The sequence below is a fragment of the Neomonachus schauinslandi genome, chromosome 9, assembly GCF_002201575.2.
Source record: "Neomonachus schauinslandi chromosome 9, ASM220157v2, whole genome shotgun sequence".
NCBI classification, from domain to species: domain Eukaryota; kingdom Metazoa; phylum Chordata; class Mammalia; order Carnivora; family Phocidae; genus Neomonachus; species Neomonachus schauinslandi.
Window position 1 is genome coordinate 97,269,670 of NC_058411.1, and position 72,089 is coordinate 97,341,758.

The 72,089-nt window shown below is 41.4% G+C and overlaps 1 protein-coding gene across 1 annotated transcript; it reads left to right on the forward strand.

The window, feature by feature from the left end:
- Positions 1 to 6,243: 6,243 nt before the first annotated feature.
- Positions 6,244 to 49,367, forward strand: AQP9 (aquaporin 9). Its single transcript, XM_021693876.2, has 6 exons — positions 6,244 to 6,710; positions 33,074 to 33,200; positions 38,480 to 38,617; positions 39,998 to 40,116; positions 43,014 to 43,231; positions 47,844 to 49,367. The coding sequence occupies exons 1-6, from the start codon at positions 6,600 to 6,602 to the stop codon at positions 48,016 to 48,018; spliced, it is 888 nt and encodes a 295-aa protein (XP_021549551.1). The 5' UTR covers positions 6,244 to 6,599; the 3' UTR covers positions 48,019 to 49,367.
- The last annotated feature ends 22,722 nt before the right edge of the window (positions 49,368 to 72,089 follow it).

Sequence of the window (72,089 nt, forward strand, 5' to 3'; positions counted from 1 at the left end):
AATTTTCACTATAATATCAACTAATAACCTGTGTGAAACTATAAGAAAGTTCATTAGCATGGACAGTTAATAGAGATATATAGAGAGAGAAATAGAGTTTTGCTTGTAATGGTCAGTTAGAAAATAGAATGAAATAAGGGATTCCATCCTAACTCCAAAAATAAATACAACTAAATATCAAATAAACTTAAGAATTTGCAAGATCCAATGGAGAATGGGTACAATGTAATTTTCCTTGAGAACATAAAAAAGACTTGAATAAATGACGAGATGGGAATTATATTTCTGAATGGGAAAATTCATATTATAACTTTATCTATAAAGTTAATGCTTTCTCTTTAATTACAGTTGGGAAGAGATGGAACTTAAAAAATGATTCTAAAGTTCACCTAGCTAATAAATATTTGAAAATAATAATGCAGGGGGTACCTACTCTATGCAGAAAGATATCAAAAATTATAGCAGAACTAGAGTAATTAAAAATCACAATTTTATGTTGGGGAATTTTTTATATAGGATAGATGAAATTTAAAATCAAATAGTGTTGGAAAACTTGTCAAAATAGTTGGGAAATATATTAAAGTCCTACTTTATGCTATACATCATACTTTAGAAAAATTTAAAATTTAAGTGTGAAAAATAAAATCATGAAAATACTGGAAAAAATATAGGACAAAGTTTAATATTTTGTAATTTTGGTGTAGATCAGGTCTTCCTTAGAATAAATAACAAAGTTGGAAACCATATAGAGAAAGGTTTATAGACTTGAGTACATAAATTTTCTAAACTTTTATGTGGCAAATCATTTTCCAGTTAATCATTCATCTTTAACTTGTGATGGTACTTGGTTGCCACATATAACAGATAAAAGATTTACAACCTATATTGTAAAGAGTGACAAAAATTAAAATAAAAAATTAAACATTACATTAAAAATTGGGTAGAGGACAAAAATATGAAATTCATTAAAGAATAAATATAAATAGCTAACACGTGAAAAATGTTCAACCTCACCATTAACCAAAGAAATGCATATTAAAACAATATTGTTTTTTAGTTTTTATATTGGGGAAGGATTGAAAGGATTTACATTAACCAATATTGAAAAGAATGAGAGCAATAGGTACTTTTAAAGCACTTGATACATGCATATTCTTTGATCAGTAAATAATTCAATTTCAAGGAAGTTGTGCTAAGAGGTAAGTAAGTATATATGTAAGAATGTTCATTTAATAGTGGAAAATTAGAAACAACTGTCTATCAGAATGAGCTAGTTAAGGGCGCCTGGGTGGCTCAGTTGGTTAAGCGACTGCCTTCGCCTCAGGTCATGATCCTGGAGTCCCGGGATCGAGTCCCGCATCGGGCTCCCTGCTTGGCAGGGAGTCTGCTTCTCCCTCTGATCCTCCACCCTCTCATGTGCTCTCTCTCTCTCTCAAATAAATGAATAAATAAAATCTTTAAAAAAAAAAGAAAAAGAGCTAGTTAAATTATGGCATATTTGTACAATGGAATATTATATAGTCATTAAAAAGATCAGTTATACAGGGGCGCCCAGGTGGCTCAGTCGGTTAAGCATCTGACTCTTGATCTCAGTTCAGGTCTTGATCTCAAGGTCTCGAGTTCAAGCCCCCCATTGGGAGGTATAGATTGGCATAGAAAGATGAACAGAATATTTTAAGTGGCAAAAAAACCCACTAACCTAATATCAGGGGAAAAAAATATTTATACAGATCTACTGAAAAAGAATTCTGGAGATATATATTCCAACCTATTAACAGTGGTTATCTCTGAGGGCTGGGATTATGGGAGGTTTTTATGTTTAATTTAAATACTTCTGAATTAGTTTTATTTTTTTCATGTAATATGATTTTATGCTCAAAGGGAACTGGTTATTTTTTCCCCAAATAGAAAAGAAAGAATGTGGAGAAAACCAGTGAAATTGTTGCTATGAATTTCTTGCTTATGTTTCCCCCAAAATTCATATGTTAAGGCCCTAATCCCCAATGTGCTAGTATTCAGAGCTGGGGCCCTTGGGAGGAAATTGATTTTGAATGAAGTCCTGAGAGTGCAGTCCCCATCATGGGACTGGTGTCCTTAATGGGGGATAAAGAGGCAGGAGGTCCCTCTCAGCCATGTGAGGATACAGCAAGAAGATGGCTATCTACAAACCAGGAAGTGTGCCCTCACCCAAACCCAACCATACTGGCACTCTAATTTCAGTCTTGTTGTACCGGCCCAAAGTGACTAAAACAAGGAATTTAAGGTGGCACAACTCTGAAGGGATGTTTTTCAGGATAGGTAAGACCTGAAGTTGCTTGTAGGCCCTGGGAAAGAAATCAGTGGAGGAAAGAGATTGAAAGTGTGAGGAGATTATTAATTAGCTGAGGTCCTAGAGGGGCGAGAATAGTACAGTAGCATCAGAGCTAGGTTTATAAAGAAGGAAAGAAAAGGAGGATAACACAGAAAAAATTAGGGCAATTTTTTGAGAAGGAGAGGCACAAAAGGTATTATAGCTAATGAACCCATGTTTTTCCCCAATGGATTCAGAGAAAAGTTTATCAGCTGAGCAGGAGTTTTGGGACAGCTATCTGGAGTGGCATAGAAAATGTATTGCTGCTACATAAAATGAAATAAGGCATGGTATCTGAATCATCAGGTATATGCTTATGAGATTCCTGAACTCCATCCCAGGTGTACTAAAATCATAATCTCTCAAGGTGGGTGATCCTAATGCACACTAAAATCTGGAACCTTTGAAATAAAAGGTTAACTAAGAATATACAGCCACTGCTGATGCTAGATCACAGTGATCTGAAATAGGGTCAATCAGTATATTAATATGATTTTCTCCAACATCATTCAACATCCTGAGAAGAGAGTATTTGAGAGAAATAGGTGGCTAGGTAGACTCAGAGTTGGGCTTTGGCAGCGTGGATGTAGGAGGAAGTCAGTGTGTCAGTGGAACCTGAGATACTGGTAAGTGCACTGTTAACCTGGATGACCACAAGGCTAAGAACTGAGTGGAGAGGAAAGAACTGAGGGACTGAAATTTATGAGGAGGATGTGCAGCACATTTGTGAAAGTTAGAGAGTGGGTGAAATGTGAGAAGTGGAAGTTTTAGTCAGTGAGATGTGCCTTCTCGTGAAAGGTTCTCAAAGAGGAGATGGTGACACATTCCAACAATGTCCATCAAAGGGGCTTCTGAACTAGAGTGGAGATAAGAGTTGGTCAAGTAGAAGAGGTTGAGGAAGTGAGGTCAGAGTGTGAGATAGTTCTCCTTATGAACACCAGACTTGTTGAAGCCCATGAATGGAGGCAAAGATGGTTACTCAAGGTACAACCAGATAGAGAAGAAGAGAACGTTGAGGTCAGGGAGTAACAGAGTCGGGGGGGTGAGAGCTGGGTAGGCTGGCACTGGAGAGTCAGCATGGCACTGCATCTAGGGGAGCATGGTTCTAGAACTCTTGGTGGCAGGACTAGTCGATACGTTGACAATGTACAGTGAACTCTCAGATGTCCATGTGATGATAGCTGGAATTTTAGTTCAGTGCTTTGCATATGCTTCTATTTTGCTACATGATGTATTCATTTGGAAGTCTTTGTCACTTAGACTATATAATGCCTTAGCACTAGACTTCTGTTTTCCTAATTTTTGAATCCCCTGTGTCTGACACATGGTATATACTCAGTTAAAGCTTTTTCTGAAAGAGTGAGTGAATGAAGGAATGGAGGATGGATGGATGAATGAATGAATGAATGATGAATGAATGAAAGAAACTAAGCGGCCCCATATTTCCAATAGGAACTTTGGTGGGAGGGTGCAAAGGAGAGTGTGAGTGAGTTATGTTTGATGAGAAGTTGTTCATGGTGATGAAGGTGAGAGTGTGACTGTCATCTGAAAGCAGAATAAGTGAGATAACAAAGATTTCATTCTCCACGTGAGCATGGAATGTCCAGTACCACAAACTCAGCCTCTGCTTTCTTCAAATTCTGCCCCCAGGCAAGCTCAACTTTATTCTTGGCTTCAATTATCACGTCTATGAGCACACAAACCTCTCCTCTGATTCCAGAACCATATCTCTTCCTACTCAACTATCTTTTCTCCGAAGCGCCAGAAAGCCCCTGAGGCGTAATCTGCACACACAGACGTCACCATCTGCCACAGCAGTCCTGGTCCTCTTTGGGTGTTTTCTCTCCCAGTACTTAGCACCTTCTTCCCCAGGAATCAACTCTGCTGAGTCCCTCTCCTCACCTTCCGTAGCCACACTTCCAAGTTCTTCCAATTTTAAGATCTAAAGTTCTTCTCTCCATTGTCAAAGCCACCCAGTCCTGGAATTCTGTAATATCCTCCAGTGGGTTTACCTATGCCTACTTTAGGCCCCTTCCAATCTCCTTTCCACCTCACAGCCAGGATGATTTTTTTTAACTCAAATTTGGTAGTGTTGTGTTCTCACTTAAACCACCTATGCAGCTTATCATTGCTTTTAGCCCTGAATGTTATTTATAGGCTCAGTCTGTGTGGTCTGACTCCCACCCATGGCTCCAGGTTCATTTTGCACTGTGTTCCTTCACTGCCTCTGGGAGTCAGGCAGTAGATTTCTTTTGTTCTTGAATACTGTTCCACCCCCACTCCCCAAGGCCATTGTACATGCACTTCCTTCCCCACTTCGTGCAGTTAAACCCTACACTTCCTTCTGATCTCAGCTGGGACATGATTTCCCTGGAGAAGCCATCCGAGATCTCTCTGTTCAGGTGAAATCCCCCTCTTTTATTTGCTCATAGAAATATGTCTTCCATCTTTATAGCATACATCTCAGTTGCGATTTCATATTTCTGTGTGTGTGATTATTTCCCTATGCCTATCTCCCTCACTAGACTCTAAGCTCTGTAAAGGGCAAGAACTGTGTGTGCTTTGCTAAGTGCAGTGTTTAGCACATAATGAGTATGCCAGAAATATTTGTGAGATGAGTGAATGAAGAGACCAAAGAACACTCTTGTGTAGTGTTAGTTATAGTCACAGCAATAAAGTCCTGTTTCTCTGGTCCACCCGCTGGGACTTGGGAATAGGGTAGTCATCAGTAATCCTTCTAGACAATGGTATCCATGATAACTTAACCAAGAGTTAAAGCCAAAAATGCTGCATTCTTGTCCTGGCTCTGGGATGGTGTGCCCTCTGGCAAGTTCTAATTTTTTTAGGCCTAAACTCTGTATTTCACCTCTAGATTAGGTATCTCCTTCTGTACTTAGACTCTAAACAGCTGTTTTCTCCAGACCTCTTCTCCCTCCCTGCCTGCCTGCCTCCTCAGCTGGAAATGACTGTAGGCCTCCTGCAAAGGGAGGGGAAGGCCTGAAAGAGAACTGGCTTCTCTGTGGGAGGATTGGGAGGAAGCACAGGGCGTGGGTACTAATGCTATGAAACTGCCTTGGTATTCAGAAACAACTGCTGGATTCTATTTCTTCAGACAAACTAGTTTTGAGAAGCAAGGCTTGAATATTTGACATGACAGAATGCTAGTCCTAAAGAGCCTGTTGCCTGCAAGGACGTTAATTCATCAAACTTCAATGGTATAACCTAGAAGCCTTGTTTCAGTGTATTTAATCCCTTTCTTGTTTAACTGGGGTGTCTCTTTGATCTTCAGGCAGTATAGAGTTTCAAGCCACTATTGTTTATTTTCTATGTGTTTTGCTTAAATATTTCATGGAAAATGAAGGGGAGAAACTTGGTTTTCAAGTTTCTGGAATCCTTCAGAAGAAAGTCAGCAAGTTGCTTTCTCCATCATTCTGATTCTTGGATCCCAGTTTGTCCTCAGTAGATGAAGCCCAGCTATAGTAACCAAGGAGGAGATCCATCCTGTCCTAAAGTCTTGCAGTGTGAAATTTGCAGTGGTCTCTTTGTATGTTAATTTCTCCATCTCTAGAATGGATGCAATTGTTTTTACCACCCTTAGGGAGGTGTCATTAAATCACTGAAATGATATTGGAAGAAAACAAGAGTGATTAATCTTGCAGAACAACACATCTGTATTTTCTCCATATTCTCCAACGTGCATGAAAAGTTCCTTCAGAAGAGAATGTTTACATTGGATGTATGTATACCTGATTTGATAATCCCAAACTACACCCCAACCACCCACTTCTGAGTAGGGGGAAAAAAAAATCAGAAGCCTGCAATTGTGTAACATGAAATCTCTTCTGGACTGGAGCCCATCGCTGTGGTTTGGCAACACAACCAGCACAACATCTCTTTTCTCATCTCTTGGGAAAAAAAAAAAAAAAAAAAACCAACAGAGGAAAAAAAAAAATACCTTGAGAATAAAGGTAATGATTAATCTATCAGGCACAAAAAGGATCGTTTTGGGGATTTCAGACTGTAACTCACGAAGTCAGATCAACAACAGTGAACAGGGGATGACAATTTCACCAGAAGAGGATTAAGTCACGGGCTGTAATTGGGACAGCATTTGTACAGTCAGAGAATCTCACCAGACATCTCCAGGAATCTGAGCAGTTGTTAAAACTTCAATTTTCACGTGCGAGTGAAGTAGGGGCCAGAAGAAGCAGGTACTGGTGGAGAGAGTGGTTCTTGGATAAGCCCCACGATGCAGCCTGGGAAGGGACGAAAGGGGAAAAGCTTCAAGCAGAAGCTGGTCTTGAAGAGCAGCTTAGCTAAAGAAACAGTCTCTGAGTTCTTGGGTACCTTCATAATGATCGTAAGTATTTCCTGAATTCTGACCCAGTTATGCCTCTCTTTCTACGTAGCTGGTGGCGGATAGTTTTGTTTTGTTTTCCTTAAGTTTGTTTCCAGATTTATCTCTTCCAGGAAACAGCACGTTACTTCCAGGTTGTTTGGCTATTTACTGGCCACAGGTTAGGTTTCCATTTACTCATTTCATTTATTCTCAAGAGTTGATGGGGGTTGGAGAAGGGGAATAAACTACTTTCTTCATTTCAGAGATTTACTCAGACTCTGAGCTGGCTTTGATTAAAGTCAGCTGTTAGAAATTTTTCTCATTGATTAACTGATGTATACCATGTTCATTTCCCACAAACATTGAAGTGACTCGCCCCTTGAAATAAGGATCGGCAGTCAATAAATATGAATGGCAAGAAACAACTCAGTAGTACAAATGCTTGGCAAGGCTTGTGTTGTCAGATCACTTGACTTTTAGTAAGTTAGAAATTTCGCGAAGTAGAAATATGTATTCTGCAACCATCCAGCTTTGGTTTTCCGTGATTTTCCCCCCTCTATTTACCTTAAGCTAATCTCTAAAGGTCTTTAATGAGAGAGTTACAAGAGCCTTCTGTCTATCTATCTATCTATCTATCTATCTATCTATCTATCATCCTATCTATCTATCATCTATCTATCTAAAGGAAGGACTGATTCTAAGAACAACTCAAGGGTCTTGGCCAGGGAATTGCACAGCTATTAATGAAAAACTGGACAGTTTACTTAAGTGGCATGGGCTCTAGGCTTTCATCCTATTGCACATTGTAGTATTCTTTCGATGCTGAGTTTTTAGCTGGAGCAAGACCATTTGTGAGCAGAAAATGAAATGTTTGATTATTCTCATATGCCACAACTACTGACTTTAACTTGCTCTAAAAAAATAAATAAACCTGCTCAAAGATTCCCTACTTCAGGTATTAGTAATTTCATTTTTCTTAAAGTTATAGAGAGTTGTCCATAAATTTTGTACTTTAAAAGTTCTCTGGTAATGTACAGCATGGAGACTACAGTTAGTTAACACTGTATTGCATATTTGAAAGTTACTAAGAGAATAGATCTTTAAAGTTTGTTATCAGGAGAAAGAAATGTGTAACTACGTGGTGATGTTAACTAGACTTACTGTGGTGGTCATTTTGCAATGTATACAAATATTGAATCATTATGTTGTGCACCAGAAGCTATTGTAATGTTATGTCAGCTGTATCTCAAAAAAAAGTTCTTTGCTTTGTATAAATACATAATAATTTAGGGGAATAAGCCAAGATCAAGAAACAAATGTGAACTCAGAAATTTGAACTAGTGTAAATTGAGAGGGAGTTGTAGATTTTCTGGTCTCTGAGAGCCTCTTTTTACTGGATCCACTCACGTATTTTCAAGGCATGTGGACAACTCCTTGACTGTCCTCATTCACTTGAGTTAGGAATGCGGATGGGGTGGGTAGTTTGAAGGAAAAGAGAAGATAAAAGCCCATGATTCTTCTGATCTTCAGTGCTTACTGGAAAATCACCCTCAGCGAGACAAGAACTCTGGGGTCATGTTCTTGACAGTTTGGTACCAGTGAGGAGAGTGGATGTCACCACAGACTCAATTCAGCTCTGTGGTGACCTGTGGTACAGAGAAGTAAGCAAATTCAGTTACAATCCGCAGTGCTCTGCAGAAAACACAGAGGAGGAAGTGAACTAAACATCCATTTTGCAATTGAAAAAGCTAAAACCTCCTTTCTTAATGAGAAGCTGTTTCATAATTCCATCCTGTCTGTGTTGAGTAAATAAAAGTTGCTTTTGGCCATTCACCATTCTATTCATACAACTAGTAACATGTCTTCCTCTAGTATTCAAGGTGGGAGCTAAAGAAATATCTTCTATTTTATGTTGAAAATGAAACTTTGTATCTTCTGGTGAAAGCCAGTAATTGCCTAAATGTTTCATTTCCATCTACATTGTACATTTACTTTTTAAAATTAATTAATTAATTAATTTTTCTTTGTAAAGCAACCTCTGATGGAATCCATAATTGTGATTATAATCTTTTTATTGAGGCTTGCGGGGGTGGGTATATAAACAAGACGCTTTTGCACACAGTATTTTTTTTAACCAATTAATCTTCGTGGTTTTGCTCAACTATCAGCCAAAGTAATTGTTTCTGCTTAATTAGAAAACATGCATTTTGTGTTGCTTTGTATAGCAAAAAGCTTTGCATGTTGATAAGGCAGGGGCAAAAAGGAACATAAAAAAGATGGGAAAGGATATACAGGACTCTATCAGGCCTTCAAATTTGTTTTTTCCCCCAGATGTTGGGAGTCTGGTGCCATTTTCCCTCCTCCTCTCAAAATCTGCTCTCAGGAGAAGCATCTTAAACTCATTGACACCATGGTGTAAATGACTGATGACGCCCACTTAACCATTAGGATTAAAGTCCATGAAAAATTCTCTGTAGACTACAACTAAAAACAGCAATGATTAAGTTATAAGCCGTTGAACTATCTCTAATTTAGGCTTGTAGTGAAGGGATAAGTAGGCCTTTTTGCCTTTGCTAGTGCCTGGGAGAGGGTTTGTAATGTGTCTTCCCTAATATGTAGAAGAGGTTTTGAAGCCTTGAGCTGCAAAGGAAGGGAGAGAGCATGTATTAAGTACCTACCATATGTTAGCTTCTTTATATATATATATCTGTTTAATCCTACAATAGTTGCACTAGAAAGGCTTTATTAACACTCATAAACAGTTGGAGAAATGAGGGCTCAAAGAGACAAAGTAACTGGCCCAAACCAGGAAAGCATGGAACTGGGATTCTTTCTAATTCTAGAACCTACACTTCCCACCTATTGATGGAATTCCTTCCCCAATGTCCTTGATAGATAGTAAATCAGACTCCCTCTACTTTAACATCTCCATAGCTTGGAACCATGAAAGAGCTCTCCTTTGCTTGTGGGCATGCGAGTTTAGCTGATGGGCACCGAATGAGACCAGGCCAAAGGCTTCTGAAGCAGAAAAGACGGCTCAGTGGGAGCCAACAGGTATGAGGGGAAGGTAGAGCACAGGGAACTGCTCAGCCCCCTGCCCATGGCTCTTGGCCTGGGGATTTCAAGCTGCACATTACATATCCACTGCTTAGAAAGTTCCTGATGTAAAGAAACACTCATTAAATGCCGGCTCCCTTTCCCAGTTCTCTCCCCTTCCCCTCTTTGACGTGGAAGTCTTTGTAGTATTTGAAAATAGCTGCTTTGTCTCCTTCTGGACATCTTGCCGGCTCCCTTCCCCCAACATCTGCCATGGAACTCTGCACATACATAACTGGGACCCCATAAAGTTTTGTTCAATTAAAATGTCTTTTGGGGGCTGTACTTCACAGAATCTCTAGTCATTTCTTGTAGTAAATATTCACTCCTCACTATTCTACAGTGGAGTGGTATAAAGATGTGATTCTTTGATACAGAGTTGATCCTATTGAAGATGCTGAGGTGAGCAAGCCGCCATATTTCCTCCTGCGGTAGAAGGGCATCCTTCCAGGGCTGGATTTATGAGTGGGTAATCATCTACTTGTGTATTGGGAAAGATTCTAAATTCTTGTCTCACTCTGCCAAGCTTACACATTGAAGATCTACCTTTTGGCATCTCTAAGAATGAAAAAATGTAAATACTTGCTATAGCCTTGATCTGTGCCCTGAAGGGAAATAGAATGAGCAGAGACCTGGGACACAGGATATGGAGGGCATGGGGGAATGCGTAGTGCAGAAGGGGGGGAAGAAGTGGGATGGATGGTACATGAGAAATGTCGGACCCCACCATGTTTTCCATATCTGCTCTTGCCTTCCTCCAAGACTTCATGACCATACTTCCCACCTTGCCAGAGTCACTGAGTTTGTCATTCTGTCTTGAAGAGATCTCAGATATGCTGACTATAGAAATTCTGGGGCTTTAAAATTATTATTACAAAATGTGCTCAGATCTTGGAGTGGGTCTATTCCCGACTGGAGAGCTTTTGAAACAAAAGAATATATGATTAGCATTTAGAGTAAAATAGGAAAATTCTTAAAATAAGCTAGTTCTTAAAACAAGTGCTTTGCAGGGCATAATTCAGGACATTTGGGACTGCTGCATATTTAGAATTCCCAGGTACTAGTAGGACAGCTCTGAGATAGATGCTGCTGGCCCTTCTTATTGATGGGGAACCCAAGGCATGGGCTGATGTAATCGTGTGTCCTTTGAATCAGTGTGGAGCCCATATGTCCTGCCTTAAGCATGCACTTGCCCATGATTTCCACTGTGCTTCCCTCCAAGAGGCATAGAATGCTTTCTCCTATGGATTCTTTTTTTTAAATTCCAGTATCATTAATATACAGTGTTATATTGGTTTCAGGTGTACCGTAGAGCGATTCAACTATTCTGTACATTACTCAGTGTTCATCATGACAAGTGTGCTCTTAATCCTCTTCACCTATGTCACCCACCCACCCCGCACCGCCCCTCTGGTAACCATCTGTCTGTTCTCTAGAGTTAGGAGTCTGTTTTTTCCATTTGTCTCTTTTTTTCTTTGTTTGTTTTCTTCCCTAAGTTCCACATATGAGTGAAATCATGCAGTGTTTGTCTTTCTCTGACTTATTTTGCTTAGCATCATACTCTCTAGATCCATCCATGTTGTTGCAAATCTCATGTAGGTTCTTGTTTATTTTTATATTTATATCTTTCCTGGAAGGGGGGCGGGGGGAAGAGAGAAAGATCAACTCCATTTTCCCAGATGGAGAAACAGGTGTAACATAATTAAGAGGTTCACCCAAGGTCACCCAGCCTATGAATGCAAGAGCTGGGCTTGATATTTGACTGTAGTTATTCCTAATGTACCATTGTTTGATGAGAATTAACTCCTTTCCTGGGAAAGCCCAAGAGAACCTTACTAATTTTATAGTGTAAAATACATTAGACACTAAAGGTGTCAAAAGATGATAATATAGAGCAGACACGATCATGGCATGGAAACTTTATAGAAGATCTATTAGCGTAGAGTTTATGGACCACTTCAGTACCTACAAACACACTCAAACCTCTTGTAACATGAGGGTTCTGAGGTGATTCAGTCATATCTTCATGTCCCTAATGAACACATTGACCATGCATTGCACTGTGTTTCTTCTAGTGCTTCTATTTTCTGGGTTCTCCTTGGGACCACCCTGTGGCTCAGAGCAAAGGACTGACAGGCCAGTGGCCATAGACACCGTAACTCCTCTCCTGCTTTCTGACTCAACAGTCACTTGCCCTTTCTCTGATTCCTCCCTGCTTGGTCTGCTTATTGCTTTGCAAAGACCTGCCCCACTCCAAGGCGGGATGTCCAGGATGAGGGTCCCACTGAGCTAGGGCCGTCGGTCTGCCCACAGCTGATAGGACAGAAGCCTCTGCTGTCAGCAGTGCCTGGCAGATTCTGGCCACAAATGGCATGTTTGCGGGAGCGGTGTGGAAGAATCTCTGTCCTCAGGCTCTCAGGCACTGGCTTTGGAATGAAGTGGCCTCTGTCGTCCCACCCCTGTGTCTTCCAGGTGAGGAAACGGAGACCCACATGCTCACAGAATTCTGTCAAATGCTTTTTCCACCACAGTAGGACATCAGAGAGAACTTGCACAGTCAGTCCCACCTGATTCTTATGATTTACTTATAATTTATGTTTAGTTCTCAGCTTCTCATGGATTTGTACTTCTGTCCTGGGGACAGTTACTTTAAGAAAGTGCCAGCTTCTAACTGTGAACATGGGGAAGAGTTAAATAAACATGGCGGGATCTGTGTGGGCTCTTGCCCTGTGCCTTCAGTGGGTGTGAGGGTGTGAGATGGCCCAAAGCAGGAGGTTCTTTCCCTTCAAGTATGGCGATGTGATGAGGACAAAAGACAACAAAAGGGGTTAACATTTATTGAGCATACAGTATACCCAGACACTCTTTAATTCTGGCAACGTCTCACGAGGTAAGGGAATTGTTCGTATTTTACAGATGAGAAAATGAAGGCTTACTACGATCAAGCAACTTGCCCACAGGCGAGTGTGTGGCAGAGTTGGGATCAGAGTCAAATCCCTGTTTTTCCTTCACTGTGCTGGAGTTATTCTCACATACGCTTTTGAGCTTTTACTACTGTTGCCCGAAACAACATGTGTTACTGTTTTGTATGCTTTAAAAATGTACGTACGTGCCTTCCTCGTTTGTATACCTTCTACAATTTGAGATTTTCCCCCAAGTACACTTCCTGAGACTGATCTATTTGGAGCCATGTAGATGTGGGTAATTCATTATAGTTTTGTATTGCAGTGGCTTTATGTCTCCACTCCCCTTATGAACCGTTAGGTGGTTTGCAGTTCGTCACTAGGAGCACCACTGCAACGATGAACATCTTTGTACACGTCTCCTTGTCCGTGTGTTCCAGAGTTTCTTCTGAGTATACACTTAGAAGTGGGTTTGGTGGCCCAAGGGCATCTTCAACTTCATGCATATTGCAAAATTGCCCTCCAAAGTGGTTTTAAATTTACAGTACCATCAGCAACCTGTGAGTTTCCATTTTCCACGTACTCCCTGACCCTTGATATTATTCAACTTTTAGATTTTTGCCCATTTGACATATAAGAAATAGAATTTCACTAATAATTGTAATGCAGTTGACCATCTTTTCATGTTTACTAACCTTTAGATTTCCTCTTCTGTAAATTGCCTGCTCATATCCTCTGCATTTTAATTTTGCCCTATTGATTATAACAGGATATTGGTATTTTTAAAATCCAGACATTAGAGATATTTTGTGTTTTCTTATTACATAGTTTCATGTCTTAGTTTTGATATTTAAGTCTTTAAATAATTAGAATTTATTTTGGTATATGATGTCATCACAAGCAATAGAAGTAGAACAGACTGTCAAAAGTGTTACTGGAACAATTGGCTGTCCTACCAGATAAAGAGCACCTACTCTCTACATCATATACCAGTTAGATAGAGATCATATATCAGTTCATATATAAATGTGGTTGTAGGCCTAGACTTGATTTAGTTCTATCGATTTCTCTGTCCAAACCAGCACCAATGCCATATATTTTTGTTATAATTACTTTCTAAATTATTTTTTGTTATCTGGTGTTTTTCTTCCTTATTTTTCCAATATTGTCTTGGCTATTTTTAGCCCTCTATTCTTCCATGAATTTTAGGATCAGTTTATCAAGTTCCATAAATACCCTATAGACATTTTGACTGGAATTGCATTAAATTTATGTATTATTCTGGATAGAACTGGCACCTTTAAAATATTGAATCTTATATCCACGAACATGATGTAGCTCTTTCTTCATAGGTCTGCTTTCTAAACTTATTTTTGAGTTTTATAATTTACTTGATATTAGTCATGTATATCTTTTGTTTGATATATTGTGGTTGTTATTACTGTTGTGAATGGTACATTTTAAAATTATATTTTCTAAAACAAATTATATTTTCTAATTGGCGACTACTAGGGTTTAGGAGTAACATTGACTTGTGTGTATGTTGATCTTGTATTCAGCAACCTCGGTAACTCTCTTATAACACAAGTAAATTTATGGATTATCTTGGATATTCTGTATAGATCAGGACTGTCAAATATGATAGCCACTAGCCACATGTGGCTACTTAAATTAAAATTAAATTTACATAAAATAAAAAATTTTTTTCTTCAGTCTTACTATTCCCAGTTTGAGTGCTTAAGACCCATATGTATGACTTCTGGCTACATTGGACAGCGTGGATATGGAGTTCTATTGGACTGGACTGGTATAGATAATATTTTAAAAATATTTTTAATATTTTTTTCTGAGAATATGAGAACTTTTCTTCCCTTCTTGACCTTAAATATTTAATTTCTTCTTATTACCATGGTTAAAACCTCTCTAGTACAAGGTTACTAGAAGCTATAATTGTAGCATTCTTGTTTTATTCCCAACTTTAAAGAATCTGCTTCTCATGTTTTACCATTAAGTGTGATAGATAGCTCCTGTAGGCTTTTGGTAGACATTCTTGATTTGAGTAAGGAAGTTCCTGTCTACTCCTAATTTACTAAAACTTTCATTAGGAATGATTGTTGAATTTTAAAAATATCTCTTCTATATTTATTGAGATAAGCATATGGGTTTCTCTTTTATCTGTTGATAAAGAAAATTACACTGACAAATATTTTTAGCATTAAATCATCCTTACATTCCTCAGATGAATTCCCATTAATCATGCAGCATTTAGTTTGCAATGTTTATTAAGGATTTGGACTATAATTTCTTTTTATTATGTTGTCCTTCATCCAGTTTTATCACCGAGATTATATTAATGTCATGAAATGAAGTTCTTTCCCTCTTTTTATATTTTCTGAAACACTTTGCATGCCGTGATCGTGTAGTGGTTAGTACTCTGCGTTGTGAAACACTTTGCATAAAGTAAGGATTACCTATTCCTTGAGGATTACTTAGCATATGCGCTGAAAAAAAGAGAGGGAGAGAAAGAGGGGAGGGAGGGAGAAAGAGAGAGAGGTGTGTACAAGAAGATTTCTCTAAAATTTATGTCTAATTTAGATTCTCCATTCTTTTTCTTAATTTAAATTCAATTACCCAACATATAATTTATCATTAGTTTCAGAAGTAGAGTTCATTAATTCATCAGTTGCATGTAACACCCAGTGCTCATCACATCACATGCCCTCCTTAATGCCCATCACCCAGTTACCCCGAAGATACATATGTAGTGATCCTAAGGGGTACCTGCACCCCAATGTTTATAGCAGCAATGTCCACAATAGCCAAACTGTGGAAAGAGCCCAGATGTCCACTGACAAATGTATAGATAAAGAAGATGTGATACACACACACACACACAGACACACACACAGGAATATTACTCAGCCATCAAAAAGGATGAAATCTCACCATTTACATCAACGTGGATGGAACGGGAAGGTGTTATGCTGCACGAGATAAGTCAGTCAGAGAAAGACAATTATCATATGGTTTCACTCATATGTGGAATATAAGAAACAGTGCAGAGGATCATAGGGGAAGGGAGGGGAAACTGAATGGGAGGAAATCAGAGAGGGAGACAAACCATGAGAGACTCTTGACTATAGATTCTCTATTCTTAATTACACTTCAGCAGTTTATATTTTTTTCCTAGGAAACTATACTTTATTGTGTTTTCAAAAATAGTTTTTCAAAATTGCTACTTTCAAAATCAGTACAGTGAAAACAGTAATTCTGAAATAATTTTTCATAGTATTTGCATGGGCTTTTAATATCTCTACTGTACCTGTGGTGATGTTCTCTTTCTAATTTTTTATGTGGTTTCTTTGTTTTTCACTCAGTAGTTTCTGCTTTGACCTTTCTTAATATTGTTCCATTAAGTTGATCAGGTTTCTTTATTTCTCCCTTTTCTCCTGTTCATTCTATTTTTAAGTATTTATGTTTGCATTAAAGAAATGTATTCTTGAGTTAACAAAGTTTAAAGTGAGTCAATATCTCTTTCCTTCTGAACAACAGAAAAACTTTTTAAGATCCTGACTGTAATCAACCACTCTGCCTTACGCGTCATTATTGTCTGATATTTAAATTCTACCCTCATTATTTTTATTATTGGTGTTTTTAATAGTGATCACTTATTTAAATTTACTATCATTTATCAGTTTATTTGCTAATTATTCTTGCATACATGCATCTCTTTTAGGTGCAGTTTCCTTCTTTGTGCAGTAAAAAAGTTTTCTTCAGGAAATTTTTCAGGGTGTGTGAGGGATAAACTTTCTCAGTCTTTGCCTGAGTTCTTCATTTCACTTCAAGTCTCAATGATTAGCTGATAAATTTTAGGTTGATGATTGGTTTTGCTTGGCATTTTGCAGGTGTCATCCCAATGACTCTTATTGCTGTTGACAAGACTGTTGTTCGTCTAATTTTTGTTCTTAATCTGAATTTCTCTGATTACTATTAAGAGTTTCTCTATGTAGTACATGCACACACACACACACACACACACAGAAATACTCAGCCATTAAAAAAAAGGATGAGATCTTGCCTTTTTTAACAACACGGACAGACCTAGAAGTTATTATGCTAAATGAAATAAGTCAGACTGAGAAAGACAAATACCATATAATTTCACTCAAATGTGGAATCTAAAAACTATAACAAATGAATGAATAAATAAAAAGCAGAATCAGACCTGTAAATACGAGGACAAACTGGGGTTGCCAGAAGGAAGGGGAGGGGATGGACAAAATGGGTGAAGGGGAGAGGGAGGTACAGGCTTGCAGTTATGGAATGAATAAGTCGTGGGAATAAAAGGCACAACATAGGGAATATAGTCAATGGTGTTGTAATAGCGTTGTATGGTGACACATGGTAGCCACACTTGTGGTGAGCATAGCATAACCTAAAGAGAAGTTGAATCACTATGTCATACACCTGAAACTAATGTAATATTGCATGTCAACTATACTGAAATTTTAAAAATTATAAAAATAACAACAACAAAAAGAGTTTCTCTTCCTTTTCCCCTGAAATTTCACTACAATATGACTAAGGGTTATTTTATTTTATTCGTAGTGCTCAAGATTCATTGTTTATTGGAATTTAAAGATTCACAATTTTTACCAATTCTGGAAGATTCTCAACTTTATTACTTTGCCTTTCCCCCAGTCTATTTTCTCCTTTTAGAATTCCTAATATATGTGCATATATGCCTGACTCTCTCACTTTTTTTCTTTATGTCTCTAGCCATTCTCTCATATCTGTATCTCTTAATCTCTCCATGATGAATTTTATGTAATTGCCTCAAACCTGTCTTCCAGTTCACTAATTCCTTACTCCATTGTATCTAATCTTTTGTTTAACACACTCATTAAGTTTTTAGTTTCATTCCTATGTTTTCATTTCCAGAAGTTCTATTTGGTTCTTTTTAAAAATTGTTTTTCTTTTCTTAGGTGTTTATTTTTTTCATCTCTTTAACTCACTAAAGTCTAATATATTTATGGTATTTTATGATTGTTCTGTCATCTTAAGTTTTGGGGGAGCTAATAATCCTGCTTATTTTACCTACTAAGTCTCATTGATGAAGGATCATTTCCTGTAGTGTTTTGTAAATTTGTATTGTGAACTCTTCAGGAAGGTTTGTTTTTCTCTGTGGGAATTCTATATGGCCTGAGCTGTGGAGTCATTCTTCTACAGCAGGTTTGCATTTGTTTCTGCTCGGTTGCCCAGGTATATCACCAACCAGAAATTATTATTGTGAAGTGGAAAACTGGAAAAGGAAGATTGATGAATGTGCATGCCCTGTTGAAGAGCACTCTCCCAGAAGAATGGCTCTCGGCTCCCTTTCCCCCACATGGGATTTGTGACCATGAATGACTAGGAAATCCCATGCTTTCTCCAAATGAAGCTGGTTCTCTTCACGTCCTTAGAGCCTGAGTCAGGATCAGCTGAAGGAGGACTTTCCTATAGACTTCCCCTTAACAGCCCTGAACATGAAGGGCCAGACTAGCCCGGAAAATTTCAGAGTTCCAAAGGACTTGGGGAGAAAAGTCCATTCTGGGTCACTGATCTAAAGGCTACGGACACCTAAAGCCAAACAATTCTGCCAAACAGAACTCTGCTTTTGATCCCTGAATTTGAATTTTGACTCAGAAAATTTGCCACTTTCATTGACTTTCAAAGAGGAAGTACTTTTGTTTTCTGCTTTCCAAAGTGGGTTTGGTTGGTTTTTCTTTAGTGACAAAGCCCATTGCAACATGTTCCCATTACTTGACAAGAAAGGAGAACATAGAAATGAGAGCAGAAGTTGGCTCCTCTTTACTCATCAGCCTTGTGATGAAGATACCACATAAAATGAGGGACCATGAGGAAGAGAATCCTCATAAAAGTGAGGTAGCTGATAGATCTGATTGAAATGCTAAAACAGCCCAACAATGAAGGCTACTCCGTACATCTAGTGGGCACCTTATTTCATGTCTGAGGTAGGATTGCTAAGGCCACTGAACCCACAAAGCAAAGCAAATTCTTTAAAAGAAAATATGCCAACAAAATTTTCCCCCCCTCTTGATAGATTGAGTGATCATGCTAAGACACACAGTCCTGGCTTGGCCAGGCAAGACCAAAAAGGACCTGAGGGCCTAGTCTTTCTCAGCCTAGAATCAGCCCACATACATTAGTCTCTGTTTTGAAGTTTAGATTTTCTTAGGAGGAAACCTCCCGAAAAACCTATGCCTCTATCAACAGGTAAGTGGTTTAAGAAATTGGGGTGCATGCTTACAATGGACACCTATGTAGCCACTAAAGATAATGAGGCCAATTTTTATATGCTGATATGAAACGATTCATTAAACTATCAAATTTTAAAAAGCAGGCAGAAAATAATATGTATAAAATACTCCAACTTTATAAACACACACATACAATTTTTGACAGAATATACCAGAAAGTATTGATATTAGTTTCTGTAAAGAATAAAATATAAAATCTGGGATAGAAAAGAGACAAATTTCTTATATTTTATTGTATACCTTTTGTAATTGAAAAAATCTTACATATTTATGTACATTTTCTTCACTCCTCTGCTCCCCCTAAAAGAGCTCACTTAGCAGAATTTCTCCTTTCCAAGTAGGGAGTTGCTCAAAATGTGTTCTAAAGAACACTAGTTCCATGAGATGCAAATACAAATTTTGAAAGAAAATATGCTGACCTTCCCAAATATGTTTGGAAAACACTGGGTTAAACCAAGTTAGGCAGTTTTTTTCAACTATAGGACTTGTCAGAGCTTTTAATGTTCACTATAAACTAAGAGGGGAATAGAATATATTGATGTCCCCAGACTCACTTGACCACAAATCCCTTCCTTAAATTTTAATTCCATTAGAGTTAACATACAGTTATAACTGTATGTTATATAGCAATATAACATACAGTGTTATATTGATTTCAGGTGTACAATATAGTGATTCAAAATTCTCTACATTACTCAGTGCTCATCAAGATGAGTGTACTCTTAATCCCCTTCACCTATTTCAACCATCCTCCCACCCACCTCCCCACTGGTAACCACCAGTCTGTTCTCTAGAGTTAAGACTCTGTTTCTTGGTTTGTCTCTGTTTTTCCTTTATTCGTGTGTCTTGTTTCTTAAATTCCACATATGAGTGAAATCATATGGTATTTATCTTTCTCTGACTTATTTTGCTTAGTATTATACTCTCTAGATCCATCCATGTTGTTGCAAATGGCAAGATTCCTTCCTTTTTATGGCTGAATAATATTCCATTGTACATATCTTCTTTATCCATTCATCTATCATTAAACACTAGGCTGCTCCTATAATTTGACCATTGTAAATTATGCTGCAATAAACATAGGGGTGCGTATATCCTCTCGAATTAGTGTTTTCATATTCTTTGAGTAAATACCTGGTAATATGATTACTGGATTATATGGTAGTTATATTTTTAATTTTTTGAGGAATATCCATACTGTTTTCCACAGTGGCTGCACTAGCTTGCGTTCCCACCAACAGCACACAAGGGTTCCTACTTCTCCACATCCTCGCCAATACTTGTTATGTCTTGTGTTTTTAATTTTAGCCATTCTGAAAGGTGTAAGGTGATATCTCATTGTAGTTTTGATTTTTATTTCCCTGGTGTTGAGTGATGTTGAGCATGTTTTCATGTGTCTGTTGGCCATCTGTATGTCTTCTTCGGAGAAAAATTGGAATGACACAGAGAAGATTAACACAGCTGCTGCACAAATCCCTTTTTTTGAGGAGCATCTCGTGGAACTGATGATCTATGGAACATACTTTGGGAATTGCAGGGCCTAGAATGAATCTAAGAAACTAATCAGCCCCCAATTCCTCTGTCTCCAGGGTTCTTCCAAACTGAAAGTGACCCAAGGTGTACTTAACATTGTTAGACCACTCTAAATAAAGGGAGAGCTGTCTTGAGCAACCCCCATCCACATTCAGCATAATCAGACCATGGTTATCCTAATATGAACACTGACACCTTAATAATAAATAAATAATGCTTAATAAATAATAATTAAATGCTTAATTAGTTCCTTATTCTGGCGCTGGGATCATGATCAAGTTCTTGTCCAAGCTAGCATTATTTGGATGAGTTGAGGGATGTGAATGCCTGATGTAGGTCAGAAAAGAAGAGCGTTGTTCTTTTTAGCTTGTGAGAAATAATGGTGTTTAATCACCTTATATTTCTGAGGCCCAATTTTGTTCTTGGTACTTCTTTCTACTCAGAGAGCTCTGAGGTTGGCCATCTGCCCATTCACCTGGTTCTCAAACCTCGGATTCCTGTTTTTATGAGCCTGCCCTAATATCATCTCTTTGCAAGTACAGCTGGTTCTTGAGTGGTGATTGATCTTATCCTGATGTTCTCTCAGGCTGCGTGCCACCAAATACTTTATTTTTAACCAAAACGTCCCAGTTTCAGTCCTGGGTTTTTTTTTGTGACTATTTTGTTATGACTGAGAAAATTTTATTTTCCAATTGAAAAACTAGCTGACTGGAAAGCCATACATAAATATGCATTCTGCCCTAATAAAGGGAACAAGCAGACCCACCGAAACAGTAGCGGTTGTCAGAAGAGGAACACAGAACTAGGAATCCGAAAACCTGGCTCCAGGTTCAGATTCTGCCACTTATTATCTGTATGAATTTTGTCGAATTATCCAGTCTTCCACTTTTTAAGTCTTTATTTTAATTCCAGTTAGTTAACATACAGTGCAACATGAGTTTCAGGTGCACAATACAGTGATTCAACACTTCTGCATAATACCGGGTCTTAATCACAAGCGCACTCCTTAATCCCCCTCACCTATGTCACCCATCCCCCCACCCGCCTCCCCTCTGGTAACCATCAGTTTGTTCTCTAGAGTTAAGAGTCTGTTTCTGGGTTGTCTCTTTCCAGTCTTCCACTTTTGAAATGCAGATTAAACGTTGGCAGGTAATGTACGTGACAGTGTGGTATACATGCTATGTTCACTTATCCAGTGGTCAGAATTATGTGTAGTCAAACCGGGGCCCCATCGTTGACCACCCGTGAGAGTGTGAGAAATTCTCTTAACCTCCCTAAAAACTTCGTTCCCTCATTTGTGAAATGGAGGAAGTAAGAGGACCTGACGCACAGGGCTGTTGTGCGGACCAATGGGCTAATGTATGAAAAGTGCTTAGCTCATAAAAAGCACTCAATAAACATTAGTTGTTGTTGTGACTATTATCGTTATGTCTTCCAACGGCTATAGTCACATCAACTGAGCAGATATATGAGAGGTAGAATGTGGGGCTTCTGGTAACATATACCTACAGCCTGGGCTGGAGGGCCAAGGTTTGCCGAGAATATGCTGGCAGATTGGCATTTGTTCTCCTTCCTCCCCCGTTACAAAAAGCAAGATGTTTATAGGAGGAGGGGAACCTCTGGCAAAGCCCCAAAGTGACTCCCGCCTCAAGAAAGGGGACTGGGTTTTTGGTCTCCCTATCACTGCTACCTTAGATGAAGTCATGCCCGTGGTCCGTCCTTTATTTGAAGGTCTCCACAGATTCTCCCTCCAGGAACTGAGAGGCTGGGCTACCTCTCATCCCGGAGATGTTATCACCACGCCATCTGTGGGGCCAACAAGTCCCTGGCACCAAAAGCTAAACGGCTTTCTCTTCCCAGGACTTTGGATGGGAGTCAGTAGCCCCAAAGCTTATTGAGATGAGGCAGGTCATGTATATGAGTGAAGTGGACAGTGTATGTCCTGTCTTAGGATGCATCTGCCACCCAGGCTCTCTCCACTGTGGCCAAGTAGGAATTGGGTGGGTTTTTATCAGATTTTCAAGTTTTTCAAAAATGGTCAGAAATCAAAAGTTCTATGCAATTTTTCTCTTTTTAAATACTGGCAACAATTTCTAAAATAATAATGATAAAAAAAGCACCGTGTAGGCCAAACAAACATATCTCTGGGTCAGTCCATCCCACTCATAAGCTGTCTTCAGCCATGGACCACCAGTTTGTGACTCTGCTCTAAGGTGTCCTTAACCGCATTCTACACAGACAAAATATGCTCACCAGAGTAGGGAAAATGGAGAGACCATGAGGGTCTAAGCCTTCTGTTCAATATCATCTGTTTATAAGAGGCCTGGCTATGGGAAATCTAATTCCTGCATGCGAGATTGTTGTCCTTTTCTTTTCCTGTCCTAACACCTGGCAAAACTGATTGAGGCAATAGTGTGAAAACCATTTTTTAAAAAGATTTTATTTATTTATTTGAGAGAGAGAGAGCAGGAACAGGGAGAGGGGCAGAGGGAGAGACAGACTTCCCACCGAGCAGGGAGCCCAACAGAGAGCTCAATCCCAGGACCCTGGGATCACCACCTGAGCCAAAGGCAAACGCTTAACAGACTGAGCCACCCAGTTGCCCCATGTGAAAACCATTTTTATTTCAGGCAGTATCAGAAGAGAAATCTTGATCTCATGTAATTTTTTTTTAAGATGTTATTTATTTATTTGAGAGAGAGTGAGAGCTAGAGAGAGAGAGCACACACAGAAGGAGAGGGAGAGGGAGAAGCAGACTCCCCGTGGAGCAGGGAGCCCGACGCGGGACTCGATCCTAGCACCCTGGGATCATGACCTGAGCCGAAGGCAGACACTTAACTGGCTGAGCCACCCAGGCGCCCTGATATCATGTAATTTTAATCAAGTTTCTCATGAGGCCAATCTGTCATGTGCATATATTAATATACCTCAGATTTAATAGTATTATGTCAGATGATTCAAGAATTTGGGGAGACTTAAATGTCAAAATAACCATCATCTAGTTAGTAAGGCAAAATTACAAAATCACATCTTCATGTACACTTTCCCTAGGCATAAATGCTTAAGGCATTTTTTTAATAACAAGCCTACAATATTAAATAACAGTACCACCCTTCATCCATACTTTTCCTACCAGTCTGTGAGCTCTCAGAGGACTTGGGTCTGATTTTTTTTGCATCCCTGCTACTATTGGGCATCATGCATGGCACTGAGAATTTTTGAATGTACCTATATATGGAGGAATAAATGAAGAGTGGAAGGAATGGCTGGATGAATGCCAAATTCCAATTAGGGCTACTTGTAGAATTGAGGATCTTAGTTTCCTCCAATTTTGCTTTTTGAAAGACAGACTCATAAAGCACAAATCTGGACAAACTACTTATTTGGCTCCTGCACAGTTGAGGGCAGTTTAGTTTAAGTGAAAAAACAGAATCTTTGGACCCAAATGTTAATTTTAGTTTCCAAAAGATCTTTTCACTAGCTGTATGTCCTCCAGCAAATTACTTATCCCAAGGTTTCTTTGGATGAAAACAGCAGAGTTTTCCTCCCCCTTAAGTTATTATGCGGACTAAAAGAGAGTATTTGTAATGTATGTGTGTGTGTGTGTGTAAACAAATCAGTTTATTTAAACCCAAAACAAATCAGTTTATTTAAAATACAAATGTTGCCCCAGATATACTCTTTTAATGCTGACTTCTGTCTGGTGAGCATTTACATTGAATGACAAATTTTCTACCGAAGGATATTTTTCATTTAAAATACACTGCTTACCTATTTTTAAGAAGACCAGCAGCTACGTACAAGGTCAACAGCCATACATGACTCACATTTCTTGGGTCCCATTGCTGCTGCCCACGTGACCCCCAGCAATCATGCCGCAGACTGGCACTACCGGATTAAAGCATACTAACTTCCTAGAAAAGTTTTCAGGAGAAGAGAAATAAATACTAGCCAAGTGAGCTTGGAAGCCACTGGGGCATTTTATTCTCAGTGGCCACTTGAGTTACTTCTTTGGCTCTGGTTAAAGGGACAAGCGGGAATGGGGGAAATGCTTGGCTTCTCGGGTCTTGGTGTTGAGAACAGATATGAGTGCTAGGAAGCCCCCAAACACTGGCTAGTGCCGCCGGAAGTCTGTTTGATTCGTGAGTGTGGTTCATCTGTGCCGAAGAGGTCCGCCCCACGATTATCTCAGCCTAGTCGCTTCCAGGGCCAGGCAGGTTTGGTCAGCATTAGGGGCATGAGTGTGCCGGCTGCTGCTGACCACAGAGTTGGGAGACACTCTGAGAAAAGGAGCGAGCCAAAAAGAACAAGAGGAAAGGGTCTGATGGGCTTTCTGGTCTAGTATTCTCCTGGTGAGTGTTCAGTTATCTAGTGGAAGCCGTCTGTGCAGGGGGAGCTAGAAGGCAAGCAAATATTACTCAGTGAAATCGATCTTGCGTAAACCGAAAAGCTGTGCTTCATCACCCCCGTCTCACTGACCTCTGAGAAAGGAGGCAAATGGGGCTGAAGAGGATGTTTCCCTAGGTCATTGGAAGCTTTGGTGAAAAAGCACAAGTGTTGGGTATTTTTCTGAACCAGAGTGACCACATGTGTTGTCACCAGAAAATGCACTTGTCTTGGCGCAAAATCCCAGAACTACAGGAAGATTCCCAAATGAGCTTCATCCTCAGTCCTTTCTCCGCAGCCCGATGCATCTGGTTTACAGTGCGGGTAGGGTAGATGGGTAAGAGACAGCTGTTGGGTCTCCAAGTCCTTCAACACTCCCGGACAGCCCTTCACTTGTAGCGTGCAGATTGGGAAAACTGGTGTCCCAACCCCACATTCCGTGGGACCTCACTGGTCTCCCTGAATATTGCCATGAATTCTTGGGGGTGTTGGTTGTCTTGGATGACCTCTCACTCCATCCAGTGTGTAATGGTTAAAAGCGCAGGCCTCCGAATAAGACAGACCTGGGATCAAATCCAGGTTCTGTCTCCTTTGTTTTTATTACATAACCCTGGAGAACTTGCTTGGCCTCTCTCAGCCTCCATTTGCTCATCCATAAAGTGGAGATAGTGATCCTGTCCTCTTTTCCCAGGGTGAGTGGACATTGGTAGGATGAAGTGATACAGGTAAAGCACTTCGCCTGGGAGCAGGCACAGAGAGCGTCCCCGGTGTTTGTATTTCTTTACCCATACTGCCCTAAACAGATGAGTACAGACACTAAACATTTCATGCAGCCTTAGCTCCGAAGTCCATGACAGTACTGGCCAAGAAGCCCTTTCAACTGTTCTTTCAGTATCCATTAATTCTGAGAACACTGAACTACAGAAGGCATGTACTATACAAGACATGTTATCCTTTCCTTCTTTGGACAATGTCTGATGAGCACAGAGAATCGCAGACCCCTTGCAATAATCACAAGGTCCCCTGGTGATCCCTGGCCTCACCTTGCATGCATTTGCAAACATTTTCTAAAGAATCCTTGGCCTTTATTAACTACTGCTTTCCCAAAGGGCTCAGTTTTTACATACTGACTAAACAGATACGTGTTCAGTGTCTATTATACACTGTGTACCGTGTTAAGAACATCTTAGTTTGCACTTTAAAGGAAGTAACAGATACCCAAGAGATTTGAGAATGGTCAAATGAAATTAAATCTGTGGGCTTATGATTCTCCCCATCCCAGCATTTGTTTGTGATAATCACTTTACCTCTTTAGGTTTTATATTGTGTCCAGTAATCAGCTTGTCATAGCGGTCATGGCTCAACTGGGAACTTCCCAGCAGCCCAGCTGAGATTTCTTAAAAATTACAGCTCCCATTTCTCACATCCTATCCCCTGTTTCTATTGAAAAGAAATTTACACAGGGTTTTTTCCCCCCTGCTTATGTTTAGATATTTTAAGATTTTATTTTTTATTTATTTGACAGAGAGAGACACAGCGAGAGAGGGAACACAAGCAGGGGGAGTGGGAGAGGGAGAAGCAGACCCCCCCGCTGAGCAGGGAGCCCAATGCGGGGCTCGATCCCAGGACCCTGGGATCACGACCCGAGCCGAAGGCAGACGCTTAACGACTGAGCCACCCAGGCGCCCCTATGTTTAGATATTTTAATATATTCCATCAGATATTGTTTGAGGATGGAATATAAAGAAGCATGAGCTGCCGCAGTGGACATTACAGTCTTGGTAGGGTGATCCAAGGCAAGGTGTTATGTAACGAAATGCTGTTGTAAAGACATAGCAGAAGAAGCAGAAGAGGTCTCTGAGGGCTTAAGTTGTCAAAGGAAAGCCCCACAGAAAGGTAGGATTTTAGGTCAGTGTCAAGAATACATTGAGTTTGGTTGCAGAAAGGGACAGACAGAAAAGGGACATTCTGCTAGAAGGTAGAGCATGAGCTGGTGTGCAGGGTGGGAATGAGTGTCATGAGCTCAAAGGACTCAAAGTGACTGGGATACCAGGGTGGCTGATGCAGATTTATGCTGGAGAATACTGGGCATAAAGTGGATGGGGTCACGAGGCAAGACCCTGGAGAGCCCTGAGTACCAGGGGGAGGGGCTTATGCTGCCATTTCCCAAGTAATGGTTGGGGGAGCAGTGTGATGAGTCGTGCTCCCTCTGGCATGGTCACTGAGTGGGGAGACCCTGGGGGTGGGGATGCTGCTTGGGGGCTGCAGAAAAGCCTCCAAATATTTGGGAATGGCTAGCTATGGGTGGTAAAGGGAGAGAAGAGGAAGGAATACCAAATGATTCCAGAATGTTTGCCCTGGGTGATTGAGAATGACTAGTCACCAGTCAGTCTTTCGTAGGAATTCTGCCTTTCAAATGTCCTTCTTGCTTTTCCACGGAAATTCTTTCTCCCGTTCCTACCATGCATGGCACTTGAGAAGAGCAACAGTATTTGCCCTCTCCTCTTTTCTAGTGTGGCTTTCCCACCAAAAGTGTTAAAACCTCACCAACTATGAAAGGACCCAGCTTTGGAGAGGAATCACGAGTAGGCAAAACAACCTGAAGCTCTTGTCAGCTTCCCACTTCCCCTCTTCTGCAAATTTTGATCCTATGACTAGGAATGAAACAGCAACTATTTCTAGTATCTATCACAGATGTGGTTTTCTCCCTGTTTTTATTGCCAGTCAGTGAGTCAGCGGTTAAGTTCATGAGTCCCTTTGTCTTAACATATTCACCCTAAATTGGGGGTTTCCTTTTGAGTTTATACTAAAAGCAACAATATCCTGCACTTGCCATTGCCCTTTGTTCTTTAAATAGTGCTTTCATTATTGTTTCCCATTTGAACCTTTACTAAACTACCCTACGAAACAAGCCTGGCTGGTATCATCATTATCCTTTAATAGGTGATCAAGCTGATACTGAGAAGTGTCATTTACACAGACACCGGCTGTCATACCTGGAAAGAGCACCTCGAATCTCGTTATTTAGTTCCCTCCAATATACTAGATGCTGTTACAGAGACAAAGACGTTTCATACAGGATCTTGAGTACCTTATAAAATTGGGAAAACCGGGCATAGATACGTACACAGTTAAAGTACATCCTGTGTCTGAGTACCCCACTAGATGGCAATAGAAGCAATGAGCAGAAGGTACAGGATGACTTACCCCGTCGTAATGTGATGCATGAATATGGGAGGATTGTGTCCATTTCTGGGTTCTGTGTTTTAAGAGGGATGCTGACAACCCAGAGCTTGACCGGGTGAAACTCACCAGGAATCAAAGATGAAGGGACAGGCATCCAGGAAAGAGAACTCAGAGAGGACCTCACACTCCCACCGTTTATTGGAAGGCCTGGCATGTGGAAGAGGCTTATGCTTTATGGCCCCGAGAATGGGCCTAACAGACAGAAATTACAGGAGAGAGGATTCCAACTTCATGTAAGGAAAGACTCCCTAGCCACTGGAACAATAAAAAATATAAAGAACAAGCTGCCCGATGTGGTAATGAGCTCCCTATGTCTCACGGTAATCCAACACAGACCAGATGAACACCTATTTAGGATGTTGTAGGGAAAATGCCTATATCTATCAGACCAAGTATGTTTGCCATTGAGTTCAGGACCAGTGTAGTGTTGAGGCTGAGGAGAGAGCATTGTGCTGGGTTTGAGACCACAGGCTCTGGAGACTCCATGGTGCTCACCCTTGGAACCCATCCACGGGGCTGTGAAGAAGCCAGGCCACATGGAGAGGCCATTTGTAGGTGCTTTGGCCAACACTCCAGCCAAGGCATCAGCTGACAGCCAATATCAACCACTAAACACATGAACGTGTTAGCCTTCAGATCATTCTAATCCTCCAACTTTGAACCATCACACTTGATACCAAATGGAGCTGAGATGAGATGCTCTGCCCAGCCTTGCCCAAATTCCAGATTCGCAAGCAAAATAAATGTTATCATTTTAAGCCACTAAGTTTGGGGGGTAGTTACGTAGTGCTGGGTAACTGGGACACAATGTTTATGCGATATTCTAAATTGCCATCGATCTTCAAGGCAACTTACAGGTGCTGGTCAAGTAGAAGGTGGTTTTATTTGCAGAAAGGGGGTTGGTGGGTTGGGCTGATGAGAGAAGAGAAAGTTTGGTGAAGCTATTGGGCGAATATGAATGAGAGATGAATGAGGAGCTTTGGGGGCACAGTGAAGGGCACAGTGAGAACTAGATCCATGATTGGTAATAACCTCCCTCCCCTACATGGTTCTGTGAGTTTTCTAACTCCCCTGGAGAAGGAAGCTAAATTGAGCAGATGCCAGATCCTGACAAGAAGGTGGAAGAGAACTTGGAGGTGTGTAGATGGCCGGCTCAGGAGGAGGGGGTGGTGGACTTGGGAAACACAACACCTAAGGAAACAGAATGAAACAAAGTAGGCCAGCATATTGTTTGCTGTTGGTCTGGAAAGGAATCTTAGAGATTGTTTTCTAGATAAGGAGACCAAGATCCGGCACTTGGAAAACAACTAAGCACTAATTGTATAGTACGGACGGTACAGTTGAATTTCGGAGAACACAGGTTAGGTGTGGCGAGAGTATGAATGGGTGATGGGCCCACAACAGCTTTCCAGATAGTGGGACCAGAAAATTGAGACAAGCTGGAGATGATAATAGGCTCTTTCTGTACCTAAGAAGGGGAAAGGTTGGGCAGTTTGTTTAAAGGTTAGGGCAGGGAATCATGTTGGAAATTCTCTCAGTAATACCATGAAGGACAGTTCTCTCATTTTGGAAGGGGAAGAATTACACCGGGCACAAAGAAGGAAACCAGAGTGGGTGACAATTACGCAGCGATCTGGCCGTGGTACTTCAGGATATCCAAGCTCTGCCTCCCTGGTGCTTGGATGCAGGTGGGAAGAGGCAGGCAAGGGATGATACCAGAAGGTGGTATCATCATCACCTCACTGCCTTTCTGGCTATAATAAATATATTTTAAAATTAAAAAGCAATGATGTGAATCTGGGCTGAAATCTTCTAAGTGGCGATTTCAAATGAAGGTCACTGGAGTCCCCACACTGCTCATTTCTCTTCCTTCCTTTCCTGTAGAGCACTGCATCAGTCATCCTCCTGAGGAAAGAATAAAAAAACAATTTCAGCATCTAGGGTGGAAGAAGAGAGTGTTAATCATTGTGAAATTTGACAGGGGGGAGGCCTCCCCGAACCCGCCGGGGCCATTTAAAGCTTTTGTGCCCCCTCTAGACTAGCATAGGAGCACGTGCATCAGACCTCAAAAGAGGGAAGACACTTATAGAGTAGGAAGCAGTAATACGTCAGGACTGGCCCGTGTCTGGATGTGTCTCCTCTTACCCCCAGTTGTCTAGATCAGGTCATGTCAGCTGTCAGTAAGATTTCATTCCTCTTTTCAGAAGATGCAGTCAAAATGCCAGTTGGCGTAGAAGTTGTGCATGGTTCGGTTAATTGGCTTGAAATTAAAAAGAAAGACACCAGTGTGGTGGTGGTATTCATTCAGATAGTTACTAAAATAGATAGGGATTCTAGAAAAAAAATTAGGTCATGTCTAAGTGGAATTGATAGGCCATGAAATGGACCCAGGTGGTATTTTTGAATAGGGAAAAGGGAACATGTTACTACTACCCCTTTAGTTAAGATTCCCTGTGGGGTCTGGGGCCCAGCCTGTGCATGTGTGTTGTGTAGCCCAAGGGCTCCCCTCAAGATGTCAAGCCCACCTACTTAACCCTACTGTCTAGCAAGTGGAACTAAGATGAGGCAATATGTCTTAGAACTGGGGATTACAGAAGCTGTTGAAAGATCAAGATAATTTCTCTGCCTTCAGGGAGGAATAATCTAAAATCATTCTATATGTATTAAATTATTGTTCATAAATTATATTTCTATGAAAGACCTCACAGAGGCACCCGGGGGGGAAGCTATTTAGAATTAATTTATCGCTGTCAGGAAATTGTTCACATGTAACCTCTCATACTTCAGGCTCAGATTTCCCTTTTCATCCTTTTGTGGAGAGACACACAGTGGCTGGTTATTATCTTCCTGATAAGAAGCATCCACCTTCTTAATCTCTTTTTCCTTACGTATATTTGCTTCTGAAACCTTTCCTCATATGCCCTTAAACAATATTCATTGCCTGATGTTGAGCCCTTCCTGAAATCGATTGCTCTTTCATTATGAAACCCAAGCTGGGCTGTGTATTCTGGAAAAAGTTTGGCCAATTCAACACACAAAGAGCTATGGGATTTAATGATCCTATGTTCCAGAACTCACTCCTCCAGGACCACACTCACTCTTTAAACCACAGCATTAGGATGGCTGATGGCCATTTATTGTCTTGTTACTTTCCTACCAGACTTGCACATGACTATTCTGTCTTTCCCAGTAACACTCAGTTCCTCACCAAATGTTTCCTTCATGGCCAGGATTAAATGGTTTTGACTGGTTGTTCAATGAGTATATAGGACCCATTTTCTAAACATTAGGAACTACATGGTGCTACAGTCAAAATGTTTGTGTCGCCCCCCCCCCACGCCCCAAAATTCATTTGCTAAAAACCTAATGCCCACAGTGATGGCATTAGAGGTGGGCCTTTGCGAGGTGACTAGGTCATGAGGGTGGAGCCCTCATGAATGGGCTTAGCACCCTTTTAAAAGACTTTCAAGAGAGCTCGCTTGCCCCTTCTGCTCTGTGAGGATGCAACAGAGAAGTCTGCAACCCGGAAGAGCACCCTCACCCAACCACGCCGGCATCCTGATCTTGGACCTCCAGCCTCCAGAACTATGAGAAATAAATATCCATTGTGTATAAGCCACCCAGTCTGTGGTATTTTATAGTGGTACAAAGAGACTAAAACACATGGTTAAAAAGAAAAAAAAGATAAGCAATGAAAAGTTTTCTTCCAGCCCTGGCCATCTAGCTGCCCCTTGCCCCCAACAAAGAGTCCAACCCCATCTCCTACTTTTTTAGGTTCATAAAGACGGCTCATGCATATAAAAAGAAATACATATAACGTGTTTTGAATACAATTGGCAGTGTGCCTTAACACTGCTCTGCATCTTTTCTTAAAAAGTAAGAATACCTATGGGGGCTCTTTCCCTCTGGGACACACAGACCTCCCTCATTCTATGATATAGCAGCAGAGCACTCTGCTGAAGGGATGTACCATAAGATATTCATCCCAACCATTTCTGAATACTGATCCCATTCTCCACAGTACCCTCTACAGCTGAAGACTGTGGAAGACTCACGATCGCACTTCTTCACTGTACACCTGTTTGCACAGTGCTTCCTGTGAGCACGGCTCCGTGCTTGGTGCCAGAGGGAGTACAAGCAGCAGTGAGTTTGGCAGTCTCTGCTCCCTCGGAAAGGACAGCCTCCACAGGGACAAAAGACACGGGGATGAGGAGGGCTTGATTGCCAAGTCTCTCCCCCTCCCAGTTTGCCTCTCTTTGCTTGCACATCAGGCCCTCTTTCCCATGGCCTTGTATGTGGTACCTGTGGCCCTTCCACTTGTTGGTTGTGCATCTGATTGTGAGCCCGAAACGGCTTACGCTGGGAACTCCTAGAGCAGAGCTTGCCAGCTCCCCTCCAGGGGCCAGGAAGGAGAGCCACAGGAGTGCAGTGAAGTGACTGAGCCCACACAGGCTCTGTTTAAAGGGAGCGGCCGACCCCTACTCTGCCCCAGGATATTATTTCCTTGAGGCTGCTAGATCTTCTGATTGATTAAAAGGAACCAGCGGGTAAAAAGTACATGGGATCTTTCTGTGTTATTTCTTACAACCTCAAGGGAATCTACCACTGCCTCAAAATAAAAAGTTTGATTTAAACTAAGAGCCAGAACTCTGGATCAGTGTGTAAAACTACCCGATTGACAAGTGGGGAAAGAACAACAGTGCCGGCACCCAGCAAAACTCATCTGTAAGCCATTTTGCTATTTGTGCTTGGCTGGATCCTTATAATTTGATTTGCATGAAGTCGGAGGCAGCCCAATCCGTGCATTTGCTTTAAACATTGTATTTCTTATTCCTGCGACTTTCCATTGTCTTCGACAGTGGCCTTCTCCACTTAGTTACTGAGCTTCCTCTCATTCCAGGTCCTTGGATGTGGCTCTGTCGCCCAAGCTGTCCTCAGTCGAGGTCTCTTTGGAGGAATAGTCACTATCAATGTTGGATTTGCCATGGCAGTTGTAATGGCCATTTATGTGACTGGGGGTGTCTCTGGTAAGTAATAGAAATAATAGTGGCCGTTCATTCAGCCATTCCAATGTGCTAGAACAGTGTTGGGGGCTTCACATACCCCAGTTTATTTGGATCCCAACAACCCTGCAAGAATATGTATTTAATTCTGTTTTTATAGATGTTAAAATCAAAATGGTCAACAAACAATAAGTGACTTGTGCAAAAGCAACATTTAGCAAGAGACAAGAGATGAGGGTTAGGATTCATAACTGGCTGATTCTTTTTTTTTTTAAGATTTTATTTATTTATTTGAGAGAGAGTGAGTGAGCATGAATGGAGTGAGGAGCAGAGGGAAAGGGGGAAGCAGACTCCTTGCTGAGCAGGGAGCCCAATGAGGGGCTCGATCCCAGGACCCTGAGATCATGAGCTGAGCCCAAAGCAGACACTTAACCCACTGAGCCACCCAGGCACCCCTGACCAGGCTGATTCTTAAATCGAACCACTGCATCCTGTTCTTCATCCATCAGTATGATCTTTCGCCTATTTCTACCCCATGCTTGGAAGTCATTCCCAGAGACCCTGTGCAGAGCCCAGTGAAGATCACTCCAACAGAGACAAGTCCCTGGACCTTTACCCACAACAATCAGAAAAGTCTAGGCCACTTGCAAAATGGCTGGTGCTTTCATGGAAGTGCAGGTCTCATCGAGCAGTGCTCTTGGTCGAATTCTGCCCCGAGTGGGGGGCTGATTAGAACCCATTCACAAAGTTCTGAGAAGCAAAATGAAATGATGCTACTTAATGCAGTCTGGGAGCTCAGGAGAGGTCTGTGGAAATGATGCAGTTCTCAAAGGTGCTCAGAATCTTTCAGCAGCCCGGTCAGAACACTAAGGCAAGCCTGCTGAGCCTGAGGGAAGAAAGGGAAGCCCGCGCGGGGCCCTGTGCGGTCTTGCTGTGCATACTCTGTCCCCTTTCTCTACAGTAGCGCTCTGCCGCAGGGGTTCCTGTCTCCGTGCCTCCAAGAAACCTGGAGCTCCGAGAAATTAAGAAAATGGCGAGTCCCCCCAGCTGGTAAAGAAGCAGAGCAAAGACTTGACCTAGGTCTACGTGACAGCAAAACTCCTGTCCCCACCATTACGCAGTGTTCGCAATGGTCTATTATGGGAAGGGCGTGACATTACAAGCAGGGTCTTTGGGCAGAACAGTCCTGGCAGAGGAACCTGCAGTCAAGCCGGCTGGCTTGGTGACAGATGCTGCCACTGGAACACTGAAGAATGGTTGCCCAGACCCCCTGGGAGCCCCGTTGGGCTGGGCACCTGTAACAGTCATCTGCTGGCTGCCACCTTTCTGTAGCGCATAGACTCAGATCCTGTGGCGGTCCAGGTTAGAGATGGCTGTGTGTGTGGTTTGTTTGGTATGAGCAGTGTTTATGTTCACACTCTTGTCAAGTCTTTGCTGTGATCCGAGCACTGTAGTGCCTACCTAAACACCACAGTAGGCAGGGGACCATCCTAACTATAGTGCAGGCCTTGACAGCAAACAGATCATAGGCGTGGCCTAAAGCAAGCTTGCAAGATGCCCCACAGCTGCCCCCTCTGGCTCCCACTACGTTCACACAAGGCTGGTGACCACAAACTGGGGACTATAAATGTGGGCGTATTTTTTAGGTAGAGACACGGTTTTGGAATATTTCACCTGCATAACACCCTGAATTGAACATCATCACATTTTTTATTCAGAAGAAATGGGTCCCAGACCCTACCAGTGTAGGTAATAGCTTTCATCACCAATGTGGCCCATGTCTGTTTACATCTATTGATATACTCGGGGATTTGGGCAGTCAACATAAAAAAAAAGGGCGAAGACCAGCAGGAAGAGGAAGAGAAGGTGAGAGATGGTGTGAAGTCTTCCCATCTGGGCCCTGGACTGGGTTTAAGCCCCTGTGCTCAGAAGGGTGAGAGCTAGAGCCTGTGGGACTATTTCTACTAGAGGTTCTTTCCAGATGAGGGTTAAGAGTCGACCTGTTCACGAGAGTCTGTGAGACCCCAAAATATAAGTAGAGCAGTTTCTGAGCCTGGCTGATACAAGGCAGCACTGGGCCGAAAGGAAGCTTATCTCCCCATCTCTGGAACCTAGCGCTGTTCAGCTCCTTGAGGACTGGTGGCTTTGGGAATGCACAGAGACCACACACCAGGCCACCGTTAACACCCAGGCAGACATCAGTATTGATTTCAGCAGCCACAGTAATGGGACAGGAAGACTGGCGGGGGGGGGGGGGAAGGGGAGAGGTGACTTTCTCCTTTGGCCGCAGCTAACATACTGGTTTGCGAGCACATAGGAGGCCCTCTTTAAGGTTTCCAAAAATAACCATTGTACAATGGGCATAAAGATAAATAAGATCCCATTTTGTGGTCACAGACTGGTGAAGTCAACTGACATCTGGTTTTGCAATATACAACATTACCTTCCTGGAAGGAAGTTATCGCACTGTTCTTCCTTGTGAACATGCCAGTGGTCTGCCCCTCAAATCTTGCTGATCGGAACTCACGACTCCCCCATTAATGATGCAACATCCAACATTAAGTGTTTACGCTGCCTCCATGTATGGTGGCTGTTTGTGATGTAACATTGTTTAAGCCATATAAATTCTCAAAAAAGCAAGAGGGCTTTGCATCATGATAAATAAAATATTAAGGTTGTCTCTATCGCAGAATGGTCTGTGAGTATGGGGAAGGAGGAGACTTGCCCAGAACAGCACCTTGAAAGTGTTCATTCTGCTCACGTAAGACTTTCATCTCGGGCCAGGCAGGCTCCAGCTCCACCCTGGGCTCTTCTTATGAATCATCTGATCTTCACAACAACCTGGACAGAGCCAGGACTTGAGGGCGGCGCTCCCTGAGTCCAGCACTTGTGTTCTTTCCACTACACTGCTCTGCTTTGTCCGGCAGTAAGCCAGGCTGAGCACTCATCCCTGCAAGGAGAAATCTTCCTGTTGCTTTGTAAGGCACCTTCCCAGACACACCTCTCTGATTCCCAAACAACTGTCCTTCTCAGCAGGCCTTCATAGTCCGAGCTACCCTTGAATAAAGGCCTCTGACGACTTATTGACTCAACTTTCAGATTTGAACACCTCCTGCGTGGCTTGCATTGTTTAAAGTCCGAGACAAAGAATGAGCACCCTGCCTCAAGGTGCTTATGAGAGGCTACAAACTAGAAGCCTACCTGTAGGAGGTTTTATTTTGGAAGAGGAGCTTGCCAAACACATAACTCTCGAATTGATGGACTCGTCTGAGGGGACGTGTTTTTGATTGGGACTGATTTCTTATGGGCCCTTGTCCTTTCACAATGGATCTCTCTGCGCAGGCTGGGTGGCAGCTCCTCTCCAAATAGCCTCTGGGAATAGAGAAACAGGGCTGGCGTCGGGAACTTTCCATTGCCTGTGTACTCCTCTCTCCTAACCCCTGTTCCCAGCTTGCCTAGTAAGTGGTGCTTCTGCTGGTCTCCAGAATTGTGGCTTTCTTAGATTTAAAAGTAAAACAAACCAGTTGAGGTGTTTGTAAGGCTTCAGGAAATCACCCATACTTTGATATATTGGCATTTTCTTGCTCATATTAGCCGCTAAGTGGCAGGGGCAGGTGAAGAAAGGACCCTTGTGGCTTAGCCAGCAGTGAGAACCACTCCCTGCCAGCCCACTTTGGTTTAGAGACTCAAGAAGAGCATTGCTTTCTTCACAGGGGGAGGCTTTCCAGAAGCAGGCTGACCTATAGGTTCTGTACAGAATCAAATGGTGAAGTTTCTTCTTCTCTCCTCCTCCTTCTCCTCCTTCATCATCATCATTATCATCTCTTGTTCACAACTATGTCCCCACCCCAAAGGTCCACATTTCAATGTGGTCACATTGACAGTGACTCTAATTCACCCTCCACACAAAGTGTACCCTTCAAATGAACATCTTTCATTTTTAGGAACTAAGCCCATATGCACTCAAAGATGATATTTGAAATGTTTGTGTTTTTTTTTTTTTTCTGCCCACTAAGGCAGGGAAGGCTTATAAACATGGTGAAGGAGGTCTGGAAGTGGTATAACATAGAACATAGACTCTAGAATTCATATCAACCTGCATTTGAATAGCCCATTTCCACTACTTAACTGATCATGTGGCCTTAAAAAAGTTGCTTAACTTCTGTGCCTCAGTTTCCTCACCAGTTAATTGGAGTAATACCCATCTCACTAGGTTCTTATAAAGGTGAAATGCATGTAATACCCCAATAATAATGTATAGCAAGTGTTCAGTAAATGTTGTTGCTGTTACTAGCAAAGCCGGCTAGGGTATTGGTGACCTACCACTGAGCAAACCCACTATCTGATCTGGTGACTAGATGAGAAACCAGGAGACTGATTTCTCTAGCAGGAGTTTAGGTTGGGGTGTTGGAAGTGTTGCTACATTCTGTGTGTGAGAGAAATACATTGTTTATGCAGAGGAACTGAGCAGAATCCATTCAGACACTGTGATCACCTCAAAGTAAATTGAGCCCCTTACCTGAGTGAGAGGGACAGCCCACCAGCCAAGGTTTATTCTCCCGTAGACATCTCTTTTCCATCTTTTTTTTTTAAGATTTTATTTATTTATTTGAGAGAGAGAGAATGAGAGACAGAGAGCATGAGAGGGAAGAGGGTCAGAGGGAGAAGCAGACTCCCTGCTGAGCAGGGAGCCCGATGCGGGACTCGATCCCGGGACTCCAGGATCATGACCTGAGCCGAAGGCAGTCGCTTAACCAACTGAGCCACCCAGGCGCCCCATCTCTTTTCCATCTTAAGATTGTTTTATATCCTCTGAACATGGGCTGAGGAATTGCTAGATGCAGATTTAAACCTTAAACAATATATTGTATAAATATATTGACTTAAAAATATATTGAAGTTAACAGTTTATATCCATCTCTTTGAGGTTATTGTTTTATAGATAGATAAAAGCCTGGTAGATAGATGATAGCTAGGTAGATGGTAGATCAAAGGTAGAGATACAAAATGAGCCTCTTGAGTACCAGCTTCTTCCCATATCTGACTCCCTTTTCAGAAAGCTGAACTTCCTAGACAGTGTCTAATGATGCATGTGGGTTATTGGTCTGCCTTTCCTCCCCATTCAAACACAAACACACACACACACATACACACACACTCACATACACCTAAGTCTCTGTCTCTTCACACAGTTCTCTACCTGGAAGACTGAGTTCTGCCTGAGGTCTCTAGATAAGGTTTTCTGTGTAATAATTCTCCCTGGCCTGTTGCTAACATCCCTAATCATCTTATCTTTCTTGTAGGTGGCCACATCAACCCAGCTGTGTCTTTTGCAATGTGTCTCTTTGGACGAATGAAATGGTTCAAATTTCCTTTTTATGTGGGAGCCCAGTTCTTGGGAGCCTTTGCAGGAGCTGCAACCCTCTTTGGCATTTACCATGGTGAGTAGGTCCCTGAGCCCAGAGGTTAGGGAGAGCTGGCCATAATTAGGAAGTCAGAATTACTTGCTAGGAAGAGCTGAAATAAGGCAAGAACAGGGAAGTGTTCCACAATTGGCAGGCAGTTCTAAGAATTCGAAGTTCTGAATAGTGGGGCCAACATTATCATTAGGACAAATTCATGAAGCCTTTTTAAGAAAATGGTCACAATTTAAATGGAGGGCAGAACTAGAAGTCTATCTTTAGGTCCAATCAGTACTACAGTGGGACCTGCACAAAATAAGCAATGGGCCAGTGGCTTCTCCACAAGCTTTCTCTGACTTGGCTGGGAGAGAGGGTGTTGACTGGTAGCAAAGGTGATGATGATTAAGTATTCAGAGAAGGAATCTGGAACAAAGTCTTTGACGGAAGGGGCGCAGTTGAGAATAGGCTAGGTGGAGAATCTCTTCCCCATTCTGTCCAACAACCAGGAACTCTGTTCTGCAACAGTCCTGGGAGAGAAACAGTACTGGCGATCAAAGACCCAGACTTTAATTCTGTCCTGTGTCAGTAAGTAGCTGGGGGACTTACGTATAAGTCATTTGACTCTGTCGGTCTCAGTTTCCTCCCCTGGAAAATGAGAGACTTGGCTCCTAAGACCCCTCAAACTAAAAATCTTTGAGATTGCATGAAATCAATGGTTGAAGTAGTTCCTTCTGTCTAATCCAAGGTAAGTCTCAGTACATTAGGACTCTCAAACTGAAGCCCACCTAGGAGCTAGAATGTAAGAACCATGCCTTCAAGAAATACTTTGTGGACGGAGACTTCTTCCCACAGAGTGTCTTTCTGAGAAATAGAGCTTAAGAGGACTGATGGGGAATCTGAGATCAGATCAGAAACTCAGGAGAGCCAGCTGCTGTGGCAGGAGAGACCTGGGGTTGGCGTTGGCTGTGTTGGGGACTGCGGTCTCCCTTGAACTAATGGCATCTTTACGGTACCACAACACCCTCAATTTCTGGACTGGTATCAGGGGTTACTGAGAACCCCCTGGGAATCATGAATTCTACCTACAGTAGATTGAAGCTCCACCTTGCCATTTGGTTGACCTCAAAAATGCCAAGAATTCTCCCCCCAAAAATTAGTTCCCTGGACTCACTGGATAAGGATGGCTCAAGTGGAGTGAACCATGGAGGGCAGCCAGGGCTTTCTATCTTTGATCTGACATCCTAGAATTTCTCTGGGCATCTCTAAAACTGCCGTGCTATGAAGTGAGGAGAGGCAAATGGTGTGGATCTGCTAAGCTGAAGCTGAGTGTTGGGTTGCGGTTGTTTAGCACAAGACCGGGCATAGGCTTCCCTCAGCTTTGCCCAGAGAACACTAATGTGAGAGTTCTTTCTTCCATAGATGGACTTATGGCCTTTGCTGGTGGAAAATTGCTCATCGTGGGAGAAAATGCAACAGCACACATTTTTGCAACGTACCCAGCTCCATATCTGTCTTTGACGAATGCGTTTGCAGACCAAGTAGGTATCATTTAACAAAGATCAAACTTTGGTGAAAAGATATGATCTAATAAGGGGAATGCACAGGAGCATTATAGTCCATCAAGAAGGAAAGGCTGTGGGCGCCTGGGTGGCTCAGTCGTTAAGCGTCTGCCTTCGGCTCAGGTCATGATCCCAGGGTCCTGGGATCGAGTCCCACATCGGGCTCCCTGCTCGGCAGGAAGCCTGCTTCTCCCTCTCCCACTCCCCCTGCTTGGGGGATAGCTCTCGCTATCTCTCTCCCTGTCAAATAAATAAATAAAATCTTTAAAAAAAGAAGGAAAGGCTGTGTTTCCAAAGTCAGAGGTCACAAGGCATAACCCAAGCATTTTTGACAAGTTTTTCCCTTTACCAAAGTTGATACCACTAAAAAAGTTTTCTCCTTCCTCTTTAATAGATACACTTGAGGGCGCCTGAGTGGCTCAGCTGATTGAGTGCCCAACTCTTGATTTCAACTCAGGTCATGATCTCAAGGTCATGGGATCGAGCCCCGCATCAGGCTCCTCACTGGGCGGGGAGTCTGCTTGAGATTCTCTCTCTCCCTTGGCCCTTCCCCCTGCTCTCTCTCTCTCTAAAAATAAACAACATAAATCTTTAAAAAATATGCATACACTTGTTTCACATTGGTTGAGGTCCAGAAAAGAGTGGACAACTGGACATTTTAACCCCTAAAGGGGCAAATAGGGTTTGCTTTCTGATCACTGTCTCTTCTGTGCTCTGAACATGGAAGCCACAGGAAAAGACCTTTCTATCTCAATTCAAGGACTGTGAAGTGTGGCAGTTGAGCCTAGAGTATCACTGGTCCTCTGTGTCTCCTCAGGTGCATAGGTTTATCTAACCTCTCAAGGTAGCTAGAAGTGTCTCTGCCCTATGGACATCTAAACAAGCTGCACCCAGCCATCTGTGATGTAGCCAATAGCACAGTTCTTCTGGTCAATTTGTGGCAGAACGAACATCGTCAACCTGATAGCCTCTTCCTCCCATACTGCGGCCCAGAAAGGCTGCTGGTCAGCCTGGAAGGAAGGAAGGAGGGAGGGAGGACATCTCCAGCAACTCTCAGTTGTTCTCTTGTGATCACGATGGGGCAGGGTAGAGGGGGCATGTGTATAAAAGGGATCTTCCAGATTACCAACCCTGCCCACCTCCGTTTAATGGATGGATGAAAAAACCATGCCCTCATGCCCTCAGTCTTTTTCCTTTCCACTTTGATCAACAAACCAAACAGGCAACCAGCAAGTCTTTCTTGAGCCCTCTCTGTATGCTCAGCCCTGTGTCTGGAGCTTGAGGGACTGACAAGTAAACGTGAGTCATAAAGATCTGAGATTTGGAGTCTGAGTGTCTGAATTAAAATAACAGTTCTGTGCCAACTCCCTGAGCAACTTCAGCTAAATTACTGAACTCTGGGGGTCTCGTAAAGTGGGGATAATATGAGCACTTAGCAGATTACTTTATAAGGACGAAGTGAATAATATAAGGAAAATGCATTGTAAACAGTCTCTGCCCAGGAATTTTGAATCTAGCAAAAAACAAAATGAGCACCTGAGGACAAAAGGAACAATGCAAAAGTGAAGACAATTAGATGGGAAACTGGACTGTGGGAATCACATTAGTCATTTGGAACCAAGAGCCTAAATGAGCTGGGATGATGAGAAAAGTTTTGGTGGCAAAGATACAGAGAGATGTAGCTGCCAGAGAAAAAGGAATGTTCTCATAAGCTGAAAAAATTGAAAGATAGTATTCAAATGAAGTAGTTTAGCGTTTTACACTCTATTCCATACTGGGAGTATTAGAGTCATTTCCAAATGTCACAGTTCAAGAGGGCATACTACTACAAGAGAGGAACCAAAAGCTAATGATGTCACACAGCAATGAGTGGAGAATGGGGATGTTTACTCCAGAGCAGGTGTGTGTGTGGGAGCTGTGGGGCTGGAGGTGATGGGATGGATTAGTAGCTTTCAAAGAGTTGAAGGAGTGTCAAGTGCAAAAGAAGTTAGGCTTGGTATGTACATCCTCCATGGAGATTTGGTGGAAGTTAGTACATAACAGGTGCTCAATAAATATTTATTAATATACTTACATATTAATTACGTAATATATGTACACTAATATTTATACACTAATTATAAAATATTTAGTCCATGAAATTATGGTGAGATAAAGTTACACCCAATAAAAGGAAGACCTTTCTAGGAATTGGGGCTGGGCTATCTCATTAGAGATTTCTCATGTGAATTCAGGTCGTTTCCATTAGAGGTAAGCGAGAAAGAAGGCTGACTTTCTCTCTCTCAAACTTTGGCTTTCATCGAAAAGGACGGTATCTTCATTCCTTTTGAAAGTGGCATGTGTCATTCTACTAGAAGAGCCTGAGAGAACTGGTATCATTTCCCTAATGTTTAGTACCGTTTGCCTTTTTTCATTACAAATTAGTTTTTCCCACTTCTTTCTTTCTTAATTCTATTTTTCTCTTATGAATTTTCTTTTCATTTCCTTTGCCCGCTTATCCACTGATGTCTCACGTTGTTCTTCTCACTAGTTTGACTGAGCATCTTCAACCATTTTGACAGCCGGCAACTTGCCTTTCTGTTTAGCGGGATGGTAGCTTAGCAGGATAGTTGTAGTCAAGATAACAGTCTCCGGAGCCGAACTCTGGGTCCACACCTGACTGCCACTGAGTAGGTGACCTTGGCACGTCACTAATGTGTAAATGATGCTAGCTCCACATCTAGGATTGCTGTGATGAGAAGAGAGCCTGGCACAGTGTGCTCACCAGTGTGTGTTAGTTATTACCGGGTTTGTTTGTAACAAGAGGGGGTGAATTCTGAGGTGGGTGAGTGAGCAGAATACAAGTTAAATCCCTTGTGCATTTTCTCTCTCCCCAGGTAGTGGCCACCATGTTCCTCCTCATGATTGTCTTTGCCATTTTTGACTCCAGAAACTTGGGAGTCCCCAAAGGCCTAGAGCCCATTGTCATCGGCCTCCTGATTATCGTCATTTCTTCTTCCTTGGGACTGAACAGTGGCTGTGCCATGAACCCAGCTCGAGACCTGAGTCCCAGACTTTTCACTGCTTTGGCAGGTTGGGGGTTTGAGGTCTTCACGTAAGTATTGGTGGTGTCGGGGGAAGAGAGATTCATGCTGTGCCTTACCGGGAAGGGCTGTGCTTGGACCAGGGAGGTCCGGGAGAGCTCAGTTGGGAGTGTGGAGATTAAGTGCATGCTCTGGTCATCAGTGTGGATTGTCACTGACGATTTGTGATTTGGGGTGTGGGGGTAAGGGGAGACACACATGGACACAGATAAAGAGAAAGAGAGAGGGAGAGAGACAGAGAGAGGCTCCAGGTAAATTCAAAAGAGATAGGCCTACCCTATATAATAATAATAAAGCCTCAGTTAGTAGATGGCTTTATGTGAGTATTTTGGTTGTATAGCTTGTCTGCAGATTCACTTTGTGATAAAGTTGCACCTAGAATTTCCATCTTCTGATACGACTACTGGGCTCTTGCTAGTGAACCATGCTATGCTTCACTCATTCAGCAGATCTTTACTCAACACTATCTGGTGCTGTGGTCACTGTGCTACGTAAGGAGATTTCAAAATCAGCTAAAACACTAGCCTTGAGCAATAAAGTAAGGGCTCTGGCAACCCCCAAAACAAAGTGCTTAGCGAACGCAGATAAGAGAGTGACTAGCTATGCCTCACAAGTTGGGAAAGGCATCACCAAAGAAGTGAGGGCTGAGTTGGGTCTTGAGGTATGAGTAGGAAATCCCTGGTGGAACAGACATGAAAGAGAACCTGTGCACAGGAAATGGCAAGACGTCATACTTTCTGCCTCAGAATGTGCTGAGGAAATACGTCAACTGTTGGTACCAATCTTCCAGGACACACTGTGCCCATTTATTCCTTCCCACTTTTGCCGCATGCAATCACAGTGGTCTGTTCCCATCCACTTAGCACATCTCTCTGTGGGAAAGGAACTTACGTTGGTTCATCAAGTAACAGGGCTCCAACATGGAGAAAGAGAAGTAGGAAAGACACGTGTGAGGAAATTCTAGTGATATTTGCTGTGAGAAAAGACTTGAATGTCCCTAAATGCTGACCTGTACATATAATCATACACATGTGATGACTTATTTAAGTGAAAGTTTGGGTTGTCTTCACCAGTGTGAAAAAGTAGCTATTAAAATAACTGACACCAGTCAGATAACCACCACAGACAGGGTTGAGAACTGCTAGAACGTAAGCATCCTGAGGACAGGGACCTGGCGGCTTCCTCACCGCCGCCCCCACAGTAACAAGACCAGGTCCTGGCATATACAGAGTCTCAGGAGAAGTCAGTAAAGTCTGAATGAAAAAATGGGCGAATGCTATGTGCCCGGCATGTCCTAGGAGATGAGAAATACAAAGAAAATCAAGCAACATCCCCTATCTTTAAGAAACTAATAATGCAATGAGTTTTCTAGACCAGTGGTTCTCAACCAGAGGTAATTTTTTCCACCCAAAGACATTTGGCAATGCCTGGAGACATTTTTGGTTGTCACAACTGGGGAGGGTGGAGGTGAAGGTTGTTACTGGCATCTAGTTGGTAGAGAGAGGCCAGGGACACTGCCAAGCACCCTACAGTAGCCAGGACAGATCCCCACAACAAAGAATTATTTGGCTAAAAATGTTAAGAGTACCACAGGTGAGGAGCTCTTGTTGCAGAATGATTACCACTAGGACATGAAAAGGTTGAACAAAACGTCCCCAACTAAGAAGGTTCTTTTGTGTCCTCCCGATGGAGAATGAAAAACATGTCAGAAAGATTCCCAGAGTCCAGAATTAATCTGAGTTTCGATAATCCCACCTCCCTGAGCCTCAGTCTAGGAGACTGCTGCCCCCACAGCCAGGTCACCTCTGTTAGCTTCACACAGACCCCTGGAACAAATAGGCCCCGAAGGCTTCCTTTTGAGCCCCGTTTTGTGACTCACCCAAAGCTCTAGGAGTGGTGGTGCTTCTAAGATCAGTAGAGGGCTTGCCTATCCTCCCTTGGCTTTGTTAAGTATATGGTAAGAGATCATGTCTGTGGCAAAATGCTAGAATCCCCTACTGCCAGACCAGCTCCATGTCCCTCTGTGTCAGGGTCTTTTCCCTTCGTGCATTCATTTATCCACCCCTGCAGCTACCTGAACTCTTGCTCAAGGCCCCGGGCTGGAGATGATGAAACCCAGCTGCTGCCCTTCTGTTCCCTTTGTGTTCTGTTCAGTGGGCTCAGCATAGGTACTTAGACCAGTTGAAGCTGCCTAGTGCCGTTAAGGAGATTTGACTCATTAACTCCAGCACTTGAGAGGTTTGCAGCTCCAAATTTAGGAATTATGGGGGTGGAAGTAGGGGCATTTTATAGTATTTGGACACGCTTAAATGGGGGACAGAGAGGAGATTTCAGGCAGAGAAGATCTGTTTACAAGGACGGAATGTTAAACTAACAAGTGATCTCGTCTAGCTGGAAGGGTGCGTGGAGATGGCTGGAAAGCACAACTCGTGTCAGATCACAGAGGCTGTAGACTCCCAGAGTGAAAGACTGGGGTCTGGGCCGCTCCCTCTTCCATAGATTACGGGAAGCAGCGGAAGGATTTAGAACAGAAGTGTGACATGCTTAAAACTCCAATTCACTAAATTAATCTGACATCACTACATAAAATGGATTAAAAAGGAGAGATAGAGGAGCAGAAACCAGTTAGGAAAGAGCTGGCTGGCTGGTAATCTTCAAAACTTCCCAAGAAAACCTTCGAGGGATAACAGATCTCCAGAGTGTTCCTAGATCGTCCCACCCTTTCAGGGTTCCTCATCCCTGGTAAGCATCTCAGTAGATACCCTAGCTTGGTGTCAGATAAAACCAAGACTGCCTAACTCTCGGGTCCCCACTCGTCCCTGTCTGGCAGGCAGTGAGGATGACCGTGGGCAGGGGGCACCAGAGGGTCTGACAAGGGCAAGTCAATAGACCCTGGCTGACTCTGGCTTTTCCCTTAAATATTAGGAGGTTTTCCATCTAAGCGCTCTCCACGAATTCACATTAAGGTGTTAATGACTTCACGGATGAAGGATCTCAGGGATATTGTTAATATTTTAAAGTTTACCCAAAGGAATGAATCCCTGATGGTGGTGTGTACCTTAAGCAAGTAACACAGACATTGTCCTGGCATCCCCCAAATCATGGCGTGCGGATGACACTGTGGACACGTAAGACCTGGCCAGGCAGGAAGCCACGTGCGAGGGCCTCTATCTCTGAGCTGTGACCCTGGCACCACACATTCAGCCCTGAGAGTCTGGCCAGTGAAACGAGGACGTGAGTCCTGGCAGATACCTGGGACCCGAATCTATTAAAGGACAGTGAGATTTGCGGATAATCACGATGAAAGAAAGGAAATGAGAGAAAAATAAGGGGGCTTATACTTGTTTCATGTGTTTACCAAAGAGAAGGCTCCTAGCTCTTTAAAGCCCATGTGCCTCTCATAGGAAAGCCCTCCTGGATTTGGGGGCTCGCCCCTCCTGGGTATGGAGAGCAGCCAAGTGCAGTGTCCTCTCTCCTGCGCAGTAAGAGTGACATCTGGTGGCCGCGGTGCTCAACCTCAGGGCTCTTCCCTCGAGCCTGAATTCATGAGCTAGGATTTCTGGGGACGATCCAGGTAGAAGGGATCACCATGCAGAGGGAAGAATGAGGGTCAAGAGCAGGGCTTAGTTCCTTTATTATCCTTTCTAATTCAAACGTGATACAAACAACAGGCCACCTGGAACATGTATACGGTTATTAAGCATAATGATAAAAAGAACAGCCATGAACCTTTCCCCAACTGTGAAGTCCTCAGTATATGCGAATGCACTTGCTCTTTCCCCTGCCTCCTCCGCATTATCCTCAGTGCTGGTGTTTATCATTCCCCTGCTTTAAAAAAGTTTTATCTGAAATGTATAAATCCTTAAATAATTTTAGAGTATTACTGTACAATTTTGCTTGCTTCTGAGCTTCGTGTTCCTTCCTATGGAGTTATTTAAATGGATTTCCTGTCTCCGAAAAAGATGGTGACAATTTATGAAGGCACCTGCTTTCTCCCAGAACTATACTTCTAGTATAATGTACTGTTATTGAGGACTTCTGCAGAAGACAGGGAATCATGGCAGAAAAGCCTTATCAGAGAGTAGCTTCAAACTGTGACCTCAAAAAATAAGCATGAAATTAAATTATATTTAGTAGGTAATTCATATGTCCACCTTTCATTTTTTAAATTCATTCATTGACAAACATTTCCTGATTGTTTATTCTGTGATTGCCCTCCTAGACCAACGTTACCCAGGAACCTCTCCACATCCTTCCATTTGTAATCCCCAGGACTCATCATTTCAGGATGAGGGAAAGGCAGTTTCTGAATAATCCACCAGCACTGTCCCTAGATGCCTTCAATTCTGACAGTGGGTTCAGGGACTCTCTTTCATGAAAGGAAAATAAATGGGACATATTCTCTCACGAGTACTAATAGGACAATGGAATAGATCATCTGAAATAAGGTATATGAAAAATCCAGGATGATGCTTGTGAAGCACAGTGAATGTCCTTATACTTAGCTCTTGCTGAGTTAAAAGGGAACCGCGAGCATGAGAAAGATGGGCTTGTTAGTGAATAGCTAGTAATACCAGGGGAAAGATCCAAGTGGTGTATCACTAACTTCTTGTTTGATTTCAGAGCTGGAAATAACTTCTGGTGGATTCCCGTAGTGGGTCCTTTGGTTGGCGCGGTCATTGGAGGCCTCATCTACGTTCTTATCATTGAGATCCATCACCAAGATCCTGACCCAGACTTCGAGACAGAACAATCTGAGGAGAAACTAGATAAATATGAACTTAGTGTGATAATGTAGTAGTGTGCTCAGTTCGGGTTTACCATTGGCTGCCCCAGTATTCTCTTCAGAAAAGATGGCATCCAGGGGTCTGTGTTTTCACAAGACTAGGATGGAATCCACCCAATTTCCTCTGCTAGCCATGTGAGGCACCTAATTGTAAAAGCATTCAAGTGAAAGTTTGTAAATGCTGACCTCTTCTTCACCGGTTTCCCCCAGAATAGCACTGACTGTCCCCTGAAATAGCCTTATTTCCTGCTCTGTTTGTTTCATCCTTTGATGAGAATCCTTATTACTAGGCGAGCACTGATAACTTAGAACCTTGACCATGGACTTATTTGGATGATCTCAGCTGCACTACCTGTATGAAAAAGCATTACGAAAGCCTTATTTTTTCCACAAAGATTATGTTTTGAGTATCAACCAAAACTAAATTGAAAGACAAAAACTGTGATTTCAGTTAATATGTCCATGAATTAGGGAGCTAATAGGTTAACTCTGTAGTTATGTTGTGCAACTATATTGGTATAAATACAGATACTCTTCAAACCTAGGGATATAGGAATCAGTAGAATACGCTGGAAAGCACAGGGAAGGACACTGTGGCACTCAGAAACCTCAGGAGACAAGATAAATTTGGGAAATCAAATGGAATTTTTTAATGGAAACCATTTATCAGATTAATCTCTTGCTCTTTGCATTTTAGAGGGCACCAGTTAATTTTCTTGTCTTTAGTATATAATAACCTAAAATACAACTATAACCTCAGTCATGAAAATTACATCACCCTGTATTTTTAACTCAAATGTACTTTCCTAATTGTCCACTTGAGGACAGACATTTGACAAGTTAAGTCAATGTCTGCGCTCATCCGTTATTCTACACAGGCCCTAGAAGCCAAAACTGGAAGCCATGGGATCTTGGTCTAGTGGAATCTTCAGAATAGAAGGTCCCAGGAAAGATAGTGTTACCTTATGGGGCTTTACAATTCACAAAACACTTTCCCATATATTATCTAATTTAATCCTCATAGTGACTGTCCGAGGTAAATGCCATGCTGCCCATTTTTTCAGATAAGGAAACAAAGTCTTGGGGAAGTTAAGTGAGTTGCCTAAGGTCACATGGAAAGTTGAACCTCATCTACTGCATCGTATACCTTTCAGAAGATCGGTAACTGGCCAAGAATCTCAGCCAGCCCTCCTTGGCCGGCCAGAAGACATGGGATTGGCAGATGCCAAAATGTGTACACCTTCTGGATGTAATGTTCCCGGGATCCTAAAATATAAAGACCTTCATCGTGTGTTTTTTTTTTTTCTTAACATATAATGTATTATTTGTTTCAGGGGTACAGGTCTGTGATTCATCAGTCTTGCACAATTCACAGCGCTCACCATAGTACTTATCCTCCCCAATGTCCATCACCCAGCTACCCCGTCCCTCCCACCCCCCTACACTTCAACAACCCTCAATTTGTTTCCTGAGATTAAGAATTCCTCTTATCAGTGAGACCATCATGTGGTTTTATTCCTGCTGTTACTGAAACACTAACAAAGGAAAGAGGTCGCAATTTGGTCATATTTTTCATGTGTTGAAAAAACATTATCAGAATGCCTCCCTCCTTAGCCCACCCTTGCTCTTTCTAATTCTCACACCTCCTTCCCTGCCAATCACAAGCATTACATCTGGGGAATTTCCCCTTGGTCGGGCTCTTCCCTGTGAAGTTTCCTAATTGATGTCACTTTGGCGACAAGTCTCTGTGAGTTACAAGCACCAGAGAAATTGCTCTACATCAAATGATGCACCTTCAGTCAAACTGTTAAAAAGCCCAGCATTCCCAGAGGTATCCAGGTTCCCAATTGCTTTGTGATGAGAACAGAACAAAAAGTAAATGTGAAATGTCTCCAGGGGCCTATCTATGTTCTATAATCTATCAACATGGAATGTTTTTTCTTGCTCTGAAACTACCTGGATATTTCCTATTTGAAATAAAATTGGTGGCTTTTTTTTTTTAAGTTTTTATGAGTATTATGACTGCTAAGTACACATGTTTATCCTATGTCAAATTGAGATCTCCTGGGGAACTTTTAAAAAATACTAAGTCCCAGTTAATCATTTGTAAATATTGCAGTGATTCAAATGTGCAACAGAGGTTGATAACATTGACTTGGTTAAATTACATATGTCTAAGCTTTCTTTGAGAACCATGTCTGGTGGTGGCCAGGTGATTTCTGGTAGGATTCTCAGGCTTAGGATCCTCATAGATTTGAGAGCAGTGGTTCTCTACAGGGAGCAGCTTCACCCCCTTCTCACTCCCTTCCACCACCCCTGCAAGGGGATATTTGGCAAAGTTTGGAGAGATTTTGGTTGTCACAGTTGGGGCAGGGGAGTTACTGGTGGGTAGTGGGTAGAAGCCGGGATGCTGCTAAACATCCAACAAAGGACAGGATAGCCCCCCCCCACCCGCACTCCCCCCAATAAAGCATCATTCAGCCCAAAATGACAATCACGCAGAGGTTAAGAAATTCTGGATTTGAGAAAAGGCGAAGGGAGGAATAAGAGAAGACATTGAAGCCCTGTGCCCTGATTCAAGTTCTGCAAAAACAGAAATGCCAAACAAGTCAGGAACAGCCCCTGGGGGTGGATTATAATTATTAGAGGAAGAGACAACCTAAAATTTGAGTTTCAGGTTGGATTGTGGAACCTATGATCCATTCAGGTGTTCATTAAACACTAACTGGTGATTAATGACCGGGATCATGAAGAGGAAATGCACACTTATGGAAATCAACCCCAGGAAGGCTTTTTTAAATGGAAAAAAAAAAGTCCTCTAGTTCTAGGGGTTTCCATTCAAATTCTCCCTCTCCCCCAGTTTACAAGTGGGTTTGTCTGTGGTGGATTCTTATTCCAGAGAATGTCTTTGTGGTTGAATGGTCTATATCAAAAGTCAAGTAGAGCCAAATAACCTATTTTTTAAATAGATCCTTTAGGAGATGGAATTTTACCCCCCCTTCCTTGTCAATCACAAAACTTAATAGAAGCATTTATTTTAATGCCAAAAACAGAATTTCTCCATGATTCCCCAACCCATTGAGATCTCAAAGCATGTCAAATGTTGTAGAACTTTTCTAACCGGTAGGAACCAAAGTTAATACTCAGCTGTTGAACAGGCTAGGTGAAGTAGAAATGCCACATTTAAAATCTGATCCTTAAGATATAAGTTATTGTTTCCTTTAAATTGCTTACACACACACACACACACACACACACACGTCTTATATAAAGACACATCAGTACTCAAAAATATCAACTTCCAGTTAAAGAGAATGGTTTACAAGTTTTATTTGGCCACAGAACCTATTGTTCAAATAAAATCTTATATGGTAACCACTAGTAAACAAAAGCTGCTATAAATAGAAGGAGGGCGGTGAAGGGGATAGAAGTTTTGCCCTGCCTGTGTATCATCATACTACCCCCATCTGCCCCCAGCCCAATGCTGAGGGGTCTCTGAAAAGGAACTATATGTGTGTATGTATGTAGGGGATCTTCAGAACACAATTTGAAAACCATTGATAAAGGACTTGGGACAAGTTGTTGATGAACATTTTTGTAAAAGGATGAGATTCAAGAACAGAACCTACCAAAGGTCATGGTAGTTCAATCTAGGGTAATTTCCCAAAGACTTCTTAATAAATTAATTAGATATATTAAACAGAACTACTTAACCCACCAAACATTACTCACAAAGAGATGTGTATCAATTCTCAAACTGGGAATTTAAAGTTGTCTGAGATAACATATTTACTAATCACAGCAATTGGAAAGAAGCAATGTTAGTCCTGGGTTAATTACTGGGTTGACTCTCTAAGTCTCTATAAAAATAAGTAGGTGGATAGATAAGTGATCGGTAGGTAGGTGGGTAGGTAGATAGACTGATCCACCAAGCCCTAAGCTCTTACTTATTGCTGGAAATGGACTAGCTCTTATCTAAGAGAAGCTGTCTCTATATTAAGGAAAGAAATGCCTCCATATGAACTGAACACAAATAAATGAACTGAATGAGCTGAGAGAACCCAGGGAACTGTGTATGGATGGAGATGCTGCCCAAGCACAGTTTGACTCTGTCTCCCTCCAGATGTGTCATCTGTGGACTTTAGGCATTTTTGCCTTTGTGGGCCCCTTCCCTTGCAGATTTTTTAAAAATAAATCATGTTTTATGATTGTACTAGTAGCAAGCTAGATTATAGATTACATATATATTTTTTTATTATGTTAATCACCATAAATTACATCATTAGTTTTTGATGTAGTGTTCCATGATTCATTGTTTGCATATCACACCCAGTGCTCCACGCAGAACGTGCCCTCCTTAATACCCATCACCGGGCTAACCCAACCTCCCCTCCTCCCCTCTAGAACCCTCAGTTTGTTTTTCAGAGTCCATAGTCTCTCATGGTTCGTCTCCCGCTCTGATTTCCTCCCCTTCATATATGTTTTTTCATATGATGTTAGAGAACATTAAAACATTTTCATGGGCTACTTAAAGTATCCTGGGCTCTAGGCATCTTGCTTAATGAATAAGTAGGCCCTGCCTCCTACCTCCCCCTCCCCCTCCCCCGGTGTCCCGGGGGAGCTCAGTTACAATGCAGCTTCTTCCTTGTGGCTCTCAACTCCCTGCCCATGGGGTCTCAGGTAATAGGTCAAGGGGCAGACTGAACCCGGGAGTAGGGATGGAGACTGAGGAGAGCCTTGAGAGTTCTAGAGGTTGTGAGGGATACTCCAGAGGCCAGAACTACGGCCATGGGGAGTGTACAAATCTTGGTCCTTCTCCCTCCTTCTCAAACACTAAGCAAGAAAGGGGCTTCCTGACCTGAGAAGGAAACAGGGAGGTCCTAGGGCCTAGACATCATAAGCTCCAGAGATACTATAATATGTTATTAACACATAACTCTTGTATAGTGTCTTACAGTTTACAAAGCATGTTCACATTCAGTATCTTGTAAGACGCTCAGAACAGCTGGACAGGTATATTATTATCCCCAGTTGAAGGTGAAGAAACTGAGGCTCAGAGGCCTAAATGATTTGCACCAAGTTCCAGAGTGAAAGAGTGGCAGAGGTGGCATACAAATCCCATGTCTGAGTAGGGTGACCACTGCTCTTTTATTCACCACTACTGTCCTAGTGCTTGGAACATGGTAGCTGCTCAATAAACACTAGTTGAATGGATGAAAGAAGGGATTATGGAATCAGACTCCCTGGGTTCAAATCCTGGCTCCTCAGAATTTTAGTTACTTGTAAAGTAGCCAAGTTACTTAGCCTTAGTTTACTTATCTCTTAAGTAGGTATAATAATAGTGAGATAACCAATGTGAAGCTCTTAGAATAATTCCATGCTCATGTTATATATTCAATAAATATGAACTAGTGCTGCTCTAGCAGCTGCCATTTTTATTAACGTCATTACAATATGGTGTAGTTTGAAAACATGGAGTAAGGAAATCAGAATTTGGTTAGAAGCTCTTCTCTTACCCTCCATAGGGTAGTAATTCTTGGTTACGTGTATGTTCTGGAGCTTTAGAATGGAATCAAATGTAAGTTGTTATCAACTTAACATAGACTGTTCCAGATAATTTGTAATATGTAAGCCTCATGGTAACCACAAAGCAAAAACCTATAGTAAAAGCACGAAAGATAAAGAGAAAAGAATATAAGTATACAACTAAAGAAAACCATCAAACCACAAAGGAAGAAAAGAAGAAGAAAGGAATAAAGAAGAACTACAAAAACTGCTAATAATTAACAATATGTCAATAAGTACATACCTATCAATAATTACTTTAAATATAAATGGACTAAATTCTCCAATCAAAAGATATAGAATGGCTGAATGGATTAAAAAACAAAAACAAAGGGGGCGCCTGGGTGGTTCAGTCGGTTAAGCATCTGCCTTCACCTCAGGTCATGATCTCAGGGTCCTGGGATTGAGCCCCTTATCAGGCTCCCTGCTGAGCTGCTTCTCCCTCCCCCTCTGCCCCTCCCTCCTGCTTGTGCTCTCCCTCTCTCTCTCTCTCTGATGCTCTCTCTCTCTCAAATAAGTAAAATCTTAAAACAAAAACAAAACAAGACCCATCTGTACGCTGGCTACAAGTGACTCACTTTAGATGTAAGAACACACACAGATGGAAAGTGAAGGAATGGAAAAAGATATTGAAACCAAGAGAAAGCTAGAGTAGCCATACAGAAGTATGTCAGATAAAATATACATTAAAACAAAGACTTTAATAATAGACAAGGATGGGTGTTACATAATAATAAAAAGGTCAACCCAACAAAATGATATAATATTTGTAAATATTTATGTACCCAATATAGGAGCACCTAAATATATAAAGCAAATATTAACAGACTTTAAGGGAGAAATAGACATCAATTCAATGACAGGAAATTTTAATACCCCCACTTACACCAAGGGATAGATCATCCAGACAGAAAATCAATAATGAAACTTTGGCCTTAAATAACACGTAATACCAGATGGACTTAACAGATAAGCACAAAACATTCCAACCCAAAGCAATAGAATATACGTTCTTCTCAAGGACATATGGAAGATTTTCCCAGATAGATCATATAGTAGGCCACAAAACAAACCTTAATAAATTTAAGAGGATTGAAATCATGTCAAGCATCTTTTTGATCACAATGGTATGAAACTAGAAATCAATTACATGAAGAAAACTGGAAAATTCACAATTATGTGGAGATTAAACAACATGCTACGTAACAACCAATGGGTCAAAGAAGAAATCAAGACGGAAATAAAAAAATACCTTGAAGCAAATGAAAATGGAAATATACCAAAAGTTGTGGGATGCAGCAAAAGCAGCTCTAAAGGGGAAGTTCATAGCCTAAAATGTATACACAAATGAAAAGAAACTGCAAGAGCTAAAACAAATGAAAAAAGGAACAAAGTGGGAGGGCTTATACTATCTAATTTCAACACTTTCTATAAAGCTATGGACAGTGTGCTATTAACATAAGGAGGGTCAAATAGATTAATGAAACAGATTTAGAGAATACAGACTTTGATCCAGATTTATGCAGAAAATTGATTTTCAATAAAGGAGCCCATGCCATCCTATAGAGAAAGGACACAGGTTTTAAAAAAAATAGTAATGAATAACTAGAAAAAAGGAAACCTTGCCTCCTACTTCATAGTAACAGTACACAAAATTAATTCAAGATGGATCATAGGCTTAAACATAAAAGCTAAAACTATAAAGCTTCTAGAGTAAAACATGGGAAGATGTATTTACAACTTTAGGATTAGAAAAGATCTTGTAAAAGCATATAAAACAAAAAATAGTTTAATTGTACTTCTGCAAACTTTAAAACCTCTACCCATTAAAAGACACTATTAAGAAAATGAATGTGTGGGGTGCTGGGTGGCTCAGTCAGTTAAACATCTGCCTTTGGCTCAGGTCATGACCCCAGGGTCCTAAGATTGAGCCCCGTGTCGGGTTCCCTGCTCAACAGGGAGCCTGCTTCTCTCTCTCCCTCTGCCGCTCCCCCTGCTGTGGTCTCTCTCGTGCTCTCTCTCTCTCTCTCAAATAAATAAATAAAATCTCTTAAAAAAAAAGAAAGAAAATGACTGTCCACACCACAGACTGAGAAAAAAATATTTGTAATTCTTATTAGCTAACAAAGGACTTGTACCCAGAATATCTAAAGTACTCCTTCAACTCAATAAAAGAAGACAAACATCAATTTTTAAAATGAGCTAAGGACTTAAGTAGACACTTTATTAAGGAATATATATGAATGGACAATAAGAATATCAGTGAAGTTCAAATGAAAATTACAATAATATATCATGTTACTGGTACTGGAATGGCTAATTCCAAAATAGACTGGACAACATCAAATAACAGTAGCTGAACTCATATATTATCAGTGGAAGTGTAAAATGGTACTACTTTATAAAAGTGTTTTTTATAAAGTTAAACATACATATATCCCATAACCATGCATTTCACTCTCAAGTATTTACCCAAGTAAAACAGAAAATATGTCCACCAAAAAACCTTATACAAGAATGTTCAGGGGTGCCTGGGGGGCTCAGTCAGTTAAGCATCTGCCTTTGGCTCAGGTCATGATCTCAAGGTCCCGGGATCAAGCCCTGCATCGGGCTCCCTACTCGGTGCGGAGTCTGCTTATCTCTCCCTCTGCCCCTCCCCCCCACTCATGCTCTCTCTCTTTCTCTTGCTAACTCTCTCTCTCAAAAAAAAAAGGATGTTCACAGCATCTTTATTCATTATAAGCCCTAATCTGGAAAAAATCCAAATCAACAGGAAAATGGTTATATAATTTGTGGTATATTCTTACAATGAATCATTAGTCAACAATAAAAAATAACATGTTATTATACATGCCACAACTTGGATAAATCTTTAAAACATTCAGGGTAAAAAAAAATCAGATGTAAAAAGTACATAATACATGATTCTATTTTTATAGAGCTCAAGGACAGGAAAAAGAAATCAGAGATGCTGCAGAGATGGACAGCAGTATTGGATATAAAAGGGCTGGAGGAAATTTCCTGTAAATATGGAAGTTTTATAGTTTTTGACTGGGTTAGAAATTATATAGCTGTATTCATATGTCAAAACTTATCAAACCTTACACTTAAAAGTCTGTGCACTTCACTCTGTGTAAATAATAATAATACAAGAACTCTTTAAAAATATTAACAACTAATTTCTCATTAGAAACTATAGAGGACATAAGTCAGGGGGATATAGTAAATTCAAAGTAATAAAAGTAAAAGATGGTCAACGAAGAATTCCATGTCCAGCAAAACCATCCTTTAAAATGAAGGAAAATCTAAGACTTACCCAGATAAACAAAAACAGAGAGTTTGCCACTAGCAGATCTGTACTGCTTGAAATACTAAAGGAAATCTGTCAGGGTGAAATTAAAGGACATTAGACAGTAACCAAGTCCACATGAAGAAATAGACTGGTAAAGGTAACTATATAAGTAAATATAAAAGGCAGTATACATGTGTTTTTGTTTGTAACCTTTTTTTTCCCCATGGTCTATTTTATTTTTTAAAAAGATTTATCCATTTGTTTTAGAGAGAGAGAGAGAGCACACAAGCAGGAGGAGAAACAGAGGGAGAGGGTGAAACTCTCAAGCAAACTCCTTTCTGAGCACGGAACCTGATATGGGGCTCGATCTCACGACCATGAGGTCATGACCTGAGCTGAAATCAAGAATTGGTCACTTAACCGACTAAGTCACCCAGGTGCCCCTCCCATGGTCTATTTTAAAACATAACTGTGTAATGTAATAATTACAAGGCTCCATTGATGGCTTTATAATGTATAAGTATGTAATTTGTATGACAATAGTAGCACAAAATGGGGAGAGAATGAAGCTATATAGGAGCTAAGTTTTTTACGATATTGAAATCAAGTGGGTAATTATCAGAACTAGATTGTTACAAATTAGTAAATTTATTGTTAATTTCCAGGGTAACCATTAAGAAAATAACTCAAAAAATATTAAAGAAACAAGAGAATTAAAATGGTGAACTAAAAAATATGTTTCACACAAAAGAAGGCAGTAATGGAGGAATAAAAGAACAGAAAAGACATAAGATATATAGAAAACAAGTAACAGAATAGCTGTTGTAAGTTCTACCTTATTAGTAATTACATTAAATGTAAATAGATTAAACACTCACGTGAGAAGATGGAGAGTGGCAGGATGAATTCAAAAATATCATCCAATTACATACTGTCTGCAGAAGACACACTTCAGATTGAACACCAAAGATAAGTTGAAAATGAAACAATGGAAAAAAGATACACACCATGCAAACAGTAATCAAAAGAGAAGTATCTATACTAATATCAGAAAAATAGGTTTTAATGAAAAAGTGTTAACTAGAGACAAAGAGAACATTTAAAAATGATAAAAGAGTCTATCTCTCAAGAAGACGTAAAAAGTATAAACATAGAGCTCCAAAATATATTAGGCACAAACTTACAGAATTAAAGAGAAAAATAAACAATTCAACCATTATAGTTAAATATAAAAATACCTCACTTTCAATAATGGAAAGAACGATTAGACAGAAGATCAACAAGGAAATAAAAATCTTGAACAACACCATAAACCAAATAGACCTAACAGGTATCTTTGGAACACTAACCCATAAAACAGCAGAATACATATTCTTTTCAAGTACACATGAAGCAGTCTCCAGGACAGACCATAGGTAGGGACTGAAATCATATAAAATATATTCTCTGACCACAATGAACTGAAATTAAAAATCAATAACTAGGAAATTTGGGAAATCCACTAATACATGTAAATTAAACAACACACTATTACATAATCAATGAGTCAAAGAAGAAATCACAAAGGAAATTAGAAGATATCTTGAGATGAACGAAAATGAAAACATGACATATGGAAATTTATCAGATGCAGTGAAAGCGATGCTCAGAGGAAGATTTATAGCTATAAATGTGTACATTAAAAGAGAAAGATCTCCAATCAACAACCTAATCTTCTACCTTATGACACCGAAAAAGAAGGTCAGGCTAACCTGAGAGCAATGTTGACTACACTGGAAAAAAAAAAAAAAACAAAACAAAAAAAAACCTAAGAGCAAGTAAAAGGAATAAAATAATAAGGACTAGAGTAAAAATTAATGAAATGAGAAATAGAAAAACAATAGAGAAAATTAACATAATAAGTCAGTCAGAGAAAGACAAATATCATATGATTTCACTCATATATGGAATTTAAGAAACAAAACAGATGAACATGATCCACAGTAAGAGGAAAGGGAGAGTGACTGCTAATAGTTACCAGATTTCTTTTGGAGGTGCTGAAAATGTTCTGGAATTAGATGCACAACTCTGTGAATAATCTAAAACCACCGAAATATACACCTTAAAAGAGAGAATTTTACAGTATGCCAGTCATTTCTCAAATAAAAAGAATGTTATGACCATTTAGATTAGGTTTTTTTTCCAAAGTAAGTGCTACACCCAACATGAAGCTTGAACTCACGACTCCAAGATCAAGAGTCACATGTTCTACTGACTGAGCCAGCCAGGCACCCCTGTCATGACCATTTAAAGAACAACCTAGAAGCATTTAGTTATAGTAGATATTTGTATGCCTATGACTCCACAGGCTCACTCCTGTCCATATACCTCTGGTAATCAGATCCATAGGGACATGTGCATGGGGATATTTACTATGCTGTTTTCGACAGCAGGATGTTAGAAATAATCTAAAAGTCCATGATTCGGGAAATAAATAAATGAAATGTGGTGGATGCATGCTATCAGTTAGCAGCAATGAGCCAGATGGACATCTCACCCTCTAAATAGATCATAGAAATAGTATTGAGTTAAAAAATAAAAAGAAACAGAACAAGACCTATAGCAAGTACCTTTTATGTAAATTAAAAATACATAAATACAATATATTTTTCAATGATGCATACAAATACAAGAATATAGCATCTTAGGATGGCTACCAGTGGCAGGAGAGAGGACTGGGAATAAGGATTCAGGATGAAGGGGGAAGTAATAAAATAAAATAGAAGCAAAGCCAAGGACATGCAAATGTTGATAATGTGCCATGACTGAGAAGTATAAATAATTCAACTCTCTGCCCCTGAGGTCTAAGGAGAGAAAGAGAAGGAGGAGGACAAGAAGGAAGGATGGAGGGAGGAGAGGAGGGCAGAGAGAAGCTACTCAAATACGCTCCAAAATATTAAGAGTGTTATCTCTAGGAGGTGGGCTTGTGGTGGGGTTTATTTCTCCAACTCTTCAAAAAATGGGAGGGGGTATTTGTTTTTGTTTTAAAAGGTTAAGAAATGGTAAAAGTCTTAGATGGCTTTGAGTGACTTTTAAGGGCACCTTGATGCTGTAGACAGCCAAAGGATTATAACCAGTGCCATTCCCTTAGGTTGTTAAAATGTATTAAAAATGACTGCCCTGTGAAGTGTAACCCATCACTGCCTCTCTCCACTCTTATCAGATCTATTCTAACATAAAATTGACATTTCAAGGACTCAGAGAGTCACCAGTGACCTGGATCCCACTCAGCTGTAGTCAAATATTGTCATCCTGCTGAAAGAGACATCTGGTAAGTCTCTAGCTAGTCTTACAATAAGGCCATGTTTCAAAAGTCAGAAATCGGTTAAGAGAGGCTCTCCAGGATTTAATTCAAAACCAGTTGGAAGAACTGGATGGGATTAACAAGTGTCAGGAATCTTGGAAATTCTCTCGGAGGACATCTTGTACATCGCTTGGCTCTCTGCTGGGGCAGCACAGTAACCACCAACATCACTGGGGTCCTCCTGTTACTACTTATAGTTTCTACTCAGACCAAGATCCGATACCACCAGTTTTAGTGCTGGAGGGTATGTAAGGAACCCTGGATTTGGTACTTTCTAGGATCTCACTACGTCAGTTTTGTGCCCGGTTCTATGAATTGGTACCCAGGTCCTTGCTACTATAATTCTATTTCATTTCCCTTTCTGATGCCCCAGTTCTCCCTTGCTTCTCCAAGCCCTGCTCCCTAACGCTAGACCTCATGACTTCTTAGTGTTGACTGGCTTTCCACCCCATCCTGGCAGAGCTAAATAACTTCTAATTCTGGCATCACCTACTACTGGGTTGACAGACTTATAACAAGATGACAGACCTATGCAAAATATGGCAGGAGCAAGAGTGGCCCCAATGGGTCTCTGATGGAGGTTGGAGCCCCAAATGAGTTGAGCCCCGTGAAACATGCTAGGAACACAAAAGGTATGAGTTGGGCACGGGTGGGGGACACACTTTAATCAGTGTTTTGAGCAGGAAGGAAAAAAAAGGATAGGCCCACAGCTTCGGACAGATGGTTAATGTTAACAGATGGCAGATAGAAAGAAACACTATTTTTATTTTTGTTATATTCTTCAACACAGTGCCATAAAACTAGGGATAGGCATATATTATTCAAATTTTCAGAGAAGTGCAAAGAAAAGAGTTCAATTTTAGAAACTACAGATTGAGTAACAACTTATTGTTACAACAATAAAACAGGAACAATAATGAAACCCAACATGTATTGAAGTATTACACGATCAGCATGGTGCTAAACGTTTTCCATACAGTATCTCATTTTAATCATCACCTCAAACCCCTAAAGAAAGTATTATTATCCTCATTTTATGGCTGAAGCTGAGGCTCAGAGAAGCTGAACAACTTGGCTTAATTCACAATTAAAAATAGCCAGGCTTTCAACCCAGGTGTGTTTAACGCCAAACCTGTGCTGTTCAAATTCTAAAACAAATTGTTTCTGACTGTGTAGAAAATAAAGTGCTCTCTGTTAGGAACCTACGTGAGTTGATTAAGAGCCAATCGTGTCAGACTAAATTGGAACCACTTTATTGGAAAGTTACAACCACAAAGTTCAGGGAAGGCAAATGCTCTGCGATGTCGTTGTGAAGAACAAAAGAAGAAAAGCAGCTTAGTGAATGACAGACTACACACACTTGTAGCTGGAATGATCATTTCCTAAAAGTGTCTCCCAATCAGTAGAACAAACCTACTCACCAGGAAGTCTTCAGTGCCCGGCTGAAGGACCCTGGATTTGCCTGGTCCCATTCAATAATTTTATCACGATGATTTGAATAAGGTATGTATAGTATGTTTCTCAGATTGCGGAGGGCACAAGAGATCATTATTATCTTAGATAAGAGTGCAAAATTTTTTTCCAAAGATCTCATCGAGCTGGAATGATGAGTCACAACAGACAAGATGAAAATTATAAAGGAAAAATATATAAAATCTTTTATTTGGGTCTCTAACACCTTTTAGGAAGACATTGGAGAGAAGTAGCCAAACAGCCATCCTAGGGATGTATAGTTAGCTACACATTCAATCTGATGATACGATTGTTAAATGTAAAATAAGTCCAGAATGATGTTAATAGGGTCAGGATAAACAGACACTATTCCTTCCATCCTCGGCATTGGACAACCAGTTTGGGTTCTGGAAATATTTTTTGAGTGGTTTGTTTCAGTTATCAGTGTAAAACAAACCACTCAAACTTAGTAGCTTAATAAATTTTATCCTTATCTCTCATGATCCTGTGTGTTGATTGGTCTCAGTTGTGTGGTTCTTCTCTTGATTTTGCTCGGAAACTCTCTTACAGTTGTGGTCAGTTGGCAGCTGGGGCTGAAGCACTCTAGAGGCCCTTGGGCAGGAACATTCAAGATGGGCTTGTCACTCCTAGAGCTGACGCCTCTGTTCTCCAGATGGCATCTTATCTTCCCAGGCCTTTCCTCCCCAGCAGGGCAGCCAGACTTCTTACATATTGGCTAGCTTCCAAGAACACAAAGACACTAGGTGTCAGGCTTTCTTTTTTTTTTTTTAAAGATTTTATTTATTTATTTGAGACAGAGAGAATGAGAGACAGCATGAGAGGGAGGAGGGTCAGAGGGAGAAGCAGACTCCCTGCCAAGCAGGGAGCCCGATGCGGGACTCGATCCCGGGACTCCAGGATCATGACCTGAGCCGAAGGCAGTCGCTTAACCAACTGAGCCACCCAGGCGCCCCAGGTGTCAGGCTTTCTTAAGGCTTAGGACCAAAACTGGCCCAGTCACTTCTGCCCATCCAATGTCTGTCAAAGGACAGCCAAAACTCAGAATGGGAGGGACTACACAAGGACATAAATACCAGGAGACGTCATTCACTGGAGGCCATCTTTGGAGTCCACTGGAGCAGGACAATGAGGTTTATAATGAATTTTATTTTAAAATTTATATATAACATGAAAGACAAATACATTTGGGGATTTTAGCACAGACATTATGTTTTTTTTTTTTTTAAAGATTTTATTTATTTTTTGACACAGAGAGAGACAACTAGAGAGAGAACACAAGCAGGGGGAGTGGGAGAGGGAGAAGCAGGCTTCCCGCCGAGCAGGGAGCCTGATGCGGGGCTCGATCCCAGGACCCTGGGATCATGACCTGAGCCGAAGGCAGACGCTTAAAGACTGAGCCACCCAGGCACCCCCAGACATGATGTTTTATAAGTTCACAAGGGTTGTTTCCAAATTTTGGGAGGACTGTGTACAGAAGATGGCTTAAATATATCCTGTATAGCTCCAAGGAATAAGATTAAGACTGGAGGTAGGTTTCAACTCAATTGCTAAGTATCCAATTGTAAGGGGTATGGAGAGAAGCTTCTGTCAAAGCAGGAAATACTAGATAGCCTCCAAGGCCCCCTTCAACCTCAAAATCTAAGTTTCTAATTACATGCCTCCTCCTGTTAATTATTTCTTAGTATATTAGTTCTATCTCCTCAGCCAGATTTTAGATTGAAGAAACTGGACAAAAAAAGAAATAGAAGATTTCTGGACTAGCTTCTAGTGTTAGTTCTACCAGCAGTTAGCTGCTATATAACTTTGGGTAAATCACTTAATGCCCCCGGGCCTCAATTTCTTCAACTGGAAAAGGAGGGGTTTGGATTGTAACTTCCCTCCCAGTGCAAAGTGAGGATAATAAAGAGCAACTTCAATTGGGTTACTTTAAGAATAAAGTGGACATGAAACTAGATAAAGTACTTTAGAGAGTGAGTGGTCTATTGTCTGTGCTTAATAAATATTAGCTCTTGTTATTTCCATGATGATGATGATGATGGTGATGATTCTATGATTTCCACGTATACAATAAAATCTTGAATTACTTTAGACCTTCACTTCTTTTGCTCTGCTGAATGGCGATCAGGAAGTAACTTAAAATTATCGCTGATCTAAGTTTTCTCAGCGGGTAACTAGGTGCCCACCATGACCTTGGAAAGGGCAAACCTTTGATTAATAATTGAAATGAACCTGAAATGGTTTGGGCAACAAATGTGTTCTCTTGCTCCATGTCAGCAGAGGGAGCCAAAGAAAAGGAACAAATCCTTTCTCAGATTAGGTGCCAAATAGCGAGACAGATCAGGGACTTTTAGAGAAGTATCTTTAATCACATTCTCCACCCTCGTTTTATAGATTGTGAAACAGGCCAGTGGAGGAAAGGGGACCTCCTAAGGTTACCAACTAATAAGTGGTAAGACTCTCAGAAAAGCAAGCCTGTGTTCTCTCAGTCCTGGTTCCTGGGTCTTTGACTCGTGGTCCTTCTTAGGCTACCATATTGCTTTCTTGCTCTTCAAGGAAATCAGCTGCAGATAACTGCAACTTCAGGGTTCTCTTTTGCCTAACTTATCTGATAGCCTAGTCTTTGGGTTCAAATCCTGACTCTGCTCCTTACTAACCGTGTGACCATGGGCAAGTTACACAGCCTCTCCAGGATTCAGAATCATATTTTTAAGTGGTTATAATAATTACACTTATTTCAAAGGGTTTTGGGGAGGAGCAAATGAAATAATGTAATATAAAATGCCTCATAAGGCATTTCACGCCTTGAATGCAGGAGGTGCCTTAAGAGATATAAGTACCCACTTTTGTCAAAATAATTTTATCTAAGTGAATTGAAAATGGATAATGTAGGTCCCAAACTCAGATGCTTCCAAGAGCTAGCCATTTAAATAAAGCTGTCTGGATATGTAACAACAGGGACTTCTAGGGACTGTGGCAAATCACAGAGTTCATGGCCATGGGAGACAACTTTTACAGGGAGCAAAATTCAAGCCCACTGTTGTCAAATCTTCTGACACGTTGAGAGAAATTGGAAATCTGGATTTTTATGTGCAAATCTCTGATTTTCAAAAATATTATACAGGCCAAATAAAATCCAGGCCAGCAGCTTGTTATTTTAAATTTAATTTTAGAGCTCCATATGCAGCAGACTCACAACACACTAGAATTGAGAAACTCAGCCCAATAAATGCAGGCGAAGATATTATGTCTCTCATTTGGAGTGCCAATAATATGAACCCACAGGAATGTTTTTCCAAGGACCTTACTCAGCAAACACAGTGAACCCCCGAGGATTATTTTGCAATCTCTAGAATATCCTCCAGCTTTTCTTGGTGACTTCAGATTTTCTGCCCACTCCATGGCTGATGCCATTTGAGTTGCCAGAGTCTTCCAGCCTGACTATAAATTATACATTCCACACTGATATAGTTTTTTCTTTACAAGGTAGAAAATAACATTTCACAATTTTATACATAACATTCATTTTTATTTAACAGCTACCTTCATTAGATATTCATTGAAAAGAGGCTCATTGTAAGCAACAACTAGGTGGGGGGAAAGGGGTTGAGTATCTAGAATTTTGTATACCAAACTTCCAATACACATGAAGAATAGCAATCCTTTCGTTCCAGAAAACAACAACAAAATAAACTGCAGGCGCATCAGAATAGGAAAGAGAAGATGTAATGGTAAATAAAAATGAAAAAAAGGGGAGGTATCAACTAGCAGAGTAGTTGGATCCAAACTGATTAAAGATCCTTGAGTTGTTTTCACTCTTCCACCTTAGCAGGCTTCAGCCCCATGCCTGATTTCCAGAGAGTATCTCCACCACTATCTCCCTTCCTCTGGGAGAAAAAAGGCTGATTGGGAAAAGTTTCGTTTTCATGGTTTCACTGACTTGCAAAATGTACTCAGCCTGGTAGTTTTATTTATAGGTTGGTGCATTTTGGTGCATTTCAAGCTACCTTTCTGGAGATCTTGGGAAGATAGTGCCCTGAGTATAACCTTTTGTTTAAAACGGAGGTTTCCAATTAGCATGCCAAATGCGATCATGTTGACTTGGTTATATTAGAATTTGTTTCAATACTGCAAAGAAGCTGTTTAAAAACCAGCCCAGGAATATTAAGAACCAGTGCTGGGCCAGGTCAGTGGGAGTGGCACCAAGTTAATGAAACAAGGAGACGGTGAGGCCCTGGGGGCTGGGCTGGGGGCTGAGTGAGACCACCTAAGAGAGGGCCAGGGCCTCGTCCTGTGGTCCAGAGGAGAGGCACAGGTCTAGGGAGCAGGGGAAACCAAGGCCCTAGAGAGACAGACCACGTGCCCTGCCCTCCCCCACTCATTTTAATATGGAAAAGCCAGTGTGATGCTGGAAGAGATTAAAAAGAATTTTACATTAAAACGGAATCTAATTTTCATGAGACAGCGAAGAGTAGTGGAAATAACAGTGGGGGCTGAGCTCTTCTGCTTGCTGACTCTGGGGCCTCGGGCAAGCGGCTTTACCCACGTGGGTTTTAATTTTACAATTCACAAAAGGAAAAATTTAGAAGATAAAAATCGAAGGATTCTTCCAAGTCTTATACAGTCAGGCATTTTCCCCCAGCATTTTATTGGGAAACATTTCAAGTCTATAGAAAAGAATCGAACTAACATCCATATACTCGTCATGTTGGTTCTCAACATTTTGCTGTGTTTGCTTTAATTTTCGGTTGCTGTCTGTCTGTCTCCAACCATCTAGCAACCATCTAACCTCCTATATAACCACAATATCACAGTCACATCTAAGAAAAATGACAATATCTAATTGTCTATATCTAATATCTAACTTGTATTCATATTTCTAATTATACCAAGTTCTTGCACTTGATTAGGTTTTTAGCCTTTAACATTTTAAGATACTAAACTCTTTCTTTTTTTTAAATTTATTTACATTCAGTCCAGTTATTTTGAAGAACACTTCACGCTTTTTGGACACGGCTGTTTCCTCGTCGTGAGATCTTTTTATTTTTTTTTTAAGATTTTATTTATTTATTTGACAGCGAGAGACACAGCGAGAGAGCAACACAAGCAGGGGGAGTGGGAGAGGGAGAAGCAGGCTTCCCACTGAGCAGGGAGCCCAATGTGGGGGCTCGATCCCAGGACCCTGAGACCATGACCTGAGCCAAAGGCAGACGCGTGATGACTGAGGCACCCAGGCGCCCCCTCGTCGTGAAATCTTGCGTGTTCCTCTATCCCTATGTTTTCTGTAGGCTGGAAGTTGGGTCTGGTGACTTAGCAGATTCAGGGCAACACCTCTGGCAAGAATGCTTCTGGGGCAATTTGTGTTCTTCATATTGATTCGCACCAGAAGCCCTTTCATGTCAGATTGTCCCAGTATTCGTGATGTTAAGTTTGATCCCTTGGTTAAGGTGGTGACGGCCAGGTCTCCCCAAAGTAAAGGCGTATTTTCTCCTCCTCTGTCGTCAGTAATCTGTGGGATAACACTTTGATGTCCTATGAACAAACCAAACAAACCTTTAGCACCATCAGAATCCTTACCTGAATCCTTTATTATGTTGGGTTTGTGGGGATTGCCTCATTTTACCCTCCCTTCTATATTTATTAGCTAACATTCTTCTGTAAAGATGAACTTTCCTTTTATTTTTTCTTCTCTCTCTCTCTTCCTCTCTGTCTCTCCCTCTGTCTCTCTCCCTCTCTCTACCTCTCTCTCTCTCTTCCACTCTGCGTGTGTCTCTCTCTGCCTCCCCGTGTCGTCCATTTTTCCTTCTTCCTCTCCTTCATATTACTATGGTCTCATGAATTTCCTTTATATTTAATTTGTAATCATTTACTCTCTTTATTCTTTTTGATGTCCAAATGGTCCCAAACTTGGCTAGGGGGAGCCCCTTTAAGATGGATCTTGTATCCTTTTCATAAGAACACATTGGTTTTTGAGTTCCTCCTTGCTATCTAGCAATATAAAATATTTCTGATTCACTTCACATTTGCCCTCCCTGGATCTGAATTCAACCATTCTCCAAGGAGTCCTGTTTCCTTTTAATGGAGAATGATATTCACATCAAGAGCTGGGCAAGTAAGTATGCTCACTGCAACTAAGTGTCCTTACTTATAAGTCTTTTCAAGTGAGCAAAGCTAGGAAATGTATGTATATATTATACACATACTATATATATATTCAAGAATTCATATATTCAAATTTAATACAGAAGCCTTTAAAAATTATTTTATTTTCATTTATTTTAAATTTTGATTTAAAATCTTGATTCCTAATAATATTTAAAGTTTTGATTCCTAATAATATTACTATATCTACTTCTTTGCTTCTTCCTACAATATTTATATATAGTTTCAAAATTATAATGTTAATATTCCTAATACCCAATAAACATACTAAAGCTTTAGATGCCACTGAATTCTTTTTGTTCTTAGAATATATCCCACTAAGGGATGGTCAGCCACTGTCCTCATATCAAAATTTACTTGAATCAATTCTTTTCTCTGTGTGGTTATTTTATCAATACAATATACAGCTAGATTCGTTTGGTTTTTATTGCACTCCAATTTAGATTTGCTTCTTTCTGTCCCTTTCAATTTACTTTTTCAAGTGTCTAAGACATTCACATGTCCCCATACTTATTCCTTCCACCTCAGTCCCACTTCTCCCCCTTGTAGGTTTTAATTTCTGATTTATTCTTCCTGTGGTTTTTTTTGCAAAATATACACACACACTTTCTGTTCTTTCTGCACAAAGGATATCCTACTGTATACATTCTTGTACCTTGCTTCTTTTACTCAACAATATGTCTAAAAGTTACTGCAAATCCACTCATAAAGATCTTCCTCATTAGTTTTCATGTATCACCAGGTATTTTCAGAGGCATATTTATGAAACGAGACATCGGGAAGCAAGAACCAAAAAGTACCTGACACCATGATAGAAGATTTCAAAATTGAAAACCGACTTTGAGATCCAGTGAACCAATTTTCCCACTTTACAGTTGTGGCCACTGAGACTAGAGGGGGGAAATGACCTTCCCCCACCTTTCTTTCTACACTATATTATGTGACCCAAATCAGAGTGGCTATCTTTTAACATGTGGCTATTTTAGCTGCAAGGATCGGCCCAGGGATGAACATACAACCTGATCCAAGCCACTGAGAGTACCTTTTAGGGGCTGTAAAAGTTAGAACTAGGGCAGGGGGAGTCTTTTCCTCTCTGGTAGCAAAGCTCTGAGCATCAGAGCCTGAAGCTGCTGGTAGCCAGATCCCCTGTTGAGCAGAGAAAGTTTATCTGTACTCGGAAAACATAAAGTCAACAAGTAATGATCAAGAGAGGGACCTGACGTGGCTTGAGTCCCTATGCATCATAGGCCAGCTCCACCTTCACCTTTCCCGCACTGGGACCTGAAAAATGACATGACCATCAGTGGACTAACTTACCTCCCCAAAAGGTGGGGGTGATGATAACTGGCAATAATTGTAGTACCAAAAGAATGTAGAGTTAGAAAATAGCCCGGCACAGGAACAACAGAGAGAGAGGGGGTGTCCGAGTAAGAATTTCTGCCGTGCTCCATAGTTCATGGTTCAAAATGTGGACTGTAGCTGGAGAACTGTTTCTCCTTCCCACTCCATGCCAGCCCTTTACTCACCAGCAACGCTGGGGATTCCAGAAAACGCCTTGGTCTCTCCCCCAGAGGGGCTACCCACAGAAAGGAGTTTGCCGGTTTCCCCTACCCAACCTCCCCATCCTACTTCCGCTTTGCTAATTACTTACCAAGAAGGCTTCGAGAGCCAGGAGGGTTTCGATTGTCTATGCCCTTCACAACAGTGACCTTTGAGTTAACAGAACCGCCTTAAGTTGGTTGTCTTCATAGTCTGTTTCATCGAACAATCACCAATCTCCCATTGCCTGCCCCAGTTCTGTGGCAAATGGAAGTTTCATCTTTCACAAACTACGGATATTGCTTGCTTTCTTTTTCCAGAAGGGGGACAAAGGTTTAGCCTAGCCTTAAGTCCCAGAGGAAGCAGAGATTTGTTTCAGTTGTTTTGATTTGAAAAATCACCCTACCCCCTCCCACCCCTGCCCCACCCAGCCCTGTGGTGCTGTTCAAAAAAGATCCCACCAAAAGCTTCCACATACTGGGGCCTTTGCATTTCTTACAGATGAAGGGTCTTCTGGCCATCATACCCTGGTTCTTCCTAGACAAGAGGCATAACTCCATTTGGGTAAGTCACTGCTAGGGGCTTGAGCATGGGCATTTTCCTAGTGATGAGACCTCAAAATTCTCCAGGATTTTAGGTGAAACATTGACCACTGCCTGCAGGAAGATCATAAAGAAGTGGAAAACACCACTTTAAACATCAAACCCTCGATTATAATATTAATTTGCAAAACAAATTCCATAAGCTTCAACTTCTGCATCCATAAGATGAAGAAAAAGAATGCCTACCTCACACGGATGTTCTGCTCAGGGAATGCTGATTAAGTGAATCACTGAACTAATTAATTTGCTGAATAGAGGCATCAGAGTTCTGGGTTGCAAGCAATAGAAACTCAATAGAACTTACTTAAAGAGAAAGGGAATCTACAGACAAGACACCAGGAAGCTCACAGAACTGGCCAGAAGCAGAAGAGCCAGCCCAAGAGTGTGGGAACCAGAAGACAACGAAGGTCTTGCAAACAGAAAAGAGTCCCTTGGGTTCCGACGTGCCCCACTGCTGCTGGGCCTTCAACACCTCGTCACCCCACTCACCCAGTGCTACTCTTCTGTGGGGAAAATAAAAATCGAAATAGGTCCCATTCTACCTGTCTGGGTCTCCTAGCTTCACCGCATAATGCTTGAAAAATGTCTGACTGTAACCATGTGAAGGAATTACTGCAATTTTGAAATGACCATTTCTTCCACATCCTGAGGAATTCGTTTCAAGTTGAGTCTACACTTGTATATCTGCCAGGGACTTGAGCACTTCTTCAGTCAAAAAAAAAAAAAAAAAAATGATGGAGGGACAGACATGTCAATGGACAGAAAGATAAATAAAAAGATAATCTCATTTAAAAAATAGCTGAAGGAAAATATGTCTCAGGCACCTGACTTAAGCAAGTGAGGACATTTGGACAATGACTTCTACTCTAAGCATTCTGGCACCCAGGACTTGGAGGAAAATGTGATGGATTATGTGGTTTTAATTTTCCTTCTCACACCAGAATTTTCTCTCTAGAGACAAAATGTTTTCTGGCAATAATCTCATGCAGAAGATTTTCATTTGGGTTTGACATGAAAGGTGTTACATGAGCTAGTAGACAGTATTGCCAGTTACGATTTCACAAACCCAGGAAGGTTTTTGAAATGGATGCACCTCACGTGAAGTATCTTCTGAAGGCACACTGTATCTCGGAAATGTTTCCGACAGCCCCCCAGAGACAGGGCCCACATGCGTTGGCTCCTCCAAGGTCGTCCCCCCCCCCCCCCCCCCACATGCAGCCTGCTGGGTCTGGAAGTCCACCTGCAGTGGGCCTCCCCTTTCCCAGGTCAGATGTGCAAAATCAATCTCCAAACATGCCCCCGAGGTGCGGCAGGTCCTCCATGGGCTTAGGCCTCAGACTCCAGACAGAAGAGGGCAGACTGCCCCTTCGTTCTGGAAGGTTTAAAACCCAATGTGTTCTCTTGCCCAGACAGCATAGCCTCAGCAGCAGGAGTATCTGCAGATGGAAAGGCTTTTTTTTTCTTCTTTTGTCTTTCTTTTTCCAGGAGCTCAGCGGCTGCCCCAACTCCCATACCATAACAGAACCTCTGTTACCTGGGACGCAGTCTGCCAGCATCGTGGAGGCTTGTCAGAAACTGCATCACCGAGGGTGGGAAGGGCATAGAAGCCAAGAGGTAAGCCCTACGTCTTTACATGACACAGGAGAGAGTTGCGGGAGGCACTGGGAGCCTGAAAACCGCAGTGAGTTTGAATGCTGATAAAAATGACCAAAATGCTGGAAACCTCAACTTCATTTCAAAAAAAGGTTTGAGACAGGTGGGGTTTGTTTTTTGGTTTTTGGGTTTTTTTTTCCATTTTAGGAAGAGATCAAGATGAAGGCACAAATAAAATCAGGTTAGTGAGATGAAGTGTGTCATCAAAGTGGTTTTCCAGAAATGCATGCCACATGATCCCGTCCGTACAAGCCGGCTGAGCCCTGCCTGAAGAGCAAGCCAGCTCTCTGTGCGGCTGTGCAGAGAGGGGGGCTAGGGTGAGGTGTGGAGAAGGGGCCCGGACCCCGAGCTGGAGAAGGAACAGCAGAGGCCCGGACGGACAGACGACGTTCACCTTTCTTGGAAAGGACCATGTTTTCTCATGCTCCGTCTTCAACAGACTGAACTCTACTTCCTC

Excerpts from the sequence above, each read along its gene's own strand:
- AQP9 (XM_021693876.2), top strand. The coding sequence starts at position 6,600 with ATGCAGCCTGGGAAGGGACGAAAGGGGAAAAGCTTCAAGCAGAAGCTG. Across the intron at positions 6,711-33,073 it reads TGGGTACCTTCATAATGATC|GTCCTTGGATGTGGCTCTGT; the intron begins GTAAGTATTTCC and ends CTCTCATTCCAG. Across the intron at positions 38,618-39,997 it reads CCTCTTTGGCATTTACCATG|ATGGACTTATGGCCTTTGCT; the intron begins GTGAGTAGGTCC and ends TTTCTTCCATAG.